Source organism: Hirundo rustica, chromosome 24 (genome assembly GCF_015227805.2).
Source record: "Hirundo rustica isolate bHirRus1 chromosome 24, bHirRus1.pri.v3, whole genome shotgun sequence".
Lineage (NCBI taxonomy): Eukaryota > Metazoa > Chordata > Aves > Passeriformes > Hirundinidae > Hirundo > Hirundo rustica.
The window spans coordinates 4,565,672-4,635,418 of record NC_053473.1 but is presented as its reverse complement, the minus strand read 5'-3'; the positions used below and the strand labels follow the sequence as shown (position 1 = coordinate 4,635,418).

At 52.3% G+C, this 69,747-nt stretch overlaps 1 protein-coding gene across 5 annotated transcripts; it reads left to right on the top strand.

Annotated features, from left to right (window-relative positions):
- Positions 1 to 41,423: 41,423 nt before the first annotated feature.
- CTTNBP2NL (CTTNBP2 N-terminal like) lies at positions 41,424 to 64,189 on the top strand. 5 transcript variants are annotated; one of them, XM_040085579.2, is made up of 6 exons: positions 41,424 to 41,656; positions 43,022 to 43,120; positions 48,542 to 48,649; positions 57,510 to 57,740; positions 59,344 to 59,451; positions 60,190 to 64,189. In XM_040085579.2, the coding sequence occupies exons 3-6, from the start codon at positions 48,551 to 48,553 to the stop codon at positions 61,657 to 61,659; spliced, it is 1,908 nt and encodes a 635-aa protein (XP_039941513.1). In that variant the 5' UTR covers positions 41,424 to 41,656; positions 43,022 to 43,120; positions 48,542 to 48,550; the 3' UTR covers positions 61,660 to 64,189. The 5 variants fall into 5 exon arrangements, with proteins under 5 accessions (XP_039941513.1, XP_039941515.1, XP_039941512.1 ...); XM_040085581.2 differs by lacking the exon at positions 41,424 to 41,656 and having other exon boundaries at positions 43,116 to 43,136; XM_040085578.2 differs by lacking the exons at positions 41,424 to 41,656; positions 43,022 to 43,120 and adding an exon at positions 43,906 to 43,941.
- The last annotated feature ends 5,558 nt before the right edge of the window (positions 64,190 to 69,747 follow it).

Here is a 69,747-nt window from a genome sequence, read left to right as displayed (position 1 = left end):
CAGCTCCTGCAGCAGTTCCTGCAGCGGCTCCTGCAGCAGCTCCTGCAGCGGCTCCTGCAGCAGCTCCTGCAGCGGCTCCTGCAGCGGCTCCTGCAGCAGTTCCTGCAGCGGCTCCTGCAGCAGCTCCTGCAGCAGCTCCTGCAGCGGCTCCTGCAGCGGCTCCTGCAGCAGCTCCTGCAGCGGCTCCTGCAGCAGCTCCTGCAGCGGCTCCTGCAGCGGCTCCTGCAGCGGCTCCTGCAGCAGCTCCTGCAGCAGCTCCTGCAGCAGTTCCTGCAGCAGCTCCTGCAGCAGTTCCTGCAGCGGCTCCTGCAGCAGCTCCTGCAGCAGTTCCTGCAGCGGCTCCTGCAGCAGCTCCTGCAGCAGTTCCTGCAGTAGCTCCTGCAGCAGTTCCTGCAGTGGCTCCTGCAGCGGCTTCTGCAGCAGTTTCTGCAGCGGCTCCTGCAGCAGCTCCCTCTCATCCCGCTGCCCCCCAGCAGTGTGAGCTCTGCCAGCCCGGTGGGCAGAGGGGGTGCCAGCCTCTGCCAGCCCCTGCCAGCCCCCTGGGGCTCTCCAGGCCGTGATTCCTGGTGAGTGTCTGTGTTTCCCTCGGCCCTTGGGTCTCACACTCACGCCCCGTGTCCACACCAACCAAACATATCAACCCAGTCATATAAATCTGACCACGAAATCAAGGCCACAAATTCCCTCCTTAAAAATCAGTTCTCATTTTTGTGTTGGAGCCTGGAAGCTGCCCCTGACTTCCTCCTCTCTGAGTAGATGGCACTTAGCACTTGCTTTTTGTTTTTTAAACCCTAAGTTGGTGGGTTTTTTTGGGGGTTTTTTTTTGGTTTTTTTTTTTTTTGGGGGGGGGGTGTGTGTTGGTTTTTTTTGGTTTTTTTGTTAAATCCACATTTAATCTTGCATTTGTGCGCACCAGGGGATAAGAGAAAGGTTTTATTACTTGCATTATTTATGAATGGTATAATTTCAGGGCATCTGTATTAAACTAAAGTTCTGAGCGGAAAATAATATTAAACAAGACAAGTGTGTGCATTTGTTTCATAAATCCATAAAACCTGATTAACCATGATGCTCCTAATGCTGGGTCGATCATTAGAAGACTTCCTGTATCTGGGCCAGGGTGCTGCACTGGAGGCTTTGATGCATCAGGACGGAGCCCTGCAAAGCTCTGTAAACTGAAATTTGTGGTGCAGCAGGGTAGGATTTAACCAAGGCTTTGCTTCGGGGTTTTTAAATTATTTTTATTACTTTCTCTGTGAATCTCAGAGCTGATTAACAATACAAGAGACGGAAACTTCGCTGTGTTCTGCCAAAGCACTTGCTGCCTCCCGAAGCAAGGCTGATGCTTTGTGTTTCCTCTTCAGGTTTTCTTACTGAAATTGCGGCTGCTCCATCCCGCTGCTCCCCGGGAATGGTTTCCAGCAGACATCACCCTGCCCCTGCTGCAAGGCTGGGCTGCTCTGGGATGCATTTCCCCAAGTGCCAGCAGCTGACAACACACTGGGCAGTGGGACAGCCAGAAAACAGAGTTTTCTATCAGTTTCCCATTTTATTTTGTGGCAGAGTTCTGCAGTGAAGCCTGAGGAGTAAAGAGCAGGTTAGGACATTTTCCTGGGTAGCTGATGAACTGTCAGCCCCCTTTGGTGTTCTCCCAGTGCCGAGTGCTGGTGATTTATTTCCTTGAGAACAGGATCCATCAGCCTGGAGGGGAGAGACCCTGCGAGCTCCGGAGCTCTCCCAGATCCTGTGTGACAGAAGGGGGTGACGTTCTGTTACCAAAACCTCCCCACATCTGACCCAGAGCTCTTGCTGCTCCCTGGGGTCACTGAAACCTGGGGGCTGCTGGGCAAGAGCCAGAGGTGAGAGAACATTTCCGGGGGCTGCAGGTAGTGGCTGCTCAGAGAAAGAAGAAATATTTTTGCTAAGGAAAAGAAAAGGATCTCAGGACACTCATATACAGCTCGGTGACACAGCAGTGAGGCTCTCCATAGGACTCCTCCACAAGTGGTAGAGAAAATCTTCTGCTGGAAAAAAAAAAAAAAGAAAAAAAAAAAAAGAAAAAATTTAGCCTGAAGGTGAAAACTTCAAAGGGGCTGAACTCTGAATCCAGCAAGAGCCTTATGCACGTCGTGGAGCTGAGAGGGGCAAGTGTTGATAAAGCACTTCAAAACCCTGCCGAGCCTGTGATCAGGTTCCTCCCGCGGCAGGAGCCAGGCTCTGGCCAGCTCTGAGCACCAGCAGGGACCAAACGCTGATTGAACGCTCTGAAATCCCCCCAAAAAAGTGTGAGAAAGGGGAGGGAGGGAGGAGAGACACGACCCTGCTGGGCAGGGTAAGGGAACACCCGGGGAGCTGCCAGCGCTGCCAGCCCAGCGAGGAGCGTTTGAGCACAAAGCACCCAGAGCCCCCATCCCACCCATCCTGGACACTCCTGAAGGGAAAGGTCACCCTGTCCAGCCCCAGCACTGCAGCTGGGATGACAAATCCAAGTGAGCTGAGCAACAGCTGCTCCCAGCTGCTCTGGGAACTGGGCCACCACTGTTGGGATGGTTCTTCTGAGCCTCGATGGGTGCCTGGGGTCCCTTGTTGGATGCCTGGGGTCACTTTTGGGGTGCCTGGGGTCACTTTTTGGGTGCCTGGGGTTCCTTTTTGGGTGCCTGGGGTTCCTTTTTGGGTGCCTGGGGTCACTTTTTGGGTGCCTGGGGTCATTTGTTGGGTGCCTGAGGTTCCTTTTGGGTGCCTGGGGTCACTTGTTGGGTGCCTGGGGTCACTTGTTGGGTGCCTGGGGTCACTTTTGGGGTGCCTGGGGTTCCTTTTTGGGTGCCTGGGGTCACTTTTTGGGTGCCTGAGGTCCCTTGGTGGCTGCTGCTGCCCCTGGCAGGCAAGAGGAGGATGTGAGGATGTGAGGATGTGGGGATGTGAGGATGTGGGGATGTGAGGATGTGAGGATGTGAGGATGTGAGGATGTGAGGATGTGAGGATGTGAGGATGTGAGGATGCGAGGATGTGAGGATGTGGGGATGTGAGGATGTGAGTGGCCCTGCTCAGCCCCTGGCAGGCAGGTGGAGGACGTGAAGTGTAAAGGTTTTGGCTTCTTTTCTTCTCTGCCAAGGTCAGGATGAATAATACTCAGGAAACGCCAAGCTCAAGTTTGGACTTGGAATGTTTATTATCTCTTATCTATTTGCAGTATTCACAGGCTCACGCACAGTGAGCTCTTAGAAAACGAAGGTAAAATGGAGCACTTCTAACTCTTTCCAAGGATATTTAAGCTATAATCCCCCAATAACGAGATGACACCTCTATTATTTATATTTTTGACCCAACAATGACCACCCAAGTCCTTCGATGCAGATATTTTTCACCCAATTACAGAAAACCACCCAAACCCGTGAAGAAGAAGGAGGAAGAAGGTGAAGAAGAAAGACGTAGACAACACCCCAAATCCTCCATCTTGACTCACATGTGTTACTACACACCAAAACCCCAAATTCTCAGTTTCTAGGATTCCAACAGTGAGGGACCCTGCTCAGCCCTGCCATCTCCCAGCTCGCGGATGGCTGCTGCTTTCCACTCCTTTCTCCCTTGGAAAAATGGAATTTCTGTCTTGCTGGCACATGAAAGAAATAGGAGTTTTCTCGCTGCAAGCCATAGAAAGCAGGCTTCATTCAGTTCCTGAATAATTTAGAATACAAGCCTTTGATTAATTTCATGAGAAAAAGGAAACAAAGTTAGCTATAACTATAGGCCATTCAGAGTATGGATTGCCAGAAAAATGTGCAAAGCACTGTCATGAGAGGATTAATTACACAGATTAAATATTTTATAAGTTAAATAATGTGTATTTTTTTTTTTTTTTTGAGACAAAATGGAATGTCATTTTTTCCCCCAAGACAGGGAAAGTAACTGTATTCACTTCCATTTAGCCCACAGAGCAACACAGACTCCACTGACAGAGGAGGATGGATCAGGGCTGTAATTCCCAGCTGGCACCAAAATCTATATTCTGAGCAGCATTTTATCTTCTCCCTGAGAGCCAGCTCTGAGCTTTCAAGTCTCTGTCACTTGTGAGGTTCTTCTTGGGGGGAGAAGAAAAGGGTCCTGGCAATTGTTATTCTCCCTATTACAGTCTCCCAAATCTGGAAGGAAAATGGACCGCATAAGAGTGATTTTAATTATTGTGTCATTGTCCTGGAGGACAATGGCAGAGCTTTTCAAGCTGTCTTTCCTTTACAGAGAAGAATGAAGCCAATTCCTGCCTCTGAACTGTCCAGGAGGCTGAGTCCCTCTGCAGAAGGGTTTGCTCCATGGCGCATCCAGCCGCTCTCCCCGGGGAGTCACTGCCACAGAAATGGATGCAGGGGAGGTTTTCCAGCCATCACCCAGGTCTGGCCTATGATTCCATGATTCTATGATTCCATCCCAACAGGAGCATCAATCCTCCTGCTGGTTTTTATTGCTTGACTCGAGTCCGGAACGTCTGACAGCTATTACATTTTCTTCCCATTGGAAATGGTTTTATTTCCTAAAAGTTCAAAAATGGACAGGTCCCCCACCACGAGTGTATAATCTGCTCCACTGGGAGCTGATGTGCATCTTAATAAAGGCGTGGAGGAAATCACCTTTGTGAGGAAAAAGAGGGACAGGGCCCAGCAATGAGCTGTGCTTGCTGCTGACCTCTTTGCTCTGATCTGCAGCAATTAAATTGTCTGCTTTGCGCTGAGCAACGAGAGCTGCTGAGGAGTGGTGAATGCAGTCAGAGATACTCCTGTGGGCCTTGAAGTGTTTCCTTTTGGATTTTGAGAAATAAATTATGCTGATGCTCTCTAGGTGTTGAAGCAGAAGGTGGGTCTTGGCTTTGTGTGAGGGAGTGGTACAATGATTAATTTGCTTTCAATGGGATGCCCTGGAACTTCTGATGATGTGACTCGGAATGGAACTCGGGCCTCCATAAGGTTGAGATTGAATATCTGGGAAAATTTCTTTCCGGAAAGGGTGGTTGGGCATTGGAACAGGCTGCCCAGGGAAGTGGTGGAGTCACATCCCTGGAAGTGCTCAAAAGGAGAGTGGATGTGGCACCTGGGACATGGGTTATGGGGAATGCAGCTCTGATGGTTTGAAGGTTGGACTCGGAGATCTTTTCCAGCCTCGATCATTCCATGGTTCTGTTACCGGGCAGATTCGGGAAGCACAATTAGTGGGAAGTCTTCTCAGACAGAAATAACTCCTTGCTCTTATCTGCATTTTGAGCCAGTGATTTTCCTGTCCTGCCACTGCCTGTTCTGTCCCTGGGGGAGGTTCTTCCCACCCTGGGCTCTGGCACCTCCTCGATCCCTGCAACCTCCTCCACCACCTTGCTGCATCCCAAACTCCAGAGCAGTTTTGTCTTCCCCTCGTTTTGTCTCCTGCAAAGCCTTTCCCTGGTGAGCCCTTTCCACTCGGAGCACTCGGGCTGCTCCAGAACATCCTCTGGCAAAGGCGCTAAAGCAATGTGTGGGAAGATGGAGCTGAGATGGAGCAGAAAAATCCTTCAGCCTTCCTCAGTCTGGGTGTTACTCAGCCCTGGCATGAGCCAAACCCTGCTCTGCCCGCTCCTGCCTGCTCCAGGCGCTCCCTCTGGGAGCAGGACCCCAGCCTGGGAGGCAGGGAAGGGTGAACCCCCAACCTGTGCACGGTTCCTCCCGCAGTCGTTCCTCATCCTTGTCCCGTTTGTGCCACTCTTTCCAGGAGAAAAGGGAGTTTAGAGGCAATTTGCCTTGGAAAATTACGATTACGTTATCGATTGGGTGAAAAGGAACTGTTTTATTAAAGCTCAGAATCCTGCGCGTTTCTTTTCCTTACAAATATCCTATTACACGCTCAGAGACCACCCACACGCTTTACTGCTTTTACATTTGCCCAGCAATCTTTCATGCCAGTTGACTTTTCATTTCCAAATCCCTTTCTGCATTAAACACAGACCCACACACTCCGACCCATTTTGCTTTGAAATAAATCATAAGTCCGTGCCAGAAATGACTCGGGGTGTTCTTTGGAATTCGTAAACAGCGCTAAAGTCTTGTGGGAAATGTCACAAAGTGTTGCTCTGAATTTATTAAGTAGTTTCTTGCCTTAAATGTCTATATTCCTGGACTCAGCCTGACAATGTTTCTACCTGCAGTGGCATTTGCTGGGTGGGTGGATTTGGGGGCTCCTGGAAAATCCCACAGATCCAGAAAGGAGAAGGAGCTTTGAGGCTGCGCAGGCTGATTTGATTAAAGGACAAAGATTCCATTTCGCAGCTTACTCTTAACATTTCACTTGATAAAAGAGAAGAAAAAATTCAATTTCTTTGGCCGTGGTCAGGATCTGCTGGGTCTTGCCTACTCGAAGGATAGCCTTGGCTCAGAAGCTAAAGCAGACAGAAGCAAATCCCAAAGGAAACCCCAAACCCCCTCCTGGTTCTCCATAAGGGCATGGGGGATAGAATCACCTTCCCCTGCAAAAGGGCACTGGGTGCCTGGCTTCAGCAGCTGGAAAAGCTGCCCCACAGGTGGTTCCGCTGCCCAGAAGCTCCAACAGCTGTTTTTTCCTCCTATTCCCCCTTCTCTGTGATTCCCCAGCACTCTGTTTTCTGCCAAACCGTGCTCCTCACTCGGTGCTGCGGGCACTTATCCCCCTGAGCCAGGCAGCACCACAACCCACGGCAGTCAGAGCTGCTGAGGCTCTCCTGACCCCAAAGGCAAAGGGGTGACCCAGCCCTATCACGCACAGGGTGATATCACACCCTGCTGACCCATGGGGAGATGGGGGTCAAACACCTTCTCTCCATCTCCAGGCTGGGGCCACAGGGGATGTAAACTGAGGAGGAGATTTCCTCCTAACCCATGAAACCTCTCCCCTGTCTCTGCAGGGGAACCATCCTGAATTTGAGACATTTCCCGATGTCACGGAATGAATTGCGGGGGGCAGAAGACAGCCAGCCACCCGTGAGGAGGTGGCTGGGAAGGTTTTTGCTCTTTTCCCCCTAATCTCTGGGCCTGCAGTCTTGTTTTCCCAGGACATCAGCTGGATTCCAGCCACTGCTATAATTAGCAGCACAAGCGGAGTTTTGCAGAGGATTTTGTGGCCACACCAGGCGGTTTCCATCCAGCTCCCCACTCTAATTCGAGTGCTGCCTTGCACCAGCTGCTTACAGGGTGTAAGAAACACCAAGCAGGCAATTCCAGCATCAAAAAGATGTATTGCCAGTTGAAGCATGTTGGACATAAAAGCAGAACAGCTTTTAATTAAATTTTTTTTCCCCACCAGCCATGAAGGGTCTAAACAAGGAATAGGAGTGTTTTACAGGAGTAAAAACTCTCAGTACTTCAGTGCAGCGAGAGAAAAGCAGCTTTGAAATGAAGAGGAGAAGGTGCTGATGGAGAGCAGGCTGTGCCTGGGGAGCAGTGTGTGGGATGGCACGTGTTCCCTGCGGCTTTTTGTCAGGATTTTCCTGAAACATCTGCAGAAACCTTCCCCTGAGCCTTGTGGCCATCAGCTACACATTTTCTTCCACGCAGTCTCACGGAGGGAAGGAGGAAGAGTGGGCAGAGCAGCCCCACTCTCTCTCTCTTCATCTTTCATTCGCCCTACATTTGTGCAAGCACCAAAAGAGACGGCTCAGGCCACGAGAGATCTTTGAAGGGTTTTGCGCCGTGACAGCCGCTTGGCTGTAGCTTGGAAGGAGATGGGGTTGGAAGGAATCTCCCACCACCAGGTGATCCAGGAGTCACAGAGCATCCCAGGTATCCTGAAATGGCTGTGCTGGGATCCTGCAGTGCTGCCGCGTGGACAGATTGCTGGGACAGCAAATATCTGAGTGCTGCTGGAGTTCTGCTCCTGCCTTTGGCGTGGGGCTGCTTCCCCTCTGCCCACGGAAAGCTCTCCCTGCCCGGGACCTTGCCAGGCCAGGCAGAAGGGATCAGACCCATTTTCCCTCTTGCCCCTCACAGATCTGACCCTTTCTGATCGTGCTCATTCTGAGCAGTGTTCAGAAGAAAACGTCTTCTGGGAGCTCGACTGTTCCGGGGGCACCTCGCGAGTACAGCAGGTTCCTTCAGGAGCGCGTTAAGTGTAAATATATAATGTGGCTGCTCGGAATGATCCTCCAGAGAAAACCTGCGCAAATGCACATTGTACAGAGTGTGAGGATGATAAAGGAGGTGTTAAATGCTGTCCCGAGGGCTTCCAAGCTGGCTGCGAGGAGCTGCGAGGACTTTGCCGGGACAGCGCAGCAGCCGGAGCCGCGGGGCAGGAGCCGGGGGGACCCGGGCAGAGTGTCGGGGTTAAACGCCGCTGGATCTGTATTCCCACGGAGTTTATTGTTAGCACTGAGTTACAGCAGCACCCGAGGCTCTGGGATCAGTGAGGGCTCCGCGGAGCTGAGCCCCGACGGGGCAAGATGCTCCCGTCCCGGGCTGGGCTGAGCTCTGCTGCCCGGGGAGGTGCTGGGGAGCCGGGCTGTGCCCTGTGCCCTGTGCCAGGCTCTGGGAGACAGGATTCCAGCTCTTGGCTGTGCCCTGTGCCCTGTGCCGGACTCTGGGATGCAGGATTCCAGCTCCTGGCTGTGCCCTGTGCCCTGTGCCCTGTGCCCTGTGCCCTATGCCCTGTGTCCTGTTCTGGGCTCTGCAATACAAGATTCCAGCTCCTGGCTGTGCCCTGTGCCCTGTGCCAGGCTCTGGAATGCAGGATTCCAGCTCCTGGCTGGGGCTGTGCCCTGTGCCAGGCTCTGGGATGCAGGATTCCAGCTCCTGTCTGTGCCCTGTGCCCTGTGCTGGACTCTGAGATGCAGGATTCCAGCCCCTGGCTGTGCCCTGTGCCCTGTGCCAGGCTCTGGGAGACAGGATTCCAGCTCCTGGCTGTGCCTTGTGTCCAGTGTCAGGATCTGGGAGTGCCGCAGGGATGGGGATGCAGGATTCCATCTCCTGGCTGTGCCCTGTGCCCTGTGCCAGGCTCTGGGTTGTAGGATTCCAACTCCTGGCTGTGCTCTGTGCCCTGTGCCAGGCTCTGGGATGCAGGATTCCAGCCCCTGGCTGTGCCCTGTGCCAGGCTCTGGGATGTAGTCATGGAATTCAGAGGGGTTTGGCTGCTGAGCCGCGCGTCTGAGGGCAGCCTGCAGTGATTCCAGGGAGAACAGCCTGACCCTGGCCCCATCCCTGCTCCCTGCCCTCGTTCCTGGGAGGGTGGAGCAGCAAAGGGAGCCTCTGGCATCCGTCAGGCTGTGCCCGCCTTGCAGGTGAAAAGCGAAACTGGCATAGCTGGGGATTGTCTGAGGCACCAAATTCCGTGTTTGAGCAGGAAAGAAATCAAAGCCGAGGAATCTCTCTGCTCTTTGGACATGGTGACAATGACTTTGCTGCCTCCTGTCACCGGTGATGGACTCCCCAAACGCAAACAGCATTTCTGTGCCTGCCGTGGGTGCACGGAGACAGGTCAGGAGTACATTAAGTGAGCTCATCCTCCATGAGTGCGATTCCCAGCTGATCAATTACCTGCAGGGCCAGGCGGTGAGCTGTGCATTACTTGTGAGCTCCTCCCTGGCCCAAGCCCAAGATCCTGCAATAGATCAAATCCAAAGTCAAGCCGAGCGCTTTGCTCAGGGCTCAGGGTGAGGGCTGTGCCGGCCCCAGGTGTCCCCTCCTCGGAACAGCAATGGCAGTGACGGTGTGGGGACGAGCAGGAGGAGCTGGGTTTGCTGGGAGCAGGTCCCAGCCCTGATGGATGAGTCTGCTCACCTCCCAGAACTCCTCGCCCCACACTGGCTTTGCTCATATGGAGTTTTCTTCTCTGTTAGGGCATCAATTACTGCTCTAAGTCACCGTTCATCCAGCCCAAATTGTTCTCCACTGAGCAGAATCTTTAAACAAATAGAAATGAGAAGGGTTTTGAGTTTCTGGGTCTGTGCAGAGAAATCCATTTCCTTCTGACACTGCCATCTGGGCAGCTCTCCTGCCTTCCTTGAGCCGCCAGCCCAGGGAATTCTTGCACTCAAATTAATTGACATTCTGTCTCTTAGTTTTCTGTCTGCTCCCAAGATAAGCTTAATCATGCCAGAGCTGCCTGACACAGAGTTCATTCTCAAACCTTTTTGGCTTGTATCAATTTATCTCCTCTTGCCAAAGCCAGCCCGTGGTTCTGAGAGGCAGGGACAGGCTGCCATCCTTGCTTGTGCCCCCTCAGCCCCGGCTGCTGTGCTCGTCCCTCACCCCTGCAGGCCCTGCTGGGACTCTGCTCTGCTCCTGGGGCTGCTGCCAATGGAGCCAAAGCCCTGGAGGGGCTGCCAGGGGCACACGGCGCAGTTCTCCAAAGGGCAGCAGCTCTGAGCCATCACCCTCAGCCCCAAGGACAGCAGCAGCTCTGTGCCATCACCCTCATCCCCAAGGACAGCAGCAGCTCTGTGCCATCACCCTCATCCCCAAGGACAGCAGCAGCTCTGTGCCATCACCCTCAGCCCCAAGGACAGCAGCAGCTCTGTGCCATCACCCTCATCCCCAAGGACAGCAGCAGCTCTGTGCCATGACCCTCAGCCCTAAGGACAGCACAAGCTCTGTGCCATCACCCTCAGCCCAGTTCCCCAAAGGGCAGCAGCTCTGTGCCATCACCCTCCGTGGGATGTTCACTTTTGGACAGCAGCTTCCAAATATTCTCCAAAAATTGTGAAAATGTCCACATTCCCCTGGTGTCCTACTGGCTGCTGCCTGCTGTTGCAAAGAGGTTTAATTGGAAATCTCCTCTTGCTCCCCTCCTGCACCCAGGGCCCAGGGATGATGTGTCTGGGGTCAAAGGCTGAATGCAGAAAGCAAAGCAGGACAAACACAGCTGCCTCCCGACAGCTGCTGTGGCACTATGGGATGCTGATATTAAACTCATGTTAAATTCAAACCAGCTCAGCTGTGTGCACTGTGCTTGCTGCAACCATAACTCCTGATATTTATGTTGTGGCAGTAAAGCAGAGGACACAGTCAGGAGCTCCAGGGCTTCCAGAGCTGGATCCGTAAGGAAAATACTCTGCCTCATTACAGAGCAGTGGATGTTGAGTCCCAAATTCCATTTCACATGTTCACTGCTGTTGCTGAATAATTTTATCCTCAGAAAATCAGTTTTTCTCTTCCACCTCACACTGCCTCCCAGGAGCATCGTTTTAATGATAATTTATGTGTTGTTCTAACAATGGAGCAGTCACTGGAAAAAAACACCGACCTGGGGATCTGAGTTAGGGGTGACAGGGTTTGATAAAGTCCATTTTGGCCTCTGCCATTAACGCTGGGGTTTGTGCCCTTGCTGGTGTTACTGGTTTAGCACCCCTTTGCCCTGGGGCAGGTGTTGATAAAAATCGGCTTTTGGAAAAGCCAGGCCCTCAGCTGAGATCCTGGGATCTCTGGTCCAAAGCAAGCTCAGGGAGGACAAAGTGAGTCCCAGGACAGCCCTGCTCAGGTGTCTCTGGGAAGCTCTGGGATATGTGTTTTAAGAAAATCAATTGCAAGGAAAAGAGAGGATGGCTCGTGGCTGCCTCATCCCTCCGCAGCTCCTACCGACACCTCGGCACTGCCAGCGTGATGGAAGGGGAGGCAGCTGCTGCATCCTGAGCGCACACCCCGGAGCTCCCAGGCAGGAGATTTCTCATCCCCTAAGAAAGCCAATTTGTATTTTGGGCACTGGCAAAGGATTGCAGAGAGCAAGGAGGAAAGCGTGGAGAGGGCCTGCGGCTGCCGTGGCAGGGACTGTTTGAACAAGCTCCTTGTGACAGTGACCATCAATCCCAATCCTTGACTTCCCAATTTCTAAATAAAGAGTTACCAAAGACTTTTGATAACTCTTTACTTACATTTACAAGTTATTGCTGTATGTGTTTTTAAAGGGGGAAACTGAGGCACGTGAGTGGGAGGGACCCTGCAGTGATGTTTGTTCAGCTGCTAAATCCACCTGGGTTTAAAGGTGGACTGGGAAGTGTGGGGTTAATGGCTGGACTCAACGATCTCTAAGGTCTTTTCCAACCTAAAACATTCTATAAATCATTTGATCATTACGACGGGACAAGGAATGGCTTTAAAGTGAAAGAAAAGATTAACAGGGTCAATCCCCTTTTTCTTATTTCTGAACTCGTTACATTTTTATAGCTGGGCTTGCATTTGGATCTATTTCTATTTTTTTCTTAATCAGTTCTCGCTTTATCTCAGCATTTCCCACCCAAAGCTGGTGTCATCCCAGGCAGTTTGGCTGCAGCAGAGAGACACCAGCAGGATAAAACAAAACCCAAGGCGTGGAAAAGGAAGGAAAAACTCCAAAGCTCCAAACCCCCTGTGCCGATGAAACTTGTTTTTTCTATTTGCTTCTCTTTTGTTTTACCAAGGGAAATTTATGAGATGTCAGAGCTTGTTAATGTTGTTGATGCTGGAGAAGCAACGAGCACCCTGGGCTGAAAGGCTCCAAAAAAAAAATCAAAATAACCAAGGGAAGGAGGCGGTTGCCCAAGGCCAAACTCATTAGCTCCAATCATTCCTGTGATGGGGCCGGGGGTGCTGAGATGGAGCCAGGGAGGGGACACGGGGGACACGGGGGACACGGGGGACATGGGGGACACAGGGGACACAGGGGACACAGGGGACACGGGGGACACGGGGGACACAGGGGACACGGGGGACACGGGGGACACGGGGGACACGGGGGACACAAGGGACACAAGGGACACGGGGGACACGGGGGACACGGGAGACACAGGGGACACGGGGGACACGGGGGACACGGGGGACACAGGGGACACAGGGGACACAGGGGACACGGGGGACACAGGGGACACAGGGGACACGGGGGACACAGGGGACACAGGGCTCTGGCCCCAGGGTGTCCTGGGCAGGGGGAAATGGTGCAGCAGAGTCCGTGTGGGAAGGTGCCTCTGTTTTCAGAATGGGGATGGAAAGGAGAACAAGAGGGAGAAAAAGCACACGCCAGGCTGAGAGCCTTGATGGGAGTTTTGTAAATAATTCAGGACGCTCTCAACGTGAAAAATAACGCTGTTAATTCTCCGTGTGTTTCGGGAGGACAACGGCAGGAGCTGCTCTTTTTTGGCTGATATTTTCCCCATCTGATCCAGGCAGGAGGGTGCAGCCACCTCCTGCAGGTCCTGGAAGGGCAGGGAGGTGCTGAGGGGTCTGTGGCACCCCCAGCGTGGCCAGTGGCTCTTCTAAACCACGGGACAGTGGCACCCCCGTACTCCAGACACGGGGTGTGACACCCCACTCCTCAAAGGGCACGATGGGGACACCCCGGCACCTCAGAGCTCAGGGCAAGGGCACCCTGGCACCCCAAAGCTCAGGACAGTGACACCCTGGCACCTCAGAGCTCAGGGCAGTGACACCCTGGCACCCCAAAGCTCAGGACAATGACACCCTAGCACACCAAAACTCAGCACGGTGGCACCCTGGCACCCCAAATCTCAGCACAGTGACACCCTGGCACCCCAAAGCTCAGGACAGTGACACCCTGGCACCCCAAATCTCAGGACAGTGACACCCTGGCACCCCAAAGCTCAGGACAGTGACACCCTGGCACCCCAAATCTCAGGACAGTGACTGTCCCCCGGGTGAGGGGGGATGTTTAACACAGAGTGGGCTCCTGGAACTCCCCAGCTCGCACCAGGAGGGGAAGGTTTTCCTCAGAGCTGATGAGAAGTATTGATCGAAGGATAATTAAAAGCCTCACATTAAAGAAGTCCAGCCTGCCTAATTAAAAGCCTTGCACTAAGAAAGCCCAGCCTGCAGCGATGAGAGCAAGCCGAGCTGCTCGGAGGAAAGCTGTGGAAGTAGCTCCCGTAAGACACAAGATGTCAAATTACTCCTTGCCATTAAATTACCTGATTAATTTAGCCACTGTTTTGCATGTGGTTGAGCCCCATTTTCTGTGGATGCATTCATTACTCATCAAGACTGACCCGAATATTTTAAACAAGCAGCTTTTGTCCCACCTGTTCTTTGGGGCTGTTGGGTTCTCCAAGCTGCTGTGTGCAACCCAGGTCCCTGCAGGAACCCACGGCACAGTGCGGGTGGAGAGATGTCACCTCCAGGCTGGAAATGTCTGCAGGACGACTCTCTCCTGCAGGGGTACAAGGATTGTACCTGAATTGTGTGTAATTAATTGCACAGCGGGCTATTTATAGGCAAATTGAGAAACCAGACAAAGAGGGGCTTGCAAGACAATCAATATTCTTTTCCGTGCCTTTCAGTTCTTCTGTTGGTGTGTTATGACAGGTTGTGTTAGGCACAGCAGCTGTGGGATGATGGTCTGCAGGAGACAGATATTTTCATATATTCATTGTTGCATTATGGCCACAGCCTTTGAAAACGCAGAGTTAAAGGTTTGGGGTATGGGCTCCACTCCAATCACTTCTTTTGAAATGAAACTTGAAATACTGCAGCCAGCAAAGTCTTTTGCACAAAGTGTACAAAGTTCCTGTTCCATTTATTTAGCTGCTATTACCCAAAACATCATCATTCTTTAAGTGCACTTATTTGTCTATGCTTTGAGGGGGGAAATGTGAATAAAGCTAATTGTTGTTGTGCTTCATTAAAGCGTATTTCCAGCTCTGGCTATTCATCAACAAAGCTTCCCTGTGTATAAATTACTGTGTCTCCATGCTGCAGGCTCCTGGTGAGCCGTGTGAGAGCCGAACCAGCCCAGCCCTGGATGCGGCACCACCGGCAGGGAGCCCTGGGGAGGATCTGGGGAGAGCTGCTCTGCCTGTGGCAGGGATCGTGAGCCTCTCACAGCCTTTGGGGCCAGGCAAGTGGATTTATGAAGTGATGGCTACAGGAGAAGGTGCTGGGGTGGGGGTTTTACACATTATAAAAGCTTTTCCCGCAGTGGCACCTTCACCCTGCTGTGGGGACAGGCGCATCTCACCAAGACACGGATCTGCCACCCCACAGCCTCTGCTGGGATCCAGCACTGACTCATATCGGAAATAGTCCCCCCAACCCATCCTCTCCCTCCAGGGAGAGTGTTGGCATTTAAATTCCTTGCACCTCCGTCTTTGAACAAAAATATTTTGTACATTTCTCCGGATAAAAGAGGCTCGCGGGGTTATTTTGGGAACAGTTTTGCAAGCCGGTTTCAAATTCAGCAGAGCACTAAAGGGCTGTGAGCCATGACTTTGCCTCAAGCCTGAATTAAATACATTTCTAGTTCACAAATACAAGACAAGTGCATGTCCTGGAGTCCCTCAGAGGTGACAGTAAACGCTTGCACGGGCCCTTGGAGCGCGGCCCCTCCACGGCTGTGCCAGTGGTGGGTGCAGTGTGTCCTCTCCTCCCACGGGACAGCACGAGGAGGTGAAGGCAGAACTCGTGTCATCAGCTCTGAAATCCTTCAGCAAATTATTCACTGTGATGCTTTTAATGTCCTCTCCATGAAGGGTTGGTTCCTGCCCTCTGTTTCCACTGGAGCTGCTGTGTGCTGCAGAGCTGGGGCTGCTGAAGTGGAGCTGGGCCGTGGCACCTGGAGACTCTTTAAGCACTGGAAGGGACTCCAAGGTGTCCCTTCTCCTCTCCACACTGAGCAGCAGGTCCTTTTCCAAGCAAGTCAAGGCGTGTCCTTGCCCAGAATTGGCACAGGGAAGGAAATCTCTGAGTGTCCGGGCTCAGGGTGGCTTTCCAAGCTGTCCAAACCTCTCCCGAGCACGGCTGCTGACGAGCACGAGGGCACCCACGCACAGGAGGCACTCACATCCATCAGAGACAATTAAATCTCCCTCATGCTGTGTTTAGGGCTATTTTGGGGAGCCTGGGAGAGTTCTGCATCTCAAAGCCCGGTGCTGTTTGTGGAGGGGCTGGGAGCCGTGGGCTCAGCTGTGCTGGGGAAGGCGCCAGGACTCCGGGATGTGCGGAGCAGGGAAGTTCATGCAGCTGGAAGAAAGACTGCAGAGTCTTTGTGAGGTGTCAGCTCGTTTCTAGGAATTGTCCTTGGGGAGGGAAAAGCCCTGGGAGAGCTGAGCTGTGCCCTGCTCCAAGCCCTGCTCCGCAGCCTCTGGAACCAGCACAGCTGGGCCAGATGTTCTCAGAGAAACCCGCCCTGCTCCCCTCCTGCTGGAGGCTCGGGCATCTCCACAGCTCAGTGACAGATTTTCTCTCAGCCTGGAAGTTCCCTCCGGAGAGCTCTGCTCTGGGCTTTGCCATTCCCTGGAGTCTCGTGGGTGCAAGCGGAGCTCTCACAAGGGGAAGCACAGCGCAGGTGATGGCATGGACAGCCAACAAGGGAGCTGAAACACCCCAAGCAGGACGCTGAAGGGGTGAGGATGCCAAGTTTTCCCAAAAATCTGTCTCTCGCGCTGTCGCTGGAGGGATTTTTGCCAGAAATGGGAAACCATGGCCAGTTCTGTGCGAGCAGGGCGAGGCGGTGTGAACGGTGGTTGGTTGGTTATTCCAAAGGCAGCCTGATGAACATCAGGGCTCCTCGCTCTCCCCTGTGCCTCCAGGAGTTCAACCGTGCTTTTCTTCCCAAGGTTAGAAATGGAGGATTGGGAAGTGCTGCAGCTGGAGCAGCTGGAGCAGCGATGGTATCCCAATGGGATGCGGGGTGCGAGGCTGGGATTGGAGCTGCGGCGAGCTGCACCGGGCTTGGCAGAGGGAATTTCTGCAGGAATGCTGCTCTCCAAGGGCTTTCCAAAGGGGAAGAGCAGCAGTGAGGATGGGCTGGGAGCAGTGGCACGGCCAGGGGGTGGCAGGGAGGGCTGCTCAGCGCAGCCCCTGGTACCGGTGTGTGCTCTGCTCCTCACTCCCCCTGTGCAGCGTTTGTCACGGCCACCACTGGCTGCGTTTCCGCAGCAGCACTTGTCCTTGAAGGGCGTTCGTGCTGCTGCTCTGGGCGTGTTTGCTGGGCAGGAATGTGATGGATGAGGATGAGTCCGGGGGGAGCAGCCTCACAGCGCCAGGGCAGCGCCTGCTGCTCGCCTCTCCTTCCTCGGTATCTCCGTTCTCATCTCATCGTTGTCTGTGGGAGCGTTTTGTTCTCTCGGGTCACCGAAGTCAGCAACGCAAATCTGATTTTTCAAGCTTTCCGCTTTGTTTAGATACTCCTTGAGTAAATGCTTCCCATCGGGAGGCTCCCTCAAATTCATCACTGGAAGATTTATTATTAACAGTGTTTGGCTGGGGTGCAGCAGCCTGGCAGGACTTTGTAACTCGCGGCAAAACCTTCCACTGTCCCAGGCTGCTCCCAGCCCTGTCCAGCCCAGCCTTGGGCACTGCCAGGGATCCAGGGGCAGCCACAGCTGTGCCAGGGCCTGCCCACCCTCCCAGGGAAGAGCTCTAACACTCACCCTCTTCTGTTCCCAAAAACTTCTCCCAGCAGAAATGTCAAGAGAACGTGCAAACTTCTCCAGCAGCCTCTCGCTCCTACAGGAGCTGTACGTTCTGTACGCCCCTGCCGACCACTGTAGCTTGAAATCAAAATTAATTAAACCTTGTTTACCATTTGGAATTAGTGAGCTAATGAATATCATACCTCTGAGGCATCCATCTTGGTCAAACTATATTGTGCCTCACAGCTGTTGTTTTCATCTAGATTAGGTTTGCTCCAGGTTTTATGAAGACGTCTGCGAAGTAATAAACCTTGCACTTATTTGACTCAAAAAAAATAAATTATAAAATTTTTATTAGCTTCCAAGGAATTAGGTTTTCTAGTTTTTGCCTGGCAATAAAAGTTGATTTGTTCTCTATCTGCCTGATCGAGTACTTGGGTGCTGGCTATTACTTAAATCTAACGACTTTTTAAAAGACATTAGGGTTGTCTCCCGTGAGCAAACACACTGGGTTTGCGGAATTACACACTGATTACTCTGTTATAAACGCGGTCACACCTCTGCTATTAAATTTTACCTGCATAAACAATCCCAATATGCAGAAATGTTGCTATACAGTTATTTATACCCACTTTTTCAAGGTTATTTTTTCCAGCAATTGCAGCACTTTTACATCTGCCGTGGTTTATTTAGTAGCAAGTGACAGAAAATCCAGTGTGCCACAGGGAAGCAGCACTTCCAGCCCTCTCTCTGTGGCCACCTGGGTTTGTTTACTGCTGTGGGTGATGGCAGAGAGCAAACAGACAGCAGACAGCAGCCCATCCTCACAGACATCTCTCGGGCACGGCTTCTTTTGCTGCCCAGCCCGCAATGCTCCTGGCCAGGAGGTGAGGCAGCCTCCCTGCCGCAAGGGAGTTTGTCTCATTTCTTGTTCTGCAATGAAATCCTGACATTGAGGGCGTCTCAGGACTCCGTGGGGATGTGTCTGTGCTCCTGGGACAGCCCTGGCAGGAGCAGCCTTGTTTGGGCAATTTCCAGCGCCTGATGGGGCTCCAAAAGAGCTGGGGAGGGCCTGGAGTGAGAGGACAAGGGGTTTAAGCTGAAAGAGAATAGATTTAGATCAGATGCTAGGAAGAAATTCTTCTCTGTGAGAGTGCTGAGAGCCTGGCACAGGGTGCTCAGAGAAATTGGGGCTGTCCCTGGATCCCTGGAAGTGTCCAAGGCCAGGCTGGACAGGGCTCGGAGCGACCTGGGACAGTGGAAGGTGTCTCTGCCCATGGCAGGGGGTGGAAATGAGATGAGCTTTAAGGCCCTTTCCAACAAAAACCATCCCAAGATTCTGTGACCCCCCCAGCAGGGGCGATGCCTTGGCACAGGGCTGCATGGGCACTGCTCTCTCCCTGGGGAATTGGCACCCGTGGGAGCCTGGGGACAGGAAAGGACCTGCCACGGGGACAAACCTCCAAAGCAGAGCATCCCGGGGAGGGGAAGGTGGAATCCATCAGGTGGAAAAACACAAGCTGTGTCCCTGACAGAGCCCCTGGGTCAGAGCAGCGTGGATGAAGGTGCGCCCCCCTTATGGACACATTTCCTGGCAGAGCAGGGACGTTCCTACCTCAAACGAGCGCTCGGAGCAGGCTCCACGAGCGACGCGGCTGCCAGCCCTGCAGAGGGGCAGCCTGCTACAGAGATCAGCTCTCACATAAGTGGCCCTTCAGCAGATAAAGGCCAGACCGAGGGCCTGGTGGCAACCTCGGTGTTGCTTAGCACTTGTTGCCACGCTACGGAGAGAGCCAGGCGTGCCGCGGGCCATCATCCCGCGGGCTGCGCCGCGCTGCGCTGGCGTGGCAGCAGCAACACTGCCTGGATGGGCAGCGGATGAGCTGGTGTCAGTAAACAGAGGAAGCCGAAGCGAGAAACTCGCACAAAAATTCCGTCCTGGCGCTCTGCAGACCTGGCAAAGGGCAGAAGGGGTGGAGAGAGAGGAGCGGGCTGCGTCGGGGACGTGCTTAACCGCGGATGTGACCTTGGCACCGCTTGCCTTTGCCTTTGAGCTCCCCAATAAATCAGACACTTATCTGTGCTCATTGCTTATTTATGACTCGGTGCGAGCTGCAGCGCGGGGCTCAGCCCCGGCGCATCGCCGGGGAAGGAGCGAGAGCAGTAAATGATAACAGAACGGCCCTGCTGGGGAGCCGCGGGCTCCGGCAGCAAATGTTACCCAGCCATCTGCTCAAACCAGCTGAACTCGCGTCCTTTTGTGCCTTTCGAGCAGATTCACGCCCTGGCAGCAGCCGGCGCTCGGAGCCTTGTGCGAGGTGGGCACGGGCGCGCTGCCAAGGGCGCTGCGTCCTCTGCGCTCCCGGGTCCATCCGCGGCCTCTGGGGCTGCATCCCAAGGGATGGGGCACGGGGATGGGGCACGGGGATGGGGCACGGGGATGGGGCACGGGGATGGGGCACGGGGATGGGGCGCAGGGATGAGCCTGGGGATGCTCACGGTGGTCGTTTCTGCAGCTCGGACACGTGGAGAGGCTGCTCTGCAGAGGGGTCGTGGTTTCCTGCGTGAAACCGGCTTGGTTCTTCCAAAATCCCCGTGGGAAAGGCGGCAAGAGCTGACGGAGCAGTGACGGTGTCTGTGTCTCGGGATGGGCCGGGAAGTGCTGGGGGTGGTGCTGGGACCCCTCCCTCGGGGATGCTCTGGGTCAGGTCGCTGATTTGGGCTGGAGGTGCCGGCACTGCCCTCGGGATTTGCTCTGGGCTTGGCTTCACAAAAGCCCATTTCGGACAGGAATTGCCCCCAGCCTGTGCTCTGGGGCTCTTTGGGGTTTTATTGCAGAATCCCAGAAGGGTTGGAGGGGACCTTACAGCTCATCCCATCCTGTCCGGCTCTGGGACACCTTCCACTGCCCCAGGCCTCCAGATGAGCGATTTATCCCAAAGCCTGTGAGAAAACCATGGGAAAACAAGCTTTCATTTAAACACTAAAGCTTCACCTTTATGATCATTATGATTTTCAACTCCCTTACCTGTTCCTGCATTCATTTCCATCCAGGATAATGAGGGTCACGTTTGTGATTTAATTACAGGAACTTTTGCAAAAGCAAGGAGTCTTTTCTTCTTTAATCTAGAGTGTTAGCAATTCCCCACATAGTTATGTTCATTTTAAGAATCAATAAAGCACAAACATGTCTAATTACCCTAAAATATTTTGCAAAATCAGAAGTCAGATTAGATTTTGCTTAAGCATCAAATAGAAATTTTAATGTCTGCCAGAATTGATATGTTACCCCCGGGTCCTGAGATTTTCACTTACATGCTTGATCATACATTATAATGAGGGTTCGTAATAACATTAAAACCTTCCTGAATGCGTTTTCTGTATAATTTACTTTTTCCCCCACTTTCTACTGCACGGAGATCCAAACATCATTACTCAGAAAAATAATGCACAGCTGCTTTTCTTGTCCTGTTCCCTGAATTTACTTGCTGATGAACACCAGCCTGAAATATTTTGATGATTTAATTAAGGCCTTACTAAAAATACCTCAACTGCGTTGTAATTCTTCCAAAAAAGGGGGGGAGAGCGGCATGGCTGCCGTCTCCGTTCCGCACAGGGAGTGAAGCTGGGCAGGAATTTCCTCCCTCTGCCCTTGACGATCCTGCCAGCTGAAATCCTTTTCCTGACAACTCTGCAGTCCTCCAAGCTCCCCCTTTTCCCTGCACTGGAGTTCTGGTGGGTGCTGGGGTGGGGGCACGATGGGCTGGGGTGGTTGTGCCCAGCTCTCCCAGGGCTGACCGTGAATGTAAAATTCTCCTTTTCCACACTTCTGGGATGAGCTGTGCCCGGCTGTGCCAGGGCAGAGCCGAGGACAGGCTCTGGTCAGGCTCTCAGAGTTTCTCCTTTCCCAAGGAGAGTCCCCAGCCCCTCTCGGCCCTTGGGAGGACACCGAGGCGCTGTGAGCCAAGCTGCAGCGCCAGGCCCTTGGCAGCAAACAGGCTGGCTGCCGTTTGCCAGCACCAGCCATTAATTACCCTGATTACCCCACGTGCCTCGATGGCCACAGCGGGAATTCTGGCTTCGCCTCTATTTTCCCTCGCACAGAGAAATCCCCGAGTGGGGCTCCTGGAGGTCAGGGTCTCTGCACAAGGGGCTGGGGGCAGGCAGGGGCTCCCTGGGAAGCACCAGGACCCTCTGCCTGCCCTCCCAGCTCCAGCTGGAGCAAAGCCGTGCCCTGCCGTGTGCCAGAGCTGGCAGTGAGGACCGAAAACACAGGGAAAGGTGTCAACAGAGCGGCTGGAATGCAAAGATCGAGCCCCTGGGGACCCAGAGGCTGGGTCAGAGCACTCCCTTCCCTCTTGGGAGGTTTCCCAAGGTGGGGATCCCACCCCACACAGGCAGCTCAGGAGTCTCACACTGCTCTGAGCGCTCAGGGAGATCCAGGGACTGATCAAGTGTAAGTTTGGTTACGTTTCTTTAAGCTTCCATTGAGATGGTGCTACTTGGAATTAAAGTGAAGCAAAGGAAATCAAGTTAGTCCACCTCAATTTTAAACAGAAGTGTCTACAGGGGTATTTAATGCAATTTGACTCATCCATTTAAAAGTAAGCTCTGATTTTTTTCCTGATCTCACTGGGTACACAGGCCCTCATTAACTTCAGCAGAACTTGGCAATGCACCGAGCTCCCACCAAAATCAGCCCAGCCCGGGCTGGAGGGGCCTTGGAGCACCCTGGGCTCGTGGAAGGTGACCCTGTCCATGGCAGGGGTGGGATGAGATGAGCTGTAAGGTCCCTCCCAACCCAACCATTCAGTGATTCGGGGTGCTGTCCCCCTCCACAGGACCTGGGTGCTCCCTGCTGCTGTGGCAGGGACTCAGCAAGCCTGGGGCAGTGCCAGTGGTGGCTCTGCTCTTCTGTCCCCAGGATAACCAGGGGGAGAAGGGACACCGTCACCGGCTCAGCACCTCAGCTACTTTAAATAAACCCCGACTGAAATGCAGAATGGCAATTTTCCCCTTCTGTTTTAAAAAGGGGGTAGGATCCAGTAGCTGCAGAGCCCGCTCTGCCAAGCACGCAGCAGCAAGCTATTATTCCTCCCAATTAAAAACCAGATTAACATTTGTAGAGCGCTGTCATTGAGCCTGTGACAATCTCTGCTGGCTCTGCTTTACGTATGGATGAGAACTTAACAGCCCTTTGCAGACAGATGGAAAATGACTTTTCTGTCTCATCTGCTGCCTTCAGAGCTGTGGGAGCATTCGAGGCTGTACTCCCCTTCTTAGAAACCCACGTTAGTAAAGTCTGTCTGTGTCACCAGTGGGACCAGTGGCATCAGCTTCAGGAGGAGGGAAGGGACTTTCTTCCCAAACAGAAAATCTCTGCCAGGAGAGACCGTAAGTCAAAGAACCACAGAAGAGTTTGGGTGGGAAGGGACCTTACAGCCCATGCAGTGCCACCCCTGCCACGGCAGGGACACCTTCCACTGTCCCAGGCGCTCCAAGCCCTGTCCAGCCTGGCCTTGGGCACTGCCAGGGATCCAGGGACAGCCTCAGCTGCTCTGGGCCCCCTGTGCCACCCTCCCAGGGAAGGATTTCTTCCCAATGTCCAATCTAAACCCGCTCTCTTGCAGCTTGAAGCCATTCCCTCTTGTGCAGAGCCTTGTCTCTGTCCCTGAGCAGGAGGGACATTTGCAGTCTCGCACAGGTGTCACTTGCTGTGTCACCGTGTGAGATGACACGCTGCCGACAGCCTGGCTCAGGGGCAGACGCAGCGCTCGTGCCTGTGGCTCCCTGTGGCTCCACACCTCCGGACCTGCCCACGCTCCAGACCCGCAGCCACGCTGGGAGGGGAGGTCTGGCTGTGGCCACCACGGTCCCCCTGCCCAGGACAGTGCCCAGAGCTGCCCGTCCCACACTGTTCCCACCCTCAGCCTTGTCTGAGCACCCTGGCAGTGACCTTCCTGCTGGATTCTGGGGCTGTGAGCCGGAGGGAACCTGCAGCAGCTCTGTTATTCTGGGCTCAGGCTGATGTCGCAGGCTGCCCCTGGGAACCTGATGGCTCTCGGGGGGCTCTGAGCCCATCCCACCCCTCTGCTGGACCCTCAGGGACAGCCCAGGGCAGAGCTCAGTGCCTCTGAGACCCGCACCCTTGGGTGCTGTGCCTGCTTGTGTGTGCTCCCCTCAGTGTCCCTGCACACGGCAGGTGACAGAAAAAATGAGAATTAGTTAGATTTGATGCACTTGCTAATAAAGTGACAGTGAGTTTAGCTGAGATTGATTTAACCCTCCTTTGGGATGTTCCTTCCAGGAGGCTGAGCGTGACCGAGAGGCAGAGGAGCCTCCCTGACCCACTGCCTGTTTTCAGGGCACATAGGAAAAGCAGATGTTGGAGAAGAGGTTGAATTTTAAACTATTCAAAATACTTGAACCTTGTAATTTGTCTGCATGGACCAGCGCTGTCCCAGGCTTGGCCAGAATCCCTCTTGGCCACATATAAAAAAAAAGGAGTGACACTACAGGCACCTGAGGTGGCTCAGGTCTGTGCCCCAGCGGGGAGCAGAGGAGCTGTGTTGGGCACAGAGGAGCATCCAGGGGCCCCCCACGCCTGCTCCCCCTGGCAGAGCCCGGCAGGAGGAAGGGGTTGTGCAGGGAAACCTTTGCAGAGCCCAGGAGGAAGGGGATGTGAAGAGAAGCCTTTACAAAGCCCAGGAGGAGGAAGGGGATGTGCAGAGAAAGTTTACAGAGCCCTGGAGGAAGGGGATGTGCAGGGAAATCTTTGCAGAGCCCAGGAGGAGGAAGGGGATGTGCAGAGAAACCTTTACAGAGCCCAGGAGGAGGAAGGGGATGTGCAGAGAAACCTTTCCTGCTGCCAGCTCCCACCTCCCACCTCGGCTGCAAGGCTCTGGCTCTGCCTGCTCTGCTCCTCGGGGCCCATCCATCACTGCCTCTCGCTCTGAAGCTTCCCAAACATCACTCAGAGCAAACCCACGATATGTTTCCTCCAAACAGTGCAAATGAGCCCAACAAATTCCACTCATCACAGCCTTGCACTTCAAGGTGCTCTGTGAGTGTTATTGAGTCTGCGGGTGTGAGTCAAACGTGTCCAGTCCCCGCTGATGCTGATGCTGATGCTGATGCTGATGCTGATGCTGACTCACCTCCCCTGACCTGCTTCTCTCCCCGAGTTTAGTGCAGCCCAAATCATCGCCAGATGAGTTGGAACCGGCTCTTCCAGCCCAGTGCACAAAGCTGTGAACTTTCAGGGCTAAAGCTGCAGTGACAGGGGTTTCTCTCCTCGCCCTCAGTGCTCCTGCCAGTCAAGATGCAAGCAGCCACGTCAAGGGAGCCTTTGCCTTGCTGTCCTTGGATTTTCCAAGCCCTCACAGCTCGAGAGATAACTCGGTGTTGGGCTGGTTTTCTGTAAAGTGCAAGTGACCTTCATTTCCACATCCCTCCTTCCCCTTAATTGCTTCATTCTCTTCCAGCCCCTCAGCCTGTTAAACCCAACGGTTTTGCTCTGCACATCACAAGCTGATCCTGTTCTTGAAAAGATTCGGTTGGATCCTTTTTTTGCCGCTTTTGTAACGCAGATTTATGCAAAATTTATAAACAAAACAAAACAAAACAACAACAACAACAAAAAGTCACAGGCAGAAATCTCTTTTTTTTAATTCTAAAAATATTCAGAACGAGACTTGTGGAACATCAGGAATAATGATTCGATGACTCAATCCAGATAGATTTCAACGGCAAGGAGAAAAAAAGAAAAAAAAAAAAAAATAACTTCTTGAGAATGGCAGATTGAGAAATGACTACATTAAGTATATTAAAAAAAAAAAAGTGTGTTAAACTTCCTAACTTATTAGACTTCCTGCCACAGCTCTATTAAATGGGATGCAAAGAGTCAGTGAGTTCAAATCAAATGAGTTCAAATCCTCCCCTGGAATGAAGCCGCCAGGAGTGTGCCCATGGCTGTCCCCAAGGGCTGGAGGGCGCAGGGGGAGTGACCCAGCAGCTGAGAGCACACGGTGAGCCCAGGAGAGGCTGTTTCATGGAAGAGCTGCAGGTCCAGGATTTCCCTCCCTGTTCCAGGCTGTGTTTCAGCAAAGGACACCTGAGGAAAGGACCAGGGCCAGGTTGGATGGAGCTCGGAGCGCCCTGGCACAGGGGAAGCTGTCCCTGCCCATGGCACGGGGTGGAACTGGATGAGCTTTGGGCTCCCTTCAGACCCAGCCATTCTGGGGTTCTCTGATCTTCACCGGGACTCTGAGCAGATCCCACGTGGTAAAGGAAAGAGGCTTTGGGGATTGCAGGATTTTTCCTTTCTGGCCGGTTTATACTGGGGGCAGTGCTTTAAACATCAGGAGATTCAGCCAGGCCCCGAATGGAGTTTTCAGAGGTCCCAGGCTGCCTTGATTTCGTGCCCATCTACACCTTTCAGGGCTCTAGCACAGTTTGGAATCCAGCCGGAGGATCTCTCCTGCAGCTTATTTTGGCAGAGCTCTCACTCCAGACGCGGGGCCAAATCCTCAGCTAAGATAAATCACTGACACAAGTGGTGCTGCGCTGATTTGCACCAGTCACAGAGCTTAAATTAAAATTTAATTGAAAACTTAAGCTGTCATTAATTTTCAATGAATGGCTTTTGCAAGAATGCAGCCAGATCTCCACCAGTTCAGTCTCCAACAAAGGAACAAAGAAATGCTGATTGCCACAGGCATGCCTGGTGTATTTTGATCCTCTGCCTTTACCTTTCCCTTCAGCACTGTCTGCCAGCACAGCCCGTGTGATCCTTTGTATCTGGAGATCAGTTATTTCCATGCAAATCTCCTTAGTTATCGTCACCCTCTCCTACAGAGTAATTGACTTTCTGGGGCCTGGGCTGTATCGTGGCTTCCCCAGCTGGGGCTTCTATTATGTTTCATCTTCCATTAAGTGTTGCCCTGGAAATGCAAGCAAAAAAGCAGGAATTTACAAGATAAGGTGTGCCTATGTGTGTGTGTGTGTGTGTGCATTCATCTGCACGGCCACACGCACAAATAGTGATGGATACACCAGGATATTGGTTCAAACGGGACAATAAATTAATTTTGACTTAAGCATAAAGATTATAGAATATCCTGAGCTGAAAGGGACCCATGAGGATGATCCAGTTCTGATCCCAGCCCCGCACAGGGCGCTTGAAAAACCCACCCAGTGCCTGAGAGGATTGTCCAAACCCTCCTGGAGCTCTGGCAGCCTCGGGCCGTGCCCATTCCTGGAGGAACCCGTTCCCACTGCAGCCAAGCCTTCTGGAGCACCAGGGAACGGGGAGAGTAGGATGACTGATGGAAGGAGTGATCTAATTTCCCGATCGGTTAATCCCAAATTAAAATCCTTGTGGTAAGATTGAGGTCCGTGGTGGCGTGGAGCCGCAGTCTGAAGCAGAGCCCGGCTGATAATGAAGTGAGTGCCATTAGCAGGGGACGGTGTCCCTCGTTAGGCAGCACCACTGCTCCAGCAAATGAAGAAAAATGCTTTGGACGGGGTGTAATCGGGCATGGAGAGGCACAGCACCAAAAGTCGAGGTGACTGCAGAGAGATGTGGCTCTGTGCAGCGGCAGAGCACAGGAATTGTGCTGATGAGGGTTTAAAGTAACACAGAGAGGGAACTGTGCTGGCATTTTCATGGATGGGAAATGGTTTTTGCCCCGTGAGTCTGTGCAGGACAAACTTCATGTCAGCGTAAGCTTTGGAGAGAGGTGTTGAGAGGCAGAGCTCGTGGGGTAGGGCTCAGAGACAGGAACTGTGGGGATAATTGGAGAAGAAGGGGAAGCTGGCTTTGATGGGATGCTGAGGACAGGGGAGGGGTTTGCATCAATGCTGCTGAGTGAGAGAGAGGGGTGGACAGAGGGGAGGAAGCAGTCAGGAAGTCTCCAGCCCACTAGCAGGAGCACCCCGAGATTCGAGGGATTTACAGAGACAAGGCTCCCCTATTTCATGTGCCAAATCACTGAATTATTCATCATTCAAAATCCATTGGCTTCCCCGGAATTGCTTCCCAACAGCTGCACCCACAAACAGCAGGTTTGTCTCTGGCAGCTCGGTCAGAGGCTTTCTTGGCCCAGGGAGGCAGATGTTGAGGATGCTCTGGAGCAGTGCAGAGGTGGCAGCCAGGGCAGAGGGGCTCTGGTTTGCACAGAGGCTCAGTGTCCTCCAAAAACCCAGCCTGAACCTGCTCCAGGGGAGTTTTCCACTGCGCTGTGCATGGAAATGGACCCTCAGTGCCAGCGGCTCACCCCGAGGGTTCTGACAGCGGGTGAGGTGTGGGGGCTTTTCCAGTGGCTTTGTTTTCAATTCCATCCCTGACTCCTTCAATCCGTGGAGTGAACAAGCTCCTAGGTGCAAGGCAGTATTAATTCTGCAGCTTGGCTGTGAACTTCAGCTCCCTGCCCGTGCCCTGTGCTCGGGAGATGCCAGAGGGAGGGTAACATTTCCAAGCGCCCGTGTTCTCAGAGCACGGCTCTGCTCCCCTCTCAGGAGAGCAAATGGCAACATGAGGAGGGCAGGGGAAGGAGCAAACCTCTCGTGCAGAGCTGGGCGCTGCTGCGCTGATTTCCTGCAGGAGTGGTTTGTCTGACTGTGCTGTGAGCTGAACCTTGCCCTTCCTCCCACAGACATCTTTGTTTTCATCCCTTCGTCGCTGTTCCCACATTCCTCTGTCCTCCTTTCCTCCCAAGCTCATCCCTGGCCAAGCGCTCCTGTCTCCACTGTACACCAGAAATGTTTGAGCTGTTCTGCTCCCCAGCGTATCACAGAGAGCTCCTAAGGGTTTTGTGTGTGGTTTGGATTGTTTCAAGTGTAGAGAAGCCACCATCACCCACTTCATGGCTGTCAGGAGCCAGGGCTAGGGGCTGCAGCCTTTCTGAGTAGTTTTATTGCAAACAAGGTCTGTAGTAAGTTCAAACTCACTCTGGCTGCCTCTACACCTGGAAAAGGTGGAAATACTGACCATCAGCCCAGCCTGTGGAGTTCTTTGTTCCCTCGGTGGTGGGAGGGGTCAGTGGCACCTTTGGAGGGGCAGAGCCACCAGGGCTGTGCCACCAGGGCTGTGCCACCAGGGCAGAGCCACCAGGGCAGAGCCACCAGCGCTGTGTCACTAGTGCTGTGTCACCAGCGCTGTGTCACCAGCGCTGTGCCACCAGGGCTGTGTCACCAGGGCAGAGCCACCAGCGCTGTGTCACCAGGGCAGAGCCACCAGGGCTGTGCCACCAGGGCTGTGCCACCAGGGCAGAGCCACCAGCGCTGTGTCACCAGGGCTGTGCCACCAGCGCTGTGCCACCAGGGCTGTGCCACCAGGGCTGTGTCACCAGGCCTGTGCCACCAGGGCTGTGTCACCAGGGCTGTGTCACCAGGGCAGAGCCACCAGGGCTGTGCCACCAGCGCTGTGCCACCAGGGCTGTGTCACCAGGGCTGTGTCACCAGGGCAGAGCCACCAGGGCTGTGCCACCAGCGCTGTGCCACCAGCGCTGTGCCACCAGGGCTGTGTCACCAGGGCTGTGCCACCAGGGCTGTGTCACCAGGGCAGAGCCACCAGGGCTGTGTCACCAGGGCTGTGTCACCAGGGCTGTGCCACCAGGGCTGTGTCACCAGGGCAGAGCCACCAGGGCTGTGTCACCAGGGCAGAGCCACCAGGGCTGTGCCACCAGTGCTGTGTCACCAGGGCTGTGCCACCAGCGCTGTGCCACCAGCGCTGTGCCGCCAGGGCTGTGTCACCAGGGCTGTGCCACCAGGGCTGTGCCACCCTGCTTCACACCAAACAGACGCTAATCAAACGTGACCACAGCCACAGGCAGTGTTGTGTCACCGCTGCTTTAAAACACGTTTCCCTTGTGTCATTTTCGTGTGGTGACAGATCAGGCCCCTGGACTGACAGCAGCACTTGGAAGGCAGCAGCTGATGTGGCTGAGCTGCTCCTTCCAGGCTGTTCTGCCTCTGCCCTGGCTGCAGCACCATCCCCAGGCACACAAAGCCTCTGTCACCGCCTGCAGTGACTGCTCCTGCCTCCCTGCTCACGCTGTTCTTTCCCAAACAATCCATTTCCCACCGGTGCCCAGTCCAGATATCCATCAGAGGCAAACTCCGTGCTGCAGTGCCCAGAGAGGGGATGTTGCTGTCTCTCCCTCAGATCATCCCAGTGGGACTGAGCGCTGTGTGTTAGCTGTCACCCACTTCCCTCCGAGCTTGAGAAATTCCAGGGGAAGGTTTGGAGGTGGGATGAGGAGCACGGGAAGCTGCTTTGAGTGCAGGGACAGATTAGGACCTAGTAAATGAGTGCCTATTTCTAAAACAAAAGCAACAGGAACGGAGGAAAGACTGGAGGTGAGGAAACCTCTGGGTGCTGCACTGGTGCTTGGCACAGCTGGAAGTTTGGCCTGGAGCAGTTGCTGGGTGCAGGGGATCACTTCACCCTGGAGGAGCTTCAGGGCAAGGACAGGCTCTAGGAAAGAGGGAATCTGAGCCAACAAACTGCACCGAGGGAAAAGGGAACACGGGGCAGAGGCTGGGACAGACCACAGCACCCCAGAGCCAGCTGCGCTCCCTCCTCCCCCTGCAGCACTCAGCGCCCATCTCAGGGCTCCCAACCCCTCCGTGCCACCGCATCCGCGCTCCCTTCTCCTCCCTCCAACCCGTGGAGGCGTCTCAGCTGGATTTCTGGTGATTTGACTGTCAGTTTTAATAAACAGCTTAAACAAACAGCACGTGCCAAGCGCTCCTGCAGCCTCTCTCTTGCTCAGACAGTTGGCACATTTGAATGTTGGGCGGCGGATTTGAGGGAAGCGTTTGCGCACACCCAGCACCAGGCTGCTGGAGCAGCGTGGGAGGAACCCCAGGGCTCCTGCAGCCCTGGCTGCTGTTCTGGGGTGCTCTCCCCTCTCCCCAGACCCGGTGGGTTTCAGGATAGAGTTAGTTCTGTGTTTCTGGTGGCCTCGGCACAGCCCGGTGGTCCCCGCAGCTTGCTGGGCGCAGCGGTGCTGGGGATGCACGGCGGTGTGAAGTCGAGGGCATTGATTTCTAGCTCGAAATCAGCGTTAACTCCAAAAACGCTTTCCTAATTGGGCAATTTTTAGGCAGGAACGGATTGAACAGCTGGGAGGAACAAAGGAAAAGAGCAAATAAAGCAGGCAGGGATTCGGGTGGGCCGTTTATCCTTCCCTCCTGCTCCAAGAGGGGTTTGGCTGTTCTCGAGGAAGCCCTGGCAGGCACATCCAGCTGATTCCTGCACTGGCAGAGGTCTCCACACCATTTTCTGTGTTATAAAGGAACAATTGCTGCTGGAGGTGACCCCGAGGGTCCCATCACCCAGGGCGAGGGCGCTGCTGCCAATGCTCATTAACAGCCAGGTCATTATTCCCTTCTCCTCCGCCACCAAAGTCCTGCACAAGCAATGTGATTGTATTTCAGTTGCTTTAAAACCATTTGAGATCATCGTTTTCTTGCCTGTCTGCAAAGTTTTCCTGGTTTGAGGAAATTCCCTGGTTGGCCCCAGTTTTCCAGCTGGCAGAGGATGGGCAAGGGGTGATGACAATGATCACTGCTTGGCCAAAAATCCTTCCAAAGGGGAGGAAAAAAGGGGGAAAATACAGGAGGATGGAAGCTGAAGAAGAAGCTGATGTTCTCTGTGTGTCTGTGAGAGGAAAAGAGGAGAGAACTGATTTTTTTCCAGCAGGTAGGGATAGGAGAAAAAAAAAAATAAATTCAAATTGATCAAAAAATTAAATATTCATAGGACATTATTCATCAAGATTCATCTTGCCAAGTGGGTGAAATGAGGCAAGGGAAGAAATTAGCTTGCTTGAGAGTGTCAAAGTGATTATGTGATTAAATTGCAATTTATAATTTCTCCTTCAAAAATGTTACTCCTTGATTTGTGCTTCTGCCCCCTGTCTGTTTCCCCAAGCCTCCCATGACGTGTGTGGCCAGTGAACAGGCAGGGCTGGTCTGACAGCGAAGCCTCAGGCACCTCCTGCCCACCCACCCCTGAGCAGGGCAGGAAATCCCTGTCCCCAGCACATCCCCTGCCAGGTCCTCACTCTTCGTTTTCCTAGAGGCCACTTGCACTTCTCCTGACCATTCTCCCCCATCCCCACAGCTCCACAGCTTTATTTCCCCCTTCCAAAGGCTCCTCTCTGCTCCTCTCAGCCTCTCAGACTGCTGCGCTGGATAATCCATCCTCCCACTCGATCTGCCAGGAGATTTGGTGCAGAAAACCCTGTTTTGGTGCAGAAACCCCTGTTTAGGTGCAGAAAACCCTGTTTTGGTGCAGAAACCCCTGTTTAGGTGCAGAAAACCCTGTTTTGGTGCAGAAACCCCTGTTTAGGTGCAGAAAACCCTGTTTTGGTGCTTGTTTCTGTAATTCCCCCAGCAGCTTCCACTCACACATCCCAGATGCGCTCAGCACAGGCAAGCAAAAGCAGGAAATAAACTTGTTCTAACATTTTACTCTCATTTAAGAACTCAGCATCTCACTGCTGCTGCAGTACCTACCCCAGAAAGGGGAGCTATTTTTCTGTTTTGCTGCCCAATAAAGATTTACTGGCATATGCTGGCTCTTTGGAAAAAACAAAAAAACCCCCACCACTATTAATTCCTGGGTTGTTTATGAACAGCACAAGGCTTGCCCAGGTTAATTAGTTGAAGCAGGCTTTTCTTCAAGTGAATGAGCAGGCACAGGGTTTATGGCTCTCACCCAGTTTATTTGTTCGCTCTCTGTTTTATTTGGAAATACACTTAGACAACGATAAATAAAATCAGCCACGACAAGGCTTATGTCTGCAGCAAACATTTAAACCCTGCCAGGTAGTAATCCAACAGAAGACTTGGAGTTATCAGCCTGCAGGAGCTGGTCTGGTCTCCAGAGCCGTGGCAGAGATGTCTGGGGGTCGGGGACAGTGCCCAGCTCCAGCCAGGAGGGGTGGGGGACAGGGACACTGGTGGTGGGTGGGCTGGAGAATGGCAGAGGAGGTTTGGAAGGGAACCCTGGACATCAGCCAGTCCAACGCTGTGCCCAGGCAGGGTCACCTGGAGCAGGGGACACAATAACACACCCCGGTGGGTTTGGGATGACTCCAGAGAGGGACACTCCGGGATGTCCCCAGCAGTTGTTCCAGGGCTCTGCCACCCTCATGGACAGAATTTCTCCCGGGGTGAGGGCACAGCCAGAGAGCAGAGGGCCGCAGAGGAGGGACAGCCATCTCACAAACACAGGTTTGGGCTGATAGGATATCAGAATGGCGCGGAACTCAAGGAGAACTCAGCCCCGTTAAACTGCTTTAAATCTGTTTACTTGGTAGTTTCTGCTTCACTTGCAAGACATCATTATAATTACCTGGCTTTGTCAAGCCGTTCCTCAGAGCTTCTGGGCCGGGGTAGCAGAGGACGTGATTGACCCACAAACCTGATGAGCTGTGCTGATCAGAGGAGGATGAGGACCGGGGTAGGAACAGCCCACGTTCTTTATTTGTCTCGTTGTTAGGGGTGCGTTTGCAGCCTTGGCAGTGAGTTATGGGCATGCCGAGTGTTTTTATGTCACTTCCCACATAACACAGCTCAGCATTTGTGTCCCCTCCCCTTATGACCAGAACCAGTGACAGGTGGAAGGTGAATTTGGACGCTGCTTTGAGTCTCCCTCCATGGAACAAGGTGCTGGAGGGGAGCACAGCCCGGGGTGAGCTGGTGGCAGCGGCAGTTCAGGAGTTACGGCACTGTGTGGCCACTTTGGAATGGCAATGAGCGACCTTTGGCGTTGTGTTGATTAATTATTCGTGTAATGGGAGCCCTTTGCTGCCCTAGATGGTAACAGGGGCACTGGGGGTGTGAGGGGTCTCTGCCCAGAGCACCCCAGAGTCCCCAGTGGAGGTGGGAGCCTCGGGGTCACATCTGGGGCAGCCCCAGAACACTGTCCTTCATTGAATCCCAGGGTTTGATGGTGCTGAGGGGAGCAGCTCAAGGAACGCAGACAAGATCCTCACCCGCTCCCCAGGGTCGCGCTCAGAAATGCTCCTCGCACAAAACCGTAGCAATGAGGCGGTAGGAAATTAAATATGCTTATTAGAGCTAAAAATAGCAGCTGCCTTCTTTGGTGATGCATGAAAAAAAAAAAAAAAAAAAAAAGCCCCTCGTACCAGAAAAATACTTTGGGTCCCTGCCAGGCAACAGATGCGAGGAACCTCTCGCAGCCTCGCCGGCGGAGCTGGTGCTGCTGCCTCCAAACCTGGGGCCTCCTATTTTTAGCAGCAGATCAATGCAGGCTCTTCTGCCCACCACGGGAAAGGCGGGCTGGGCTGTCCGGCCAGCACGGCGGGTGTGAGGAAGCCTGTGCTGAACGTTTTAATTCCCGTCTCACACGACAGCCACTCGTCTCCATCGCCCCGCGGGCTCGGGAGGATCCCCGCGGGCTCGGGAGGATCCCCGCGGGCTCGGGAGGGTGGCAGTGGCAGGGCTGGGTCCCTCGCTGACCGGGCAGCAGGAAGGCACTGCCGACCCCCATGGGACAATTCCCTCTCCTCGAGCGAGCCGTGGGCCAGACCCTTCCTTGAGCCACGCTGAGGATGGGAGCGTGGATCCGTCCGTGGGCAGAGGGGCGAATCCCCGAGCGGGATGCTGGATGTCAATCTGCTGTCTGAGAGCTCATCTTGCTGACTGATATCAATTAACATCGGCAACGCCCTCGCTCTCGCTCTGCTAACTCCGCCGCCCTGGTCCTCGATGCGGGGAAACTGAGGCAGGCAGGGACGATCTCCAAAGAGCCGCAGAGCCCGTGTTCTCCTAGTTCCCGATCCAATAACTCCGAGCGCGTTGCTCCTACAGGCCAGGCTTGTTCAGGGGCTGTACAGAGCTGCTCCTTTCCCAGCCGCTGCAGCCGCGAGCCCATCCCTGCCCGAGCCGGAGGAGCTGCGGCGCCGGCAGCGAGCGCAGCTCCGCTCCCCGGGCAGAAGGAGCAATGCTGCTCCCCTGTGGGAGCTGCGAGCCTCGGACGCCCAACCCGGCCTCGCTGAGGCGGCCCAGGCACCAGGAGACGGGGAGAAAAGGGAGTCCTGGACAGGGGACTTCTTTCTCTAAGCCCTGGAAGTGATGTCGTTCCCTGAGGGATGGAGGCAGCTGAGTTTCTTCAGCTCGGGGGGATGCTGGAATTGTATTTAGGAGATGACAAGCTGTTAACGTTGTCACTTCTCGCGGGCAGGTTAATCCCCTAAACTCGAAATACGTTTCATCTGGAAGCAGGCATATTTGATCATCCAAAGGGTGGGAAAATTAAACAGGAGCCCCATGCAAATCAGGAAATTATGTAAATCACCTTATACACGAGGCTGATCAAGTTTGCGGCTGCTGTTTCCACTCCCGTTGCCTGAATGCAAATTCTAAAGCAATCTGCTAAATGTGAGCAAGCCTGACGTGCACAACAGCATCAGGCCAGCTCCCCCCTGCGCCCTGGGCGCTCCCCACACCGGCACTTGGGTTCTTGCAGGAATTTTTGGGGTTTATTGAACACCCCCCATCCCCAACAGCCTCTCCTCTGGCTGAGTACGTTGAATTTTGGAGGCCAGGCAAAGTCAAGCCTGGAGAATACCTTGGCTCATGCCTCGGTGTGGGGGTGCTGGAGGCAGGGCACAGCTCCGTCCTGTGCCACCCGGGCCGGGGGACAGAGGGTCTGGAACCCCTCTGTGCCCCCACCCCGCTGCCCACCGGGCACACCCCGGCCTGGTTACGCTGAGAGAGAATTCACCAGAGGAAACCTCACCAGTGAATGTGGCTGGAGTGTCGCGGCTGTGAGCGGCACAGAGCAGAAATCACGTTTATAAGCTGCCTCCAGGACTGCACCACGGTTTAATCGGGTATGAAATCACAGTGATCTCAGAGCCACCCTCCAGAAGTTATTTGTAAGTGAAATACAAATGTAGACAGAGCTCTTATTATTCCTCCCGACTTGCCTCATTGCCCATGGCCTTTAAAATGTTGCTTTCACATCTTTTTTCCGCCTTATCTTCCATTGCCCCTCTGCCAGCTCAGAAATAATCCGAGCAGGACCCATGCTCTGGGTGACTCCTGCTCCTCTCTGAGCGCTGTGGTAGCACTGGCTGATATCCCTGGAAAAACAGGAACCCCTCTGAGACTCCTGGGGTACAGGGGAAAGGGAGAGGAGGAGCTTGGTGCATTAAACGGCTCAGAAATGCCCCACGGCTGTGTTTTCTTTCATCTCCCTCTACGAAGCCTTCAGGAGATGTTTCCTTAGTCCCACAGCTCTTCCCCACCAGCCCCTCCTGTGTAAGAAAGCTGCTGAGAAACAGTCAAAATCCTTCCTGTGCAGAAGTAAAATTCCCCTCCATTGTTTCATATTCTCTGTTTCAGAGGACTCTGTGTGTTGTGGCTGAAGCTGCCACCGAAGTGTCCCACAGAAACGTCACACTGAGTGTGCTGCTGCTCTGGGGGACACCAGCAGCTCCACAGCTCAAAGCTCCGTTCGGTTCAGGGTGTGTTTCCTGTGCATTTGTGCTCCAGCAATCCCTGGAGAAGCAGGATCAGTAGAGACCTCCCCCTTCCTGTGGCTGCTCCGTCCACCTCACCTCAGTCCAGGATCCACTGAGTGAGGGGTCTTGGGGGGCTGTGGGGCAGAGGATGTGTTTGAGCAGCCACGAGCCAGAACGCTCTAAAAGCTGGGGGTTGTTGACTCTCGCCTTTTTTTTTTTTTTTTTTTTTTTTCTGCAAGTCTTGGCTTTGAAGGGGAAGCTGAAAATTTTGAGGGTTTTTCTGCTGCCTCTCTCATCCGTGGGTCTGCAGCATCTCTGCCTCCTGTGCCCAGTTCTGAGGAATTCTCATCTTGACAGCACTTCAGAGCTGAGAGAAAACCACCTCGTGGCACACTCATCCTGGGTTTAAGTAGGCACAGGTGAATTAAGCCAGAATTCCTGGCCACAGCAGGATTTTTGCAGTTTGGTGGAGGGCAGGGGGGTCCAGCAGGTCCTGAGGGAGTGGATGCTGCAGAGCCCTGTGGCTTTTTCCTTTCTGGCCCATTGATCCCCATTAGGAAAGCCCTCGGTGCCTGCTGAGAAAAACCCTCCCGAGCACATTAAGGGAACAGCAGAGCTGGCACACAAATAACCGGCCCCAGCCAAGGGATGCGGAGTCGGGGAGATGCTGGAGGATTTTGTCGTTGCTAGCAAAGCTCAGGAGCAGAGACTGGGGATGCAGCAAGGGCCAAATCTGTGAGTGCAGAGTTTCCCCGTGCTCCTACAGCGAGTCAGGCCCAGGGGAAGGAGCCCAGGGCCGCTGCTGCAAGGTCTGCTCCTCCTCTCCAAAGGGGCAGAGTTCTCCCTGAAGATGCTGAGCTCCAGGAGCAGTCAGTATTTCTCATTTTTAGGCAGCCCCCACAGAAGGTAAAGCTGTTTTCTGCTGACCTCCCCTATACCCTGTGCATGTGCAAGGTAACTGCCGATATTTGCACCCTTGGTAAGCAGCTGCTCTGTCTGACAGGATGTCACGGGCTGTTTGGTGGGTGAAGCACTTCCCCTGCACTCCCCAAATTCAGCTCTTTGCGGTCCCAATTCCACCGCTGGCAGGACTGCAGCAGGTTCCTCTTCTGGAAACTCTCCTGCTCTGCCGTTCCCCAGCCGCTGCTCACCAAAGGCTCAGCTGCTGTTTGGAATGCTCTGCTCACTACGATGGCTTTGACCAAGCCACCCCATGCTGAAGCTCAGAGCTGTCCAGCGAGGCTGCAAGAGCCAGCCCTGCACGGGAATGCCACCGAGGGAGGGCTCTCCTCCTGCTCTAAATGCAGGAAGAGATGCTTCCAGGCTTCACACACCAATGTAAAATAATAAATGAGTTTCCACGAGGGAGAAATAAAACGGAACAAACCGGCTTGTGAAGAAAGACAACCTAGGAGTGATGGCAAGAACAGGTGTCACGCAGAAATAGATTGCCCAAAAATGAGGACTAATTTACACTGTGCAGCCACGAAGCTGTGTGAGCCCCACACAGCTCCTGCCATTCCCCCTTTTCCACTCAGAGAGATAACTTGGAAACATTAGTCAGCCAGCTCAATGCTCAGTTCAGGGAGAACTTGCCCTTCCCATTTATTGTCCTGGGTTTCCCACTTCTCTCCTCTCTGCTCTCACGACTGCAGAGGCACAGAAATCGCTCAGGGTGGCTCCCAGGGCTTTGGCAAGCAGTTGTCCATCACGGGAAGCAATTCCTCAACACACAGTGTAGGGTAACTCAAAGAAAGCACGACCACGGGCTGTGCTCTTAGGTGATGGTGATTTCCAAGTTTATTTCTGTTTTCCATTTCTTTTACATCTTGGTCTGGCCAGAAGAGTATTAAGTGCCGCAGAGAAAGAGCCCAGCGTGGCAAATGAGGTAGCAACAATACTCCTGCTTCTTCTCAGAGCACTCAGTCACTGTCGGGAAAGTCATCACCAACCCAGCAGCTCCCAGAGTGCTTTTTCCATGGAAATGGCTAAACAGCTTCAGGAGAGCAAAACAACCTTTCCTCCCACTGCCTGGGATTAATATTTTAGGTACGGGAAGAAGCTCCCTGCCCAGGGAGACCAGTGCCACGTGCTGAGGAGCAAAGGCTGCGGGATGGATGGAGGGGCCAGCAAAGGCACGTGATGTCCACGTGAAAGGCCAATGGATGGATTAATGGTCATGGAGAGAAAAGGAAGTCACCTGGAGAGATCAGAAAGCCTGGGATGGTTCCTGGGCTGGGCCTGTGGCAGGACAGGGTGAGGAATTACCTGTCAGCTTCGTGTGGGACAGCACGTGCAGAGCAAAGCTGGGACAAAGGAGCCCTTACTGGAGGTTTAATGAGCAGCTTGACCAGCTCTGGAATGTCACCAGGGGATCCCACCAGGGTCATGTCCAGCCTTACCCAACCCGTGCTTCTCTGAATGCAGGCAGCGTCCTGAGGGGTCCCTGCATCTAAATATGACACACAAACCTGTATGATATGCATGTATAAAGATAAAAAGGCAAATTTAATTTCCTCCCGGCAGGCACTTCCATTTATCAAACTATCGACGGAATTTCTTCTGGTATTATCATAGATAAAATTAGTTATTAGATTGAAGTTACACCAAAGCAGCCATTTGAAAATAACAAAGAATGAGCTTCCCAAATGAGAAATCTCCCTCTTGTGTCATAAAAAACACTTTTCTGTATTACTTTTGGAGAAGTGATGGCTGTTAAATCTTACATAATGTAACACAAGCCTTGCTGAAACGCTGCGAAAGCCAATTCGGACGGCGCTAGAGTGCCAAGGAATGGAAGGGAAACACTCAGCAATTGAAATTACAAATTGCCCAGTTGGAAAAAAGGGTTTTCCCAAATCCTTTGAATGCCCTCGCTCCAGCACTCCACAAAGTGAGAGGAGAGGGGTGCCAGGAGCCCCAGCCTGGCTGCGGGGGCTGAGCCTTTTCCCACCGGGTGGGAGCAGAGGTTGGGAGCCCCTGGGTGGAGCCTGCAGTGGCACCGTGCCGTCCCCCAGTCCTTGCGGGCTGGCAAGGGCTGGCAGCCAGCAGCCACGCTCTGGCACAGCCAAAAACCACCAGGGACCAGGATCCAGACGGCCCTGAGCCACCAACACCACGGAAAGGAGTTTTTGGTGCTGAGGAAGGGCTCACGCTCATTCGGGCACCACTGTGTGCCCAAGGCAGGGCGTTTACTCAAGGTATAATGCTGAAAGAATTCTGCACTTTTTTCACACATCCATTTTGGAAAGACTGAAGCTTTTTGTTTGCTTACATACCATATATTTTTATGAACTGCTTTATTCCCATTTCCCTTTGGTATGATTGGATTTTTCTCAGTAAGCAACAAAATAAAAAAGGAATTTAGAGCGTCTTTTCAGCATTCACTAGTTTAAAAGCAAACAATATCCCAACGCTTAAAATCAAGAGCGCATTTTGAAAAGCAAGGCAAGGCAGTAACTTCTACTTTAAAAAGCCCTACAAGTTTTATGAAGCTATTTTATGCAGCTCCAGAGTTTTAGGAGGGAAGGAAAAAACACTTAGTCAAACCCAGAATATATTTTTATGGCCGCAAATTTTCTAAAATGAGACTATAGATCTTGTGTTAATATGGGGAGCCTTCAGAAATACACACCCACATGCCAGCACAAACAACACACAGCTCTAGAGATGGATGTCATACAATATTTAAAAAGAAAAAATACATAATTCCCAGGGAGGCAGGGCTGGCTCTTTTCCCAGATGGATTCTCATTCCGACAGCATCAAGAACATGACAGATGTGCTTCTTCCTAATTGTTTGTGTTTGTGGTTTATCTCTCTTGCCTGTGATACTCCAGGAGAACTCTCTCTGTTACCGCTTCGTTCCCTCCTGGGAGTTTTTTGGTGGCTGATCCTCAGCAGCAGGACGTGATCCTGCCCAGAGCCACTGAAGGTGCCCATCCCAGTTCCTCCTTTGGCTTCCCAAAGAGCTGAGACCTCCTGCTCTCAGCCCTGGACCTGCAGCCCCCCAAGAGCCCCTCGCTCTTACCTGGGACTGGTGTCACCGCTCAGGTAACAGCCACGGGGAGCCAGAACCTCCTGCACACACCTTGTGCTCACCTGTGCGGGATGGAGCCATCCAGGCCCATCCTCTCCTTGGGCACATCTGTGCTTTCCTTCCAGCAGAAATCCACCCTGCACAGGCTCTCAGGCTGCCTGATTTTTCTGCCTGGATCTGGCACACCTGGCAGTCACAGAAGCACAGAATGGCCTGGCTCATCTCATTCCATCCCCTGTCATGGGCAGGAACGCTTTCCACCTCCAAAGCTGCTCCAAGCCCCGTCCAACCTGGCCTTGGACACTTCCAGGGATCCAGGGACAGCCACAGCTTCTCTGGGAACCCAGGCCCTCCACTGAAAATGAAAAGTATAAAGTGACCAAACAGCCTGGAGAGAGATGTCCTCCAGACCTGGAAAGCCTCTTCCTTCTCCTGTGCAGATGATTTATTGCCCCCTCAATGCACACCAGTGGGCAACTGAATATATTCTTTATATTTTAATATATGTTTTTCTGTATGGACTCAGCTATGAAACTTTTTTTTCCCCCCTCTCAATTGCACCAATTTTCAAGGCTGCGGTTGTTTATTTGCCACCCCTGAGACCACCTAGGAGGTTTAGGACTCTGAGTGCCTTCAGATGTTTGCTCTGGGTTCATCCAGTGTCCTCAGCAAGCCCCAGAACAGAGAAGCTTTTGGTGCCAGCTGTTCCCTGATGTGCTTCATGCATCCATGACCTCTCCAGGCTCAATTCATCATGCGTCAATCAGCCTCACGCAAAGCTCCTTCTGCACAAAGGTCTCCTTTCTCCCGTGTTTCCAGGAGTGGGACTGGGCAGCATCAGGAATGCTTGCAGCAGCAACGACCGGCCCGCAGATGATCCCGCCGACCGTCCGTGCCAGCCTGGAAATACAAGGAAATACAAGGAAATACAAGGAAATACAAGGAAATACGAGGAAATACAAGGAAATACTACAAGGAAATACAAGGAAATACTACAAGGAAATACAAGGAAATAATACAAGGAAATACAAGGAAATAAAAGGAAATAAATACAAGGAAACACAACCCCTCCCTTGCTATTTTGAGGTGGGAACGATTGAGGTGTGTTTTGTGGAACCCGGAGAAGCAGCTGGAGCGCAGCACCGGCTCCCGAGCGGCGGCGGACGGACGCGCGGGGGCGCGGCAGCACCGGCACCGGCACCGGGAGAGCAGCACCGGCACCGGGGGAGCGACACCGGCACCGGCACCGGGAGAGCAGCACCGGCACCGGGGAAGCGACACCGGCACCGGCACCGGCACCGGCACCGGCACCGGCACCGGCACCGGCACCGGGAGAGCAGCACCAGCACCGGGGGAGCGACGCCGGAGCGCTGGGGTGGCACACCCGGGCAGCACCGCTGGGCACACCCGGGCAGCACCTCTGGGCACAGCTGGAGCGCGCCTGCGCTGCACCGCTGGGCACAGCTGGAGCGCACCTGCGCTGCACCGCTGGGCACAGCTGGGCAGCACCGCTGGGCACACCCGGGCTGCACCGCTGCCTGGGTCTGCACACTGCGACGGAACCCCTACAGTCAATGCACGGTGCATGTGGTGGGGACAGTCCGTGTGTTCTGGGAACGGGAATGTTCTGGGAACGGGTTCTCATCGCAGCCATGACTCCCTCGCTGACCGCCACCACCCAGCGTGGATCTCTGTCCCTACACCCTTCTCCCCCTAAAGCCCATTTTTTTTCCAGGAAGATGCGGTGCTGTGCCAGCTCGCAGGTCCCTGTGGCAGGCTGCACCTGCTCGCACAGGATGTGGTGAGTCAAGTCAGCTTTCTTTTTCCCCCTCAGCTTCCTTCATTTATGGCACTCCACGAGCCCCCTTCCCCTTTTCTCCAGCCGCAGACAGTGTGAGCTCAGAGCGATCAACCCTCCTGCAGACAGCCCTGTGCCAGCAACCTCCTCCTCCCCCGGCCTTCTTGGAGCATCCCCCTCCTCTTGCCACCTCTCCAGCCCATCCCTGCTCTGCCAAGGGACCCCCAGGTCCTACTAGGAGTGAAAATGGTGTGTGGGAAGTAAAGACAAGCCTGTGATGTGAGCTGCCACCATTTTCTCATGTGCATCGTTAAGGGATGTCTACCCTAAAATTTTATTTTGAGGATTGAAGAAGAGACAACGGGTGAAAAGCAGAGAGACAGGAGAAGCACAGGGTAATCACAATCAGATGTCTTTACACACCAGCTGTTTGGCAATGCCACAGGGGCACTTCCAGCCTGGCACAACTCAAGAGAGTCAATCCATGCGAGTTTTTTCCCTTGCGGGCTCTGAGTTTTCATGACCAGAGGCGCTGCAAAACTTCCAGAGCTTATCAAGGCTGGGAAACAACACTCAGACAACCCTGTCTAGACAAAGCCATGTTGTGAACGTACCAGACAGGAGACCGCCACGGTTAGAGGTGGCATTGTCGCTGTGTAAAGTGACACGGTGTCACCATGTCACCATGTGACACATTTTTGCAGTGGATGCGGACACGGCTGGTCTCATGTCGCATGTCACAGGCCCTGTGCTGCAGCTCTGTGTGATCCCAGCGCTGCCCACAGTCACACGCACAGAATCACAAAATTGGTTAGGCTGGAAAAGGCCTCTGAGATCATTGAGTCCAACCTGTGACTGAAAATTGTCACCCAGGCCAGAGCATCGAGTGCTGTGTCCAGTCTTTCCTTAAACACCCCCAGGGACAGCGACCCACCACCGCCCTGGGGAGCCCATTCCAATCACCCTTTCTGTGAAGAATTTCTTCCTGATGTTCAAACTAAACCTCCTCTGGTGCAGCTTAAGGTGCTCTCGAGGGTGAGAAAAGCCATTTAAAAACGGCTTTCAGCTCTCTAGAATCAGCGTGTAAGCAATGCCGAGCAGATCTCATGGAAAGCTCAGAGGCAGAACGACTGGTTGTGTTCTCCACAGAAAGGGCTCGTTCCCATTCCTGCTGTCCCGCCGGCTGAGCAGAGTGCTGGGTAAGCAGCTCCTGCAGCAAAAAAACCCTGCTGCCCTCAACAGTGTCGGTGACCCCGTGGCTGAGGCATCCAAGGGCAACATTCCCTCCAGGAACCGTCTCCGGAGTGGTCAGGGCTCTTCCCTCAGCTGACAGCACATAAATAAATCAAAACGCCGATTTTTCCACAGCACCTCCACCCAGAAGAGTTTCTTGGCCCTGGCAAAAGCTCATCAGAGGGAAGTTGTGCCCGGCAGTGAGGGCTGTGCCCACGCCCAGGGCCTGCCCAGGTGAGTCAGTGCCCAGGTGAGTCAGCGCTGGTAGAGGGCTCTGCACAAGGAAAACAGATACTGTGAACGCCCTTGGGCAAAAATCTGTGCCGAGAGTGAAGCCAAGTCCAGGTGCCACGAGGGGAGCAGGACCTGGAGGTGCCAGGGGACAGAGACTGTCCTGGCATCACGAGGGGCCAGGGCTCGGAACACTGTGAGAGCACTGCCCTGCCACGGGCACCGTGAGAGGATCTGAGGGCACTGCTTTGCCACGGGCACCGTGACAGGATTCCAAGGCACTGCTCTGCCACGGGCACCACGGGCATTCACCTGCCCCAAGCCCCCTCCAGTGCGCTCTGACCCGGGCGGAGGCACAGCCCCTGTCCCTGCCCTGGCTTCGCACAGCTGGGACCGGGACCGGGACGAGGATCGGAATCGGGATTAGTATCGGGATCGGGACTGACAGCAGGGCCGGGATGGGGATGGGGATCGGGATCGGGATCGGGATCGGGACCCGCCCGGACGCACCCACGGGCCGGGGGCGGTGGCTCGGGCGGTGCCTCGGCCCCGCCCCGCCGGAAGTGACGCACCAATCACGGCCGCCCGCTCTCTCCGCCGCGAACAAAAGGGATTTTCACCCTCGGCCCCGCCCTCCAGCCGCCTCATTGGCTGTGCCCGCCCCCGCCCCGCCCTGCCCGCGGCGGATTGGCCCGCTCCCGCGGCTGCGGTGGCGCTGATTGGCGGGCGCGCCGTCGCTCCGCGGGCGGGGCGGGGCGGGGCGGGGCGGCCGATGGGGAGCGGAGCGGCGGCGGCGGCGGCGGCGGCGGCGCGGGGCCGGGCAGGTCGGTGCGCTGGGGCGGGCGCGGGTCCCGCTCTCGGCTCGGGCCGTCCCGGCGCGCTCCGGCCCGTCCCGGCGCGGCGCTGCCCCCGCGGGTGGGCAGAGGCAGGTGCGGGGCGGCCCGGCCCGCGGGGGCTGAGAGGGGCGGCGGCGGCGGGGCCGAGCTCCGCTGCGGGCGGGGGCGGCTGCAGTCGGGACCAAGGCGGCCGCAGGCGGCGGGGCGGGAGTGAGATCGGGGGGCGCGGAGGCCGGGGGGCGTTACCGGGATCTGGGCGTCGCTGCCCGCTCCGGCCGGGCCCGCTGGACGGGGATGCGATGGAGCCGGTTGTTGCTCCCCGCACCCGCATTCCTTCCCCGCGGGCCCCGGTGCGGCGCTTCCCTTTGTTCGCCGCGGTTGGACCGGGCCGGTGCAGCGCGGGAGCCGCCGAGGCCGGACCCTGCCGCCCCTTCCGCGGGGCCGCCCCCGGTGCCGGTCGCTGCAGAACCCGCTGTCCCGGGCTGACCCGCGCCGTTCGTCCGTGCCGGGGCCGGGGTCGGGGTCGGGGTCAGCAGCGATCGTGCGGCAGGAGGGGCGAGGTTCCCCGGGCGGGGGCTGAAGGTCAGAGCATCCGGCGGGGGGGTTCGGTTCTCTCTCAAGGCAGCTCCGGTTGTTGCTGCACGGGAGGACCCGCACAAAATCCACGCTCAAAATTTTCCTGATTTAATTCTTTCTCAGTATTACTTCAAAAACTAATGGGGTGAAGTTTTGGGTTTTGGGGGGGTTTTGTTTGTTTGGGGTTTTTTTGTGGATGATGCCCTTTTCTCCTTTAGGGCCGAGATACAAAGATGAAGGAAATATAAACACTTCTTGTTTTAACCTAGTTCTTCACGGTTCTGATGCAATGCCAGGTAGCATTGTGGATACACAATTATTAAATCTGTGCTAGCTTTTTTCCATTACATAAACATGTGCAATTATTGAAACAACTCAAACACCACCCGATACACGCAGAAGCAGTTTTGGGAACTTGTCTATCAGGACTTCTCAAACTGGTCATTTAGGTTCTCCCTTGAATGTGATTACACGACTGCCTGTGCTGGCTTCTGGAACATATCAGTTCCTCTTCAGGAACACAGGAAAGAAAATTAAGCTGATTCAGGATTATTGACGTTGTGGCATTGTTGCATTGGTGTAGGTTTAGGAAATACCCTCTTTCCAAGGCAGAAGGAACAGCAAGCTTTGTTCTTCATAATGTTTTTGAAAAAAATTAGAAGAGTTTTGAGCTAAGGGCTCCCAGAGGATCTTGAAGCTTCCACTTGACAAGCTGCCCTCCCCATGCCTGGGGCTGTGCATTCAGCTCCTGTTTGGTGCCTGCCCCTGACTCTGAGCCTTGCTGAAGTCACTGGGTGAGGTTCTCCCGTGCTGGCAGCGTTCTTTCAGCTGGTTCGTGCCCCTGTGCGTGTGAGAGCGGTGAAATGTAACCTAGCATGGTTTCATAATCCTGGCACCGCGATTGAGGGCGCGGAGGAGCTGCCACAGGCTGCAAGCTTATCTGTTGTGTTCCTCAAGTGGCACATGCCAAAGATAACTCCCCCTGGTCTGCTGGCTCGCGTGGTTCTACGTACACTTAAACTGCTCTTGATGGTTATTTCCAGTTAAATACTGGGAAATAGCTTTCTTAGAAAAGTTTAATCTCCTTGGGTGGTGGGTGTGGGTCTGTGGAGGAGACTCCAGTGGTCCATAGCTGAAAGGAAGCTCACCTTTAGGCAAGCAGAAAGTGATTATCTTTGTTTATGCTCCAAACTCTGGCTTATTGTCCAAAAATGGTGGTGTATCTCAGACTCGGGGAAAATATTTATATCATCAGACTAAACAACAAGGTCTTTGTGGTTTGTGATCTGTGTGAGTGCACCCAGTGTATTTCCCTGGATGTGAAGGGGTTATGTGCCCTGGGAACTGCTGGATCTTGTTTCCGATGCTGGGATACTCTGTCTCTTGGTTAAAGGTTTGGAAATAGAGGGTCAGGTTCCCCAGCTGAAGTGCCCAAATCCCTTTGGTAGAATGGGACTGTTTACAAGGGGGAGAATTAATAGGATTGGCATGATATTTTTATCAAAAGTGGGACGAGGGAAGGCACAGGGGTGTGTAGCTTGAAAGCAGCCTTGCACAGTTTGCTGTGCAAACTGGCTCCTGCTCTTTATTTCTCTTAAGTATTTTCCCCTGTATATGTTAGGACAGGGCTTGTTTATGTTATTAAGTGCATTAAAGACTACAGAGGCATGGTAAGAATAGCATGGCTTATTCCTATAACACTGGGAAGTACAAGTCACAATGGGAGTAGTTAGAATATAGAGTAGAAATTATTGCTGCCCTGAGTGATAGCTCTAAAATACCAAACTGCAGCTGGTAGCCGTCCTTGCTGTAAGACGGAGCTGTTCGGTGGCTCTTGGGGAGATGCAGCTGCACATTTCCACATCATCTCTTTTTAAGGGAAAAGCATGGGTGCAGTCATGTTGAAAGTCCATGTTCAACACTTACTGTGTCCTGGGGTAACAAGTAAATGACACACTTTGTTCTAAGATCCCCAAGGAAGCTTCTCCTTTTTCGTTTCCCGTTTATAATGCCCTAACACTACAGTAGCTTGGTGAGTATCAGGCAATAAAAGTTGTTTCCCACTGGTATCGATTCAGTGTTAGAACCTGTGAAATTTACTCTGAGCGAGGACTGAGGTGGTTTTGAAATTGAGCCATTCATCTCCTAAGCAGATGTTTGGATATTCCACATCTAAAGGCCGCCTAGGGAAATCCTGCAGCTTTGACATAAGCACCAACACAAACATAGTAAATATCAAGGACTAGAACCAGTCTATGTCTCTTCTCACTCTGCGTGTGGCTACTTCTTTATGTTTTAGCATTTCTTTGCTGCTTCTGTCTTCTTTCTCTCTTCTTTCTAAGATACCCAAGCTGTAAATCACACTCCCTCCGCACGGTCTCAGCTCCCCATGGTGACAGAACCCTCCAGCCGTGTCGGAGCTGAGGGATGTGCTCATGCTCCTGCCCTGGACATCTCTCTGCCAAGGTCCATTGACTGACCAGAACTGATCAGTGCTGCGGAGTGACCAGCACTGCCCTGGCCCACAAAAATGTGATTTTAGTCAATACACCGAGTTTCCTAAATTGTGCCTTTGCATCAAGTCCTGACGAGGCTTTTTGGACACGATGACAGATAGGAACAGATTTCCTAAACTCGTGGATTTTCCTCTTGAATATGTGAATGGATCTGCAGTAGGGAGCAGAAATGCGATGCTGACAGCTCTGTGGTGTCCAGTTCAGTCTGGTTTTGGCACAGCCAGCCGTGGCCACTTGCGCTGGCGTTTCCTTGAGCAGCCCCTGCCAACGGGAGGGAGAGCCAGGACAGCCTGTAAGGACCGTTGCTGCTTTATGGAATTTCATGTGGAACACTGTGAGCAGGAATGATGAGACAATTCCCTGCTTAGCAGAGGGGCACAGAGTAGATTTCTGATTTTCCTTGCTGTATGAAGACTACAGAACTTTGTGTTCCCAGCAACTGGAAAACTGCTCTGGCACAAACAAGACAGAACTTGCTTTTGTGTATAACTCTCCAAGGCACAGTTATGCAAATCAGTTGTAAAGGAGCAGTGACTTCAGACAAACTAGACTTTAGCTGGATAGACTTCTCCAGCAGGGGCTCATTTAACCCTTTATCACTTGCCACTGGAGTTTGATATCTCTGAGTAGCTTCTTCATGCTGTAGCATTTTCTGCTTGACACTAAGTGCCATGGAAGATGGACATGGCTTTGACTCAGAAAGTGTATTTGGTGGTTGTGCAAAGCACAAGACTGCTTAACCGGGATATTTGTGTCAGAGACAAGGATCTAGTCTGAAATTATTTCCATTTTTAACAAAATCTAATAAAAAGGCTTATTACTGAGCAGTGTTATGTGTATCAGCAAAGGTGCAAGGGAATATGAAGCTCCTTTATGTGCAGTTCAGATGATGGCTCTCTTATGTAGGCAGTAAAATTATATTCAATAAATGATGCTGATATTGAAACAGTTTGAAAGAATAGTAATTAAGTGCTTGTTTTCTGTGGCATTGATTTTTGTGAAGTGGTTTGGGCCTGTTCCATCAGTGGGGGTAATGGCATTCCCAGGAAGGGAATCCCAGCGCTGCAACATTCCCAACACTGCTCAGCTCGTGTGGGTGGCCCAGTTTGGCCTTCGTTCATCACAGCTCCTCAGTGATGTTTGCAGCTGTGTGAGGCAGATGTGTCATCAATAAGACTTTTAAATATCCATGTTTTCCCCCTCTCCTGTTAATTTTGGCTACTTCTTGCTGAATATTGTCCGGGTCCTGTTACCCTGCACGTTCTGCCGTCACCATCTGGGTGTGCATGTGTTCCTGTCCCTTGGGAGAAGGTGACAAATGCATCTTCTGCAGCTGGTCTTGGAAGCTGGAGAGAAAATTACCTCACTTCAGGGCAATTTGCAATCCCAAAAAATCTGGAAGCTGAAGTTAAATGGAGATTATATGTCATAGCTTCGAATACTGATCTTAATGTCCAAAGATGTACCTACTAAACTGGGATTCATTGTTTTTTCAGGTTTTCAGGATGAATCTGGAAAAACTCAGCAAACCAGAGCTGCTGACGCTGTTTAGCATTCTTGAGGGAGAGTTAGAAGCAAGAGATCTCGTCATAGAGGCTTTAAAGGTAGGTTTTAAGTATCAGGATAAGAAACAAGCCTGACAACAGTACTGCTGTAAGTTCTGCAGAGTGCTTGTATGCAATGTGAAGTTCAGAGGTAAAGATTTATTACTGGCTCAGAATCCCATTTTCATATCAACAGGATCACAAAATAAATGCTGTATATTATTTTTGTCTTGGGATTCATTGTTGGACTGGCTGCAGGAAGCATTTTGCTGTTGAAATACCGTGTTACGTGTGTGTTTTCATCCTCTCTGATGAAGAACCGCGTGTTTCTGCTGTGTCAAAGCTCTACCAGAACTCCTCGGTAGGTTTTTTTCCTCCTTTAGCGAGGAGGGCTGCTTAAAGCAGAAACTCTTCTCTCCAAGAGGGATCACAGATTAGTCCTTTAGTGATAATAACGTCAGACTAAGTCAAAAGCATCCGTGGCTTTGTGTTGACTAAGCCACCCTAAGCTGGCACAGCTGAGAGCAGCAGCCCTGAGTGCTCAGCTACTTATTCTTTCCCTTTGCTGGCACGGGCATTAGTGTAACCTTCCAGGGAGGCAGATGCCAGCTAAAAACTGCTCCAAAAAGCCACTTTCAATCCGTGTCAGTGCAGCTGAGGTCGTGGTGCTGCGGGAGCAGCGTGTGATGGGAAAAGCAGGGGTGGTGCTGGAGCTTTTTTCTTGAGGTGCAGGAAAAAACTGGCTGGTGCTGCTGCTGACCTGCACTGGGAGCGGGGCTGTGGTGCTCTCTGCACAGTTTGCTACGTTGATATGGAGCCTGGAAATTATTTTAGAAAATATATTGTCTGTGTGTAATTCTTCTGCTCTTTGAAGGATGCCTGGTTGGCGCTCAGCCTCAGCAAAGTGGAAAAAAAGAGCGGTATAAATGATGGCAGCGTCAATTTTGGAAGAAATTAGTCGTGTTAGGGTTGAGTCTTGAAGGCTTTTCCAAGCTGACCTGCCACTGCTCATAATGTATAAAAGTTGCAGCTATTTCTAAAGAGGAATGGCAGCTTGCAGGCCTGAGAGCTGCAGGGGCTTGCTTTTCCAGCAAAAGCTTCTCCAGCTTGATTACAAACATCTTTTAGGAGGCATGTCCTTCTCCAGAACAGTCGGGATGCTGATGTTTGCTGCTGGCTGCTTTTGCATTTAGATAATCCTTTTCTTTTGGAGGAGTGTTGTTACCCTCTGGGAAGTATTGATCGGGTGGAAGGTTTGTTTTCTGTTTGGGAACACACTTGCAAGTTTCTGCTCTGTCCTGGGATGGGTTTTTTCGCTGTGTGTGGTCAGAACGTGTAACCAAAACAAGGCTCCCTTCGGTATTTCAGTGTGAAATGTGAACAGTGGAGCACAGATGGGAAGAAATGTAGCAGCTCCATTCTGGAGGCTTTTTATTGCCTGCCTTCCAGTGGTGTGAAGCAATTATCTTTCCTGTTGAAATTTAACCTGCAGTTCCCTCTTGTGCGAGGAGATTAATGCAGTAAGAATCCCCTTTTGGCGTGATTTGTCAAGTGCTCATAACCGAGAAGAAATTAAACGAAATTGTAACCTCTGCTTGGTAATTACAGAGTATAAAATACTGAGCTAATCAAAGGTTAGGGCTGTCTTCCCCTTCCTCTGTCAGGGATATGCTGTAGTGTTTCGTCTCGGGATTGTGAGGAAAGCTGGAGGTGCTGGGAAAGGGCAGCGAGAGCTTCAAATCCAAGCTGGCTCTCGCTGCCTCCTGAGAGTGATCTCAGGGAAAAATCGCCCCCCCTGGAAGGTGGCCCGTGCCTGCAGCGCTGTGAGATGCTGTAGGTGTCCAGCTGTGCTGCTCTTGGGCTCCAAAAGCTCGTTGTCAGCGATGTGCAGCCCAGGCCTGGCTTCCTGCTGGCAGCAGCTCTCTTGCCCTTTCGATGCGTGGAAGGAAAAAGTCGTGTAAGCGCTTAAATCTGGTGGCTGGGCAAAGGTTCAGCAGCAGAGGACTTCCAGCTTTGCTTTGTCCCTTTTTTTTGGAATATGCAGCTCGAGAAATCCTGGCCTTACACTGTTTTTCTCGTTGTTTGCTGATAGTAGCTGTGGTAACGGCTTCACCGTGCCTCGCTGCCCGAACCACTTGGTGCTCGACTGATTAAAGGAAACCTCGCTAGTCTCTTTACTCACGTTTCGATGCATAAAAGCGCTGCCCTGAAGAAAAAGAAAAAAAAATCCGAGACTGAATTAAGGATTTGAGCTCTTGAGAGCATTGAGCTTCACTTGCATACATTGGACAAACAGAGTTGCAGTTAGCACAGATTGGGGCTGGGGTGAGCTGGGTGCTGCACACACACAGGAATTGTCTGACGTGGTCTCACAGCTCTCTCAGCTCCCTGAGTGCTGTGGATCCTGCCTCGGCTGCTGGATTCCTTGGGAAGAGCGAGAGTTTTGTGTTAAATGTGGGTTTGTGTTGGGAGCAGGTGGAGTTCAATCCTCTGAGCTTTCTTAGGGGGTTGCACACACCTGAACCGCAGCAGCGATTTTCTCCAGCAGCTGCATTAAACACGTAGATGTCAGCGGTGGGAAATCAGAATTTTATCTGCGCCTTTGCTTCCCACATAGTAACAAAAACACATCTCCCTTCATGGGCTAATTTCACTTCGGCTTCAGATTTAAATAACTCCGAGCTCTGGTTGTTTTGAGTCAAATCCTTTGGTACATCACAGAAAAGGACAGGCGCTTGCGGAGGAGGAGTACCTTCATTTGTAAACATGGCATCGGGTTGTAGTACAGTCTGCAATAACTGATATTCCTGCACGCCTGGAGACAAACGCTTCGAATCTGGCATTTAGCAGAGAGAATCCATGCATGCAGATGACAAAGCTTAAAATAGTTTTCTTCTCCCTCATGGTATCAGGCACTTGTTGGCTGGCACCGGCCCCGTTTCTCTCTGTGTCAAAATCGAGCTGCTGAGCTGGGCATTCCAGACACTGCTTGTTGAACTCCCTCCTTTTTTCTCCCTCTCTTCACCCCCTCTCCCCACATTTTGACTCTTTCTTCCTTGCTGACTCTATTCAAAATATTCTTTCCCAATGCTTCAGTTTGCTTCCTCTGTTTTAAAACCTCTTTGACAAAAAAAAAAAGGTTGGGTTTTTTTTGTTTTTGTTTTTTTTTTTTTTTGCTTGAAAGTAGCTTCCTGTCCACTACATAAATCTCAATGTTCTCCTTGGAACAGATTTTAAGCCTCGCTTTTTATTGTGCTCCTTTTCCTGTAGTTATAATTGTGTTTATATCATCCAAAAAACTCAGATGCTGTCAGAGAGTTGCATAATCCTGAGAGTTGGACTCTCAGTCCTTGCTGCTGTGTAGGAAGGGCTGCATGAACCACAGGTTTACCTTCTGAAATAGCAAACCACGACTGGAAACAATTCAATATTTAAATGGATCTCCAGCACCGTGTTAGAGCTCTTTGTTCCCTCCCCCCTGCTCTGTTAAAGAGGGTTTTCCATACGTTAGAACCGAAGTTCTGTTTACTTTTGGAAAACAGGAAACAGCTCTCTGGCTTATTCTTTTATGTTAATAAGGCCTCGGGCAATTTACACCGGAATAGAAACTATTTTGTGTTAATGACTGGGAGCTGGTATTCATCTCTTTGCTTCTGAGCTCAGTGATTCACTATAAAGCAATATCAATGCAAAACTAGGTGCTGTTTTTTAGTGGGTTTAGAAATTAGCTTTACAGCGCAGTTTCAAAAACTGAAGTCTACCTCTTGTTTAAATTTAAAAAAAAAAAAAAAATCAGTAATACAAAACCTTCCTGCTGTTAAATCTTTCACAGATGGGGCAAATTGGGCTTATGCATCACTTAGCAGGCAGCTTCCATGGAGCAGCGTTCCCATGGGTGCTGTCTTGCTGGAATGCAGGCGTTCCTTACAGCTTTTCTTGCAAGCTTGGGGGACTTTTCTGTTCATTTCTCGCCCGAAGCAGCACGCTTCTCCAGCATCGTTCAAAAACCCGACTTCTGCTCACCTTCACAGTCCCCAGGTGTGTGCTGAGCAGGAGCAGAGAGGTGTGGGAGTTCCTTCCATGCTGGGAGGGCTCCTGCTGTGCATTCCAGCTGTCTGGGTGTCGCTGAGCTCCCCGTTTTTGGGGTGACCAAAGTTCAGTCCCTGCACCACCACCCCAGGGCGCCGGGAGCCAGCCTGTCACCAGAACTTCCCAGGGAAAGAAGCCGCAATTTTGTGCTGCTTGACGTTTCCTGAGAAAACTTCAATTCCCCCAAGCTGCTAACAGGTCTCACTTGGGCAGATGTGGGCAGCTCTCGTTTATCAGCTCTGCTCACTTGGCGGAATGATGGCGATTAAGACAGATGCTGCGTTTCAACAATTTGCTTGGTGGCTCCGTGCCTGGCATTGCTGCAGAGCTGCAGCTGGTGCAACCCTGGAAACCCCACTCCAGCATCTGGACATTGATTTTTGGGCAAAGAGAGTGGTCCCCACCCCCATTTCCCTTCTCTGCCGGTGCTTGCTGTGACCTCAGCCTGTCTTTATTCCCAACTTCTGTCTCTGGGGAGAGAAGCTAATAAGGAAGTTCAAGGCAGTAGGGAGCTATTTAAAGCTTATTCCTCTCTCTGCTGCATGAAGGAGGAACTTCTGTGCAAATTGTTACTGGAGAACTGCAAACTCAGTAGCTATAGTTAATTAAGAGTGTGTTTGTCTTGTACCGAGGGTTAAAACCTGAGCTCTGAAATTACAGGGAAGAGAAATCCTCTATATATGTCCCAAAAACACTTGAAATAAGTCTTGGAAATTCCCTGTTTGATGTTCCAGTAAAACAAGTTGTAAAGATTCCTGAAGAGATTGAGAATATTCTGTCACATAAACAGGGTTTCAGTAGAAGGAAATATTTCATTAAAAAAAAAAAAAACAAACAGAAATAGGTTATGGGAAACATTCATCCCAAAACAGCCTAGAAATCCCAAGAGGAAACAGCAGCTTTTTCCTGACAAAGCAAAGCCTGCCTGCACAGGAAACATCTTTTCAGTTGGGTCAGATATTGCTTCTGCCCCACAAAATCACAATTATCTCTTCCCAAACAGACTAGCAGTGGTCCATTACCCAAACTTGAGCTCGAAGCCAGCCAGTTTCACGTGGAACCCTCTCTGTTAATGTCTAATTTTCCAGCCTTCTGGAATTTTATTTTAAATGGTAGTTCCCATTCATTGTTCCTTCTTGTTTTTAAAGGCACCCCAAGCTTATTATGTTATCTTCTTTTCCTGTTGGGAGAGGTCGCTTTAATAGTCTTGAAAATTGCTGAATAATCCATTTAGTTGCTTCTGGAATTTGGGTATTTTGGTGGGAAATTCACAGTTCTGCATGTTTGAGATTAGATAGAGGCACTAAATTGGAAGATGCAATTGCACAGAATAGCATTTTCTTTCAAAGCACCATTGCTGGTGTTGGAGGTTTCTGTGTCATCTCTGGTATTCAGATGAAATTTTCCCCTCCCTCACTAACACCGCGTTTTGTAGCCTTATTTCCTTTTTATTTAAGCTCGATTTTCCGTGGATTCGTGTTTTCCGTGCTGGGATCTGAGATCTAGCTTGATTTTTCTTTTCACTTCGACCTGTCTTCCATCAAAATCCGAAGTGTTGGGGATAATCTGGACGTGACCTCCAGTGCCAGAGAAGCTGAGCTGAGAGCTGTCCCAGGGAGGAGTCGCTCTCTGTGCCTCTTCCACGCCTGTATAAATTAACTTCTGGAGATGTTGGCACCGTGACTTGGTTTTCCAAGAGCTGCCTCAGTGATTTAGGTGACCCAGGTGTCTGCTCTGTAGGACCTGGAGCACAGAGGTGTCACAGGCTGGAAAATCCCGATTTGCATTTCCAAGCGCTCCGTGGCCCTGATGCCAACGCGCTGGGTTTGGGGTTTTTTTCGTGGTGCGGTCATTGTAGGATGACCTGGTTAAGACTTTTTCTCGTCTAGACAACTTTAATTAAATGTTTATGCTCTGCTGGCTACTAAAGAAGGCAAGCTGGACTTGAGAAAGCTCTTAATGTTGTGATAGTCTCATCTGTTTGTCATGCTGGTTCAGGAAAAACACTTAATTGCTCAGAGCAGCAAGGAAGAACTTCTTGTTCTTTCCCAAACAGGAAATAAACCACCCCACTGAATTCAACAGAGTTCAGAGCCCGGTGCTGTGAGGGGCAGAGGAAAACGTGGCTTTTGTTGCACCTCCAGCATTGCAAAAATCGCCTTAATCTCAGTTTTTGGAGCTCTTGTTTGGCAGAAGTTGCCCAGCAGTAAAGGTTTGTTTGCACGGTTGAAGCGCTGGTGCCCTTCTGAAGGGTCTCTCCCACGTTTCTGGGTGGAATGGCCAGCACTGGGATGAGTTGGGATAAAGCTCATCTGTCAAAGCAGTGAGGCCAGCTGGATGGAGATCCCAGTTCATATTTACAGACTTATTAATGCTTGAGTCACTTAGAAATTCCCTCCACACTTACATGGAGCTTTCATTGAGTCATTTTTATAAATACTTCAGAAAAACAGAAGATTCTCTGTTCCTTAAAAAAAAAAAAAAAAAAAAAATAGAACAAAACCTGTAGTTTTTCCTGTGATTCATTAAACCAGTGCTGCCCCATTATCCAGGGCTGCTCTCCCATTTCCAGGGCTGATTTTTTCCTTCCTCTCCTTTTTGTTATTGTGTAAAGTTAGAACAATATCTGAAGCTGTGATCAAAGGTATCCACAGTTCCTGATGGGTAATGCTGATAGAGAGGGAGGGGTATCTGTAAGTGTGAGCTGCTCCTCTGTGTTTGTTTGCTGCAGGGTTAAAATCCAGCTCCAAACTGGAATCACAGGACGGATGTCTCTAATTTGGTCATGGAGAAGATATTTTGGGTTGGGTTTTTTTATGCCCCTTGTCAAGGTAATGCAAACGCTTTTCCTTTTAAGAGCAAAAATTTTTATTTTTATTTTCGGTTTATTTCATGTTAATCACACGGCTGCTTTTCAGAATGCAAATCAGCGAAGCTCACCAGCCCTTTGAGTAAAGCCAGGTTTTATTATTTAACTCTGACTGTTCCAATGCAGCTCTAGCAGCTGCTGTGTGGCGATGTTCCACAATTGTGACTCCTGCCCCTGTGTGCTCGAGGGAGGCATCTGTGGTTTTGACGCTGGGACGTCACAAAAGAGCCATCCCAATGAGTCCTGCCTTCTGAGCTGTCTTTTCATTTGAGTCAGGCTCAGTCTTTCCTGTCCAAACGATGCCCTCGTGCAATCCCGTAAGCAAAGGGTGACGGCTTTGCCATTCCTCTTCCCTGAAAGGGTTTCTGGGGAGCGCACAGCGAGGCTGGCACTGGCTGCCTCTGCATTCAGAGCAGGGAGCTTTGTTCAGCTGAATGCCATTCCCAGCCTCGGCAGAGTGTGGGACTCGTGTTTCGAGCCCTCCACCAGCTCCAAAGAGCCGCTGTGCTTGACTTGGAAAGGGATTTCTGCTGTTTGTGCCCTGCCCAGCTGGGAGCAGAAGGGTGAAGCACGCCTGGGAAGGTGCAGGCAGCGTTTGTTTGGAGCAGTTTCTTGAGGGAAAAAAATGTGTCTTGTGTGTGTTGTGGCAGGAAAAGCACATTTAGGGTCAGAACCCTTCTGTAGGTCAGAACCCTTCTGTAGGTCACACCTGCTAGAGTCTGTTCGAAATTAAACATGGTTTGATGAAGGTCCCGAGGCTCGCTCTTGCATTTCTGTGGTTCAGGTGACTCGTGCAGGGGAAAAAAAAAACCACCTTTGTGGCCTCACTGAGGACATGGCAGTGCAGAACAGAGCAGAGCAGTCATTTGTGCATCGCAGGAAAGAAAAGGTGTGAACTGTCCTGGGAACAGTCCTTAGAGCAGATACACACCACGAGGAACTAGCTGAAATCTCCTATTCAGGAGTTATTTCTTGGCAGGTGCATCAGCTCTGCTGTCAGTGACACTGAGTCAATGAAACACTGTCACAGCTTTTCACAAATGCTCAGAATTCAGCCCAGAACCATTTCGCTGGAAATCCATGATTATATCTCCTTTAGCTAAGACACCTCTGAGGGCTCTTGCGAGTCTAAATTTGGTTTTCCTCCTGTGTCTTTTGTTGCATAAATACTTGGTTTCATACGGTTTCTTATCATGGTGGTAAACACGCAGATAATGCTTTCATATCTGTCTGTTTATGAGATTCTGTTTTGTTTTTAGACCTTTACAGTCATCATTGAATAAGACAAGCCTGTGGGTATCCTAACAAACAGATTTCCAGATGGAATGCCTGATTCATGGAATAATTGGGGTTGGAAGAGACCTCTGAGCTCACTGAGTCCAGCCATTAAAACACTGTAAATGCAGAGCTTAGTACGTGTGAGTTCTCTTAATTCTTACGAGCAGCAAAGGAAACCTCATCATTCCTGTCTTGCTTCTCGAGAAGCTAAGCTCTGTTTAGTCTGGATGAGAACATTAAAGAATTTATTAACAATTCACAGATTTACTGCTCTTGCAAGAATGAAACTCTCTAATTGCTCAACACGAAATTCTTTGATGGTGACACAGTCAAGGCAGGCACACAACTGCTTCTTTCACTGATGCGACAATAAATGATTAAATCTTTTGTTGAGCAAGTCCTTACCTTGTTTCCTTTCACACAGCTGTGGAATGTAAGTCATGGCCCTGGCAGGTAGCTGTGGTATGAGGATGTTTGTGGACTCAATATGTTGTGGAGATGCTGTGTTTTCAAACAAGATTTTTCTTTATTTCCTTTATTTCTAGCAGATAACAGGATATGAATCAGACTGTGTTAAATCCTTTTTAAATGGAGAACTGGGGGAAAAGGAATATTAACTACAAAGCCCGGTCTTCTTTAGCTAGTTCAAGTATATTAAAATGCAAATTTGTTTTTGTGTCGCAGGCCCAGCACAGGGACACATTCATTGAGGAACGCTATGGGAAGTACAACATCAGCGATCCACTGATGGCTTTGCAGAGAGATTTTGAGACCCTGAAAGAGGGCAATCACGGTGAAAAGCAGCCAGTATGCTCCAATCCTTTGTCTGTTTTGAAAGTGGTGATGAAACATTGCAAGAACATGCAGGAAAGAATGTTATCCCAGCTAGCTGCTGCCGAAAGCAGACACAGAAAGGTGGGTTTGGCCTCAGTTAAAGATGTGCAGGAGTTACAGTTGCATTTTAATCACATGTTAACTTCAGCAAAAACACCTCAGTTCCCTGAGGTTTGGTAACTGATTTGTTTAAACTTCTCACTCCAGATGATGCAGCTGGGGAGTTAATTAGTTATAATTCCGGAATTTCGAATATACACAAGGTGGTTTTGTTAGGACACACCAAAAAGGAAACGAGCTTGCAGCTGGGAGGGGTAATGCTTCCCAAAATGCAAGAAAGGCTTTCTGGAGGATGGAATTCTCAGCAGGCCCATCACTGGGACTTGTTCTCCCTGGTTATTGGAGAGCTGCTGCCAGGGGAAAGCACCTCCTTGTGCTTCCCTAAGAACGTATGGAGTGACCAAAAGTATTTTTCTTGCCATTTGGCCTCTTTAATGAAGCACCTATTATCCTTCAGATATACATTTAAAATATATAGTGACACCAATAAAGTGCTTGGCCGTGTGTCAGACCGTGCTACCACAAAAAGTGAAGTCACTAGAAGTGAGAACAAGGTTGTGCTTCACTTTTGAAATAACCAACCGAGTCATACAGTAAAATCAAGTATTTTTTCACCTTTTCCTCTTCCTGTCTACTTCTGTGAAAGCTTCCTATATATTTGATGATATTTAAGCATTATTTGGATGCTTAAATTTCAGGAAGACTGAGGAGCTGCTAAATTCGTGGTGAGTATGTGTTGGGAGAGCTTAGCTTTGGTGATGAGACACAGCAGAGCCTCTTGGGAAGTTTGTATTCTGGCTTTTTTTTTGTTGTTGAGTTAATAGCATTTCAATTATTCATGTAATTCGGTGTTAAAGCTGAAGGAGCTCCTTCACTGGGTCCTTATGGGAAGCAGTTTCACTTCAAGAGCTCATCTTGTTCTTAAGTGGAAGAACAAATTAATGTTCTTTAAAATAAACTTTACACTGGAGTCCTCAAATCCCTGTAAGGCGCTGGGAGAAGGCTGTGTGGGAATTGCTGCTGGAGCCCCAGCAGGGGCTGTCCTGTGCCCCGTGGCTCCTGGATGCAGCACCTCTGCTCCTGCTGGGCCTTGGATGGATGGTGCTGCCAGGAAATTCTGAGTTTCAAGGGACAGGAGGCACAAACTGAAATAGGGGAATTTCCAGCTGAATGCGAGGAAAAGCTGACTTCACTTTGAGGGTGACAGAACGCTGGAACAGGCTGGGGAGGGGTTGTGGATTCTCCTTGCCTGCCAATATCCAGAACCCTCCTTGGACTGATCTGTGACCCTGCTCCAGGGCAAGGCCTTCCAGGGGGGCTGGGCTGGATGATCTCCAGAGATCCCTTCCAACCCCAGCCCTTCTGGAATGAGGGCACCGTTCGTGACATGAATTTAGATAGTTAACAATAAAATGAACGCAGATCCAGCGTGAGGCTCAATTTGACACGACAGTCGCACATCCTGAACTTGTGCAAAAGCTGCTTTTCTGTGATCTGGCTTGAGCTGGGCTGCCTGAAGCTGCTGTGGTGCCTCTCCCGTGTCGTGGAGCCGTGCAAAAGGCACCGATCCCTCCCTGCCTGCGAGGGACACCTGGCCACTGAGTGGCTGCTGTTTGTTGGGCAGGTGATCCTGGACCTGGAGGAGGAGAGGCAGCGGCACGCCCAGGACACGGCGGAGGGGGACGATGTCACCTACATGCTGGAGAAGGAGCGGGAGCGCCTCACCCAGCAGGTACCAGCCCTCCAAACCCCGGGCTCCTGGGCGGGGAACTCGGCAGGGACGTGATGAAAGAGCAGCAGGAACCTCCCTCTGTAAGGCACTCCTAGCTTTTATCATCTCGATAAGGAAATCAGCCTTACATTTCTCAGTGTGTTTTGGTAGCTGAGCACTATTAACAGGCAGTCAAATGCTTTGAAATCCTGCTTCAGGAGTTCTGAAGAACAGGGCTGCACTTAAAATTAATAGCGTGCTGCAGAACCCAAAATTCAGAATAAGTCATGGAAGATCTCCTGGGGGTGTTGTTCAGAGATGCTAATAAATATTTAAGCCACTGTTTTCTGTTGCTCAGGCGCCGTAGCCTTTGTTAAGCACGCATACCACATCAGCATTGTAAAGCCTAAATGCCTTTAAAAGGCAAAGTGACAAAGTAGTAAATGAGGTGGAAGGAAGCTTTGCTTGTCCCATCAGTGCATGGCAGACCGGGTGCGTATCTCACCAAAAGCCAATCGAATTTCCTACAGGATTAAACTGCTAGTAAGTAATAATTGTTGCTCTGTGCAAGCTGACTTGTTCCAGGCTGTTCTGCAGAATTTTGGGGCAATAACCTCTTTCTTAGCCGTTGTCATTTTTTACTGTGTAATTTCTCCAAGATACACGGCAAACCTGTTCCCTTTTGGGGTGTTGCCCTTCATTTACTTTCAGGAGGTTTTGTGGTACCCTTACAGTCTTTTTTTTGTTCTTAACTTCCAGGTGGAGTTTGAGAAATCCCAAGTGAAGAAGTTTGAAAAAGAGCAGAAGAAGCTGTCAAGCCAGTTGGAGGAGGAAAGGGCACGCCACAAGCAACTCTCTTCCATGCTTGTTGTGGAGTGCAAGAAAGCCACTGCCAAAGCAGCTGAAGAGGGCCAGAAGACAGCAGAACTGAGCTTGAAATTGGAAAAGGAGAAGAGTAAGGTGAGTAAACTGGAAGAGGAGCTGGCGGCCAAGAGGAAGCGGGGCTTGCAGATGGAAGCACAAGTAGAAAAGCAGCTCTCGGAGTTTGACATTGAAAGAGAGCAGCTGAAAGCGAAGCTGAACAGAGAAGAAAACCGTACAAAAGCGCTCAAAGAAGAGGTGGAATGTCTGAAGAAAGCCCTGAAAGAGCTGGAGGCTTCTTGCCAGGAGCACAGTCCCTCCGAGCCTGTGCATCCCAGCCCCTCGGTGACATCCAGGGGGGTCACGACTGACAGTCCCCCCGTGAAGTCTGTGTCCTGCCAGACCGAGAGTCTGCAGGCAGAACGAGCAAACCCCGCCAGCACCGGCAGAGCTGTTCACACCGTGTTTGCCAGCCCCTCCACGCCTGTTCATTCCTATGCAAAATCCAATGGGCATTGTGACACAGACGTGCAGGTGGGTGGGGAGACAAACGCTGCAGAGAGCCAAGCTCACAGGGAGAAACCTGCTGCAGCCTCCGAAAGCGCGGTGGAGAACGGAAGTTCTCCCGTAAGAACAGAGTCACCGGTGCATCTGATGTCCCAGCTCCCTTCTGCTGGCGTGTCCCTGTCTCCCAGCAGCACGGCTGCCTCCTCTCTGACCCCTTCTCCCTGCTCCTCACCCGTGCTCGCTAAACGCTTGGTGGGAGCCTCTGCCGGCAGCCCTGGCTACCAATCCTCCTACCAGGTGGGCATCAACCAGCGCTTCCACGCGGCTCGGCACAAGTTCCAGTCTCAGGCAGAGCAGGAGCATCAGCCAGGGGGTCTGCAGAGCCCCCCTTCCCGGGATCTGTCCCCCACCCTGGCAGACAACTCCGCTGCCAAGCAGCTGGCCCGCAACACCGTCACGCAGGTGCTGTCCCGATTCACCAGCCAGCAGGGCCCCATCAAGCCCGTCTCCCCGAACAGCTCCCCTTTTGGCACGGACTATCGAAACCTGGCGAATGCTGGCAGCCCCAAAAACGAGTCTGGGCACTCTCCGAGCCCTGTCAAGGTTTCCAGCCCGCTAAGCCCGTTGTCTCCTGGAATTAAGTCGCCAACCATTCCTAGAGCAGAAAGAGGGAACCCTCCACCCATTCCTCCAAAGAAACCCGGCCTCGCTCAGTCGCCCGCTGCTCCTGCCCCTCTAACCAAAACCTCTTCCCAGGCCTCCTCCCTGGGTGCCCCCGTGGATGTGGGGAGCAGCTGCTCCAACAACGCGGTCGTGTCAAATGGCAAAGACCTGGAGATCCTCCTGCCGAGCAGCAGCTAGTCTCCAGAAAACGGGAATGTGACATTCCACAGCTTAGCTTACCCTGGAGCTAAGACACTGTTTTTCCACTCCGTGTTATTTATTTCCGTAGTAGCAGAATCTGTCTGTATAAAGCATTTAGTGTATTTTTTTTTTTTTTCTTTTTAATAGGTAGGAAAATATTTTTTGTTTATGAAGAAACTTTTAACTACAGCTATACAGTAGCCTCCAAACGTCTCGTGGCAGCAGTCAAATCATTAGAGATAACAACCATAATCACATGGTAGGACCTATCAACCTCTAATGGGACTGAAATGCTACTTTTAAATTATGCAGAAATAATTTTTGCAGACTTTTTACTCCATATGAACATTTTACAAAAGTGCCTGAACTAAGCCTGCAATATGAATGTGATTCTCGGGAAAAGGTGAGGAGGGGGAACATCTAGCTGCAGAAACAAATTCTTCTGGAGTCCTGAATGTTGAAACCGACACTGGTTTTCCTTTTAATTATTTGCATTTGCTAAGATAAGTTAGCAAATGTGCTACAAATTCTGCAGAGGTGATCACCAGACCGGTGCAGCCAGCCAGGCTACGTCCTTCAGGACATAGCTCCCAGCTATTTGAGGAAGCACACATTTAGTTTCTTGGGGTAAAAATTTAGTTGTGATACCATCCAGATTACTTCTCTGTCAGTATTCCTTGTACATACAGTAATTTCTGCTTTCCTGCCAAGATGCCTGTGTGCTTTAAACGGCTGAGCTCTGGTTTCTGGTGTATCACCTGGAATTTTCAAGCTCTTCAAGCATTCTACTGTTTGTGTGTAGAACTTCTGAGAAAAGGATCTTTCTGTTAACGTGACAAAGATCTCACTAGTACTTGAAAAAGTAACTCGTCCATACAATACAGGGTTTTTTGCAACGCCTGTAACACGGGATCTTCGACTTTAAACAAAAGCAATAATTTTCTTCCTCATCTGCATCAGTTAATCCTGACTGACCTGGATTTTACCCAGTAGCTGTGGCGAGCTTTCCTTGGCTGCAAATACAGAACCAAGTCATTGCTGCTGTGGAATTGAATATGTAGATCTGTGTAAGTGTGTCACACACACACATACTAAACACACGGTGTATTAGGGAAATACTGATCTCTTCTTGATCTTCTGCCTCATATGAAGAAAAGGTGGCAATTCACTGAGATTTTAAAAAATTCCTCAGTGAGGAATTGCCCAAGTTTGAGGCAGGTCATGTGTGTGATGAAGTATTTGGACCCAGGAGAAGGAGGCTGATTCCTGTGCAGAAATGCTTGCTGCAAGAAAACCAGCGGGCACAGCACAGTGGTTCTTTGAGTCACTGTGCCGAGAAGTACAGGACAAACACCACAGATCAGTGGCAGAGGCTGAGAGCGTGACCCCGAGTTAATCATCTCGGGTGCTGGATGTGAGCTGATCCTAAATTTAGAAACCGGTTTTGCTGCTCGGTGTCGTCCAGCGTTGAGCGCGTCCCTGGGCAGCAGAGCCGCGTTTGCACGGAGCACAGCTCCCACTGCCAGGGGACACCTTCTCCTTTGTCAGTTTTCACTGTCTCATTGGGCAAAATCCCTTTGTTGTGGGGGAGATCCCTGTGCCGGGGGAGGATGCAGAGTTCCTTTGGGCTTTGAGCCTCGTTCCGTAGGACATCAGAGCTCTGTGCTGCTTTGGGGTGGCTGTTGTTGGACTGACCCCACACAGCCACGGCAGGGGTTTAGGGCTTTGCACAGACCTTTCAGTAGCCTTTTAGGTCGTGGTATTATGGGCTGTTGTTCCTAATCCAGTGGAACAGTCTGTGTATTAACAGCGGGGACACAGAGGCAGCCAGAGCTAAATGGGCAGCGACTCTTTTGGAAGCACATTTATTACTTTTTTAACTAAATGTCCACAGCAGATTTTTTTTTTTCCTCTTGCTGAGAGTAAATGTAAAAGTGGATGGGCAGATGGATTTTGGCCCATGTATCCCTTCTGATTGAAAAGTGAGGCTTTTGTATACACTGCTTTAATGAGTTTCTTTGCTTTTACATTAATCTGACTGGTATTATCCCCTTTCTTAATTGATAGCTCTAGAGAGAGAGATACTATGATGAAGTCCAATAGGAAATGCACTGAGTACTGTTTCTTCTAAAATATAATATGGGAAGGGGTATGCAAAAGAATGTATTTTTGCTAGTAGACTAACTTCTGAAAGAAACTAAGCACAAGGGATTAAAATGGATCCAACTAATTCAGTAAGACTTTAGAGTTAGTATTTAACTGTTGATGTAGATTCTGTGTGGAAGCGACTAAATATTTCTTCTCTAACTCACATGTGTCCTAAGCAGACATTGTTGCAGAGTTTGTCACTGGCTAATGGAGTATAATGAAGTGCAAAACATATAACACTAGTATTAATTCATTAACACTTGTAAATTTGTAAAGCCAAGCGTTACCAAGCTGAAGTCTTTAATCATTTTTATAGCTGATGGCATTAAACATGTTAAACGTTCATATTATCAATAAAGGATTTTATTTTTAAGATGTGCAAATTGCTGAGGGAAATGTTTGGAGCTGGGGCTGCCCAGGAGGAAACAGTCCTGCTGCTGGTGACTGGGCATCTGTGCTCACCTGGAGCTTTAATGGAAGCCCTGAAATGTCAGAAAAAATTGAATTTCTTGGGAGTACAGTGGATCCCGAGCAGTCTTTGCTGCTGCAGCCGGAGCATCTCCATCTCCACCCACCTGCAGCTGCTGGCGCTGGAAGTTGGGAGGTGCCCTGGGGTGCTTCAGGTGGCACAAGGACACTCTGGAAGCTCCAGGCAGCTCTGGCTTTTAGGTGTTGGTGAGTAAAACCAGTTTTCCTAGAGTACCTCTTTGCCACAGTGTCACGATGCTGACTGGTTGAACTTTATATCAATGGACACTTAGGGGCCTGGGGAAGGAGATACCCCAGGAGAAACCCCAGGAGAAACCCCAGTCCCCTGCTGATGGTTCAGGCAGGATGGAAATTCCCTCTGCCGCCGAGGAGTGCAGCTCTGTTACATCGCAGGATACAGCAGGGAGCAGACCCTGGCTGCAGGAAAAGCTGCTTTGCTGGGATGCTGCATGTCCATGCACAGAACCATGGACATGCCCTGGAGAGCTGGGGATGCTGCAGGTGCCTCCCTGCCCTTCTGCAGGGCAGAGCTCCCGAGTCTCCCTCATGCACCTCAACAGTGACCTGATTTTCCTATCTTTGCATCAGCTCAGCTGAACAGGTTTTGCAACAGCCTTGGAAGAAGCTCTTGGTTCATCTCTCCAGGCTCGATGACATCTCCGAGGTCGTGCCAGTGCTGGTAGCAGCCCAAAGCCACCAAACTGGTGCTGCTTCCTTCCCGGGAGAGGTGAGGAGCCCTGCCCGGACAGGAGCAGGAGCTGCTGTGGCTCAGCCACAGCCCTGATGGTTTTTTTATAGCAGCAGCGGTGGCAGGTCCTTGCCCGAGCGTGGAATGTTTGTGTGCACACCCCCGTGTGACACACCCGGGCCCCGGGCCCCGCGGGCTGAGGCTGGAGCCCGTTCCCGGTGGGATGAGCCGGAGCCGCTCCTGCCCCTTGTCCTGGTGCCCGCTCGCAGCCGGGTGCTGTGCAGGGCACGGGGAGTCAGTCCAGCATCACTTCAGCCCCTCAACCCCACCCGTGCCAGCTCGGCTTCTGCGTGTGCGGGGCGAGGAGGGAGCGCAGGGGTTTGTGTGGGGCGAAGAGGGGGTCCGGGGGGGTTTGTCGCCCTCCGCACATGGGGCTGTGGCATCGATATCCCTCCCGAGCCACCTCTGCCCCCGGGCGGAGCCGGGGCTGCACCCCCCGATCCCCACCCTGCCTCCAACGCTCCCGGGCCGGGCAGGAGAGCTCAAGGCAGCCCCGGAGAAGGATGAGGAGCTCAGGGGCGGGTGGGGAAGCTCAGGACAGGGCAGGGAAGCTCAGGACAGGGCAGGGATGCTCATTGCAGCCCGGGAAGAGCTCGTCCCGTGCCCGCTGCGCGGCGCAGCGGGGCCGCTGGAGGGCGAGCGGAGCCCGGGAACGGGAACGGGAACGGGAACGGGAAAGGGAAAGGGAACGGGAAAGGGAAAGGGAAAGGGAACGGGAAAGGGAAAGGGAAAGGGAAAGGGAAAGGGAACGGGAAAGGGAAAGGGAAAGGGAAAGGGAAAGGGAAAGGGAAAGGGAAAGGGAAAGGGAAAGGGAACGGGAAAGGGAACGGGAAAGGGAAAGGGAAAGGGAACGGGAAAGGGAAAGGGAAAGGGAAAGGGAAAGAAGGGAAAGGGAAAGGGAAAGGGAAGGGGAAGGGGAAAGAGAAGGGGAACAGGAAAGGGAAGAGGAACGGGAAGAGGAACGGGCCGGGGCCGCTCCGTGCGAGACCGCGCCGGGCACCGGCAGCGCCGCAGCCGGGACGGGAACCGGGGCCGCGGCGCCGGGCTCGCACATGGCAGGGAACCCCCATCGAAAGGAGATCCGGCACAGCACATCCCCCTTCCAGGACACCCCCACCGCAGGGAATTCCCGCAGGTTGTCCCCAAATGCTGCGAGCTACATTCCTGTCAGGAAAAGCTCTTTAGCTCTGGCGTGCATTCAGCCGGGGCACAAGCTCCGGGCCGTGCCGCCCGCGGTGCCGGGCACGGTTTGTTTGCACAGCCCAGCCCCGGCTCTCCCCTCCGCCGGGGAGCAAGCGGCCGAGGGAGGCTTCAAGCGCTGAGTGTTGTTGTGAAAAGTTTTCATGCTGCGGGTTTAGCACAAGCAAACATGCCAAGGAGCTGAGCTCTGCTTACCCCGCTTCCCTGCCCCGCCAATTCCGCCTCGGCCACCGCTGCTGATAACCCCTGGGCGCCGGCCCGGCGCCGCAGTCACCGCCACGGCCCCGTCACCCGGCCCTGCCAGCCCGAACAACCCTCCGCAGGTTAAAGGACCTGGGAAAATCACTTTCGGGGCAAGCATCCCTTTACGGGATGAAGATAGTGAAAGCAGCGCGCACGGGGCTGGATTTGGAGGTTGAAACATCGCCTGCTTCGGTTGCGGTGCTCTGCTTCCAGTTTGTACATCCTTTTGGGATTTATTTCCTGGTCCTGCTCCATGCTGGATCCCCTGCTCAGCCCTGAGTGTCTGTACCTGCTCAGTGGCAGGTGGGATTTCATAAAATCCACGTGCGTGGCTGTATAGATGTACCTGCAACACAAACCAATTGCGTTTCAGCTAATTAGGAATCAGTGACTGCCCGGCTGAGAACATTCCCTCGTGGCAGCACGATTTCAGCTTCACTGGGCCGCTGGTCCCACGTGCTGCGTGCCTGGAGTCAGCTCTGGCTCTGGGGGATGCTGAGGGTGAGCTGGGCTGGGCTGGGCAGTTGCTGATCCCTGTGGAGAGCTGCCCTGCGCTGGGGGTGCTTTGGGAGCTGGAGCCTGTGCAGGATACGGGGGAGCTGCTGGTCCCATGTCAGGGATCTGCAGAGCTCCCCACTGCAGGCATTGGGACCCTGAACTGCCCCTCCATAGGGTGAGCACATCTGGAGTGCCTTACAGATGAGGGAATCCAGCTGAAGAGCTGATTCTGGTTGCTTTCATCCTGCTCTGGAAGCGATAGGGGAATGTTTTTGGGGTGGAGTCCAAGAGCTGTTTAGGCATTGATGCCACAGCTCCACGTGCTGCTCGTGAAGAGCTGGAGGAGCAGCACGCTCACTGGGGCTGGGCACAAACTCCCCTGGTAGCCACATGCCATGGGCAGGGACCCCTCCTGTGCTGCCCTGTGCTGCCCAGCCCAGCCCTCCTCGCTCGCCTCCCGTCCCAGGATGGATCTGCTGCTGCCAGAAGTGGGAGGAGGGTGCCTGATGGCCGGGAGCTGGTCGAGCTGCAAACCCTGAGTAAACCCTGGTGACTGGAGTGTGAAGAGCATCATCTCTGGGGTGTCCTGGAGGAACAACTGCCCACGGCCACCTTTGGGCCCAGGCACAGCTCTCAGGGTCTTTAATGCAAGCTCACACGGTGACAAACTAGACCAAGAGAGAGGCACGGCCTGGCCACGAGCGAGCAGAGGGCAGAACCCGTCCCACCCTCTCCCCAACAGCTTCCTGGCAGGTTCCTGGGAATCCTTTGCAGTGCAACCTGCCCAGACCACGATGAACCTTCTGAAGGCCCCAGGCTGGGGTGGCCCATCCTTCCCGGGCACAGCAAAGGCACAGAGGCTCCGCGGGGAGCGCGGCTCTGCCACAGCTGCCTCTCGTCCGCAGGAGCCTCACGGGCAGAGCAGCCTCGGCCGGGCGATTAATCTTTTGTCACAGAGGAACAGGGAGAAGCAGCAATTAATAAACCCCTGGCTTCGGCAGGAGCACGGCTCTGCCGTCCCCGCCGTAAACATCGCCCTTCCCTGCCGGCGACTCGGGATGTGCCGGCGGCCGGGCACGGGCGCAGCGCAGATGTTCCCGAGGGAACCAGGGTCAGGACTGTTTGACGAGGAGGAATCACCAGCGGGAGGATGTTTGTTTTTGTAGCAGCTGGATGTGTCTCGGCGAGGGATGGGAATGTCTTCTGTCACTCGTGGGCCGGGAGGAGGCTGGCAGGGCAGGGATAAAGCTCCTGACAAGTTTGGACTAGCAGGCGAGTTGATTAGCTGAGAGATGAAAATTCACAGCTCGGCTCTCGCAGGGGCCGTGAGCTGCTGGAGAGATGTTTATGCGAGGGGAGAGCACCCTGTGCCTGCTGCCCCAGCGCCCGGCCCGGTGCTGCTGAGCCGGCGCTGCCCGTGGGTGCCCGTGAGTGCCCGTGGGTGCCCATGGGTGCCCATGGGTGCCCGTGAGCACCCTGGCACAGCGCTGGGTCCCCAAGGCAAGGACACCCACGGATCCACAACCACCCACCCCTGCTTGAAGCTGGGGCTGGGGAGTAGAGCACCTGGGGCAGCCTTGAGGGGACGTGGGTACCCCGACTTCTCCGTGGCCATAGGCACAGGTCACCGTGGCCACCTGAACGCCACCACGGCAGCCTGGACGCGCCCCACGTCCCACGGACACCAGGCACTGCCTCGGGGAGTTAATTTGAGATGAGGGTGACAAAGAAACCCGGCCTGGGCAGTGCAGGAACCTGTCAGCTGAGAGCTCGGGCTAGGCTGTGTCTGATGGGACCGATTACCCGATGATGGACAGAGATAAATGTGTACAGCTGGAGGCAGAATAAATCGATGCTATACGTTGTATAATCGTCTTGAAAATAAGGTAATGCCGGGCTCTTGGAATGCTTTGATCTTATCAGAAAGACAAGGAATACACTAATGGCTTTAATTAGACTTTGGGGATGAAGTGAATTCGGCCTCCTGGGTGAGCTGGTTTCTGGAATTGACCACTGGTGGGGATAGAAAGGCTTTAATCAGATTTAGGCTCTTTAATACCCACAATAGTGTGTGTCTGCATGTGTGATACAGACCTGCTGCTCAGGGTATTTCGGTGGGGGCTCTGAAGGCTGAGTTTGTTCTTCCAGTGCCACTGAGAGCCGTTTTCCAGCATTCTTTTCCAGCTGAGTTTAAGCTCAACAGAAGCTACCAGTTTTATTTATTGACTTCTAAGTTGAAAACAACTTGTCAAAAAGCAGTGGAAAGCTGGGAATTGTTTGGTTTCCCAACAGCAGGATCGTGGCAGCTGCTCCGGCAGCAAAGCAGCAAGCTGGTCACGTATTTAATTGTTAATTATTACATATACTGGCTGCAGTCGAAGCAGGGGAAAAGCTTCTTGTCTCTCCAGGAACACATCTTCGTGCTGTCCTCGAGAACACTCGAATAAGCAGCATTCAGAGCACAGAGGATGAGCCAGGTCTGACAGAGGATGAGCCAGGTCTGACAGAGGATGAGCCAGGTCTGACTCAGCGCCGTGACTCACCGGGTGAAGCCGCTGCTCATCCAGCGGCTGCTGTGAAGAGGGGTGGGGATGTCCCGGCTCTCGGGGGGCTCTGCCTCTGCTCCCCCCATGCCTGTGTCAGGCCCGTGTCCCCGAGTGTCCCCTGAGCAGCCTCACATCGGCATCCCTGAGTGCCTGGAGGGTTTGGCTGGGATTTTTCAGAGGCTGCACCTGACCTTGCCGTGGTAATTTCCCAGC

Coding starts and splice junctions, on each gene's coding strand:
- CTTNBP2NL (XM_040085579.2), top strand. CDS start 48,551: ATGAATCTGGAAAAACTCAGCAAACCAGAGCTGCTGACGCTGTTTAGC. Junction 57,741..59,343: donor CCGAAAGCAGACACAGAAAG/GTGGGTTTGGCC, acceptor TTTGTTGGGCAG/GTGATCCTGGACCTGGAGGA. Junction 59,452..60,189: donor GGGAGCGCCTCACCCAGCAG/GTACCAGCCCTC, acceptor CTTAACTTCCAG/GTGGAGTTTGAGAAATCCCA.